This window comes from Vombatus ursinus, unplaced genomic scaffold, assembly GCF_900497805.2.
Source record: "Vombatus ursinus unplaced genomic scaffold, bare-nosed wombat genome assembly UNPS02000580.1, whole genome shotgun sequence".
Lineage (NCBI taxonomy): Eukaryota > Metazoa > Chordata > Mammalia > Diprotodontia > Vombatidae > Vombatus > Vombatus ursinus.
In genome coordinates this window covers 22,528,629-22,600,717 of record NW_020940358.1, presented here as the reverse complement: position 1 = coordinate 22,600,717, position 72,089 = coordinate 22,528,629, and the positions used below count along the sequence as shown (strand labels likewise).

The following is a 72,089-nucleotide window of genomic DNA, read 5'->3' as shown; positions in this document are numbered from 1 at the left end:
CTCTCTCCTTACATAAGCACCTTTGTGCTTAGCAGAAGATCAGGAGATTATTTGGCTGATATAGAAGATCGTAGACTTAAATTTAGAACTTCAAGGGATCTTAGAAGTCTGCTAGACCAACTCTCTTATTTTACCGATGAGATAAGTTAGGCCAAGACGGGTAAACTGACTCACCCAAGGTCATATACAGGTAGTAAGTGTCAGAGGTAGGATTCAAACTGAGGTCCTCTGATTCCAAATAAAATGCTATTTCCACTACAACATGCTATTGGCGGTTTATTGTTACAAATGCCCATTGACCCCATTGATAGCAAAGTCTGAGCTTAGAAAAGGAAACTGACAGAAAATTCAGCCGATAAAATTCAGACCAGCAGTGCTAGGTTAGATCTGATGATACCACTTCATTATCACTTACTCCCTATGCTCGTGCCTCCTTGTATGAAATCAGTAGCATCGCAAGATATGAACTGGACCAACCTGTGAATCTCCTCCTCCCTCTTCCCCATTAAGAGTACATAACGCCAATGCTACGGGTATCCTGTCTATTCTGAGTCCACATTCACTGTAATTCTGGCCAAAGGTCTTTCTACACATATTGTCTACAAACCCAAAGCAGCTAGGTGGTACAGTGGTTAGAGCACTGGATCCGGAGTCAGGAAGACCTGAGTTCAAATCCAGCCTCCGATACTTAATAGCTGTGTGACCCTGGGAAAGTCTTTTAACCTCTGTGTGCCTTAGTTTCCTCAACTGCAAAATGGGGGTAATAACAACACCTATTTTGAAGCATTGTTGTGAGAATTAAATGAGATAATATTTGGAAAGAGCTTAGCACAGTGCCTGTGGCACATAGTACCTGCTTATTTCCTCCTTCCTTCTAAAGTCCTCATACAAAATTTCTCATACATCAGCATTCCTTCCTTGACTCTCCTAACTACTCCCATGAAAACATCAGCTCAATCAACTAGCTTCTCCTCCATTGATGGGGACTTTCCTTTTCCCACTGGGCATCTCTCTCCCAACTCTGAAATATTTCAATCTTCTGACGATTATTTACTATAGCAGAACTATCATAAGATGGACTTTTGGGGTGGTGTGGAGTGTGTGCATTTGTGTGTGTATGTGTGTGCTAATGTGAGTGTGTATGTGTATGTTGATGAGCTATGTGGGTGGGTTTTTCCTGTAACTTCTGGACTTCTACCACATAGACACTTAATTGCTTGTTGAGGGATTAATTGCAAGCTTAGAAGGACAGAGAGAGAGAGGGAGGGAGGGAGAAAGAGAGAGAGAAAGAGAGAGAAGAAGAAGAAGAAGAAGAAGAAGGAAAGAGAAGAGAAAGAGAGAAGATGGGGAAGAGAGGAAGAGAGAGAAGAGATAAAGAAAGAGAGATGAAGAAGAAAAGAGAAAGAGAGAGAGGAGAGAATAGAGAGACACAGAGACAGACATGCACACAGAAGCAGAAAGACAATGTGATAGAAAGAGACATGCAGAGACACACAGAGACATACAGAAAACCAGAGAGACAGAGAAACAGAGACGTATGTATGCAGAGTTGTCTGCACCACTTAAGTTTTTGGAAATGATTCAAAAATGTCTCAGCAAAGGTTTCTAAATATCAGACCTCTATCACTCCTATAGATGAGGTTAGCTTGGCTATAAAGAGGTAAAGCAGAGAATCACACCAGCTGTTATAATGTCTATACCTGAAGCAGTTTGATATGGGGGGAAAGCACTGGATTTGGACTTAGCAGGACCTGGGTTTGAATCCTAGCTTTGCCATTTATTTTCTGTAAGATCTCAATAGTAAGTCCTTTTGCTTTCATTAGCCTAAATTTCTTAAGGTCCTTTCCAGCTCTATTTTTATTCTATTCCATTCATCAATAAAAAATTAATTCAGCAATTATGATGTGTTAGGCACTGTGCAAAGCATTCAGGGTACAAAGAAAAAGTGAAAATAGCCCTTGTTCTAAGGAGTTTACCTTTTAATGTCTTAGCACAGGTTGTCAGTTCTTGTAGTTTTTCCTGATTCTTTCCTTTTTTTTTTTTAACTTCCCAGTAAAATTTAAGCCCCTAGAAAGCAGGGTCTATTTTCTTTCTTTCTTTTTTTTTCTTCTTGTATCTTTATCAACTAGAACGATGCCTAGCAGAGGGCTGTTCAAAAATGTTGATTGAAATCCTATGATTAAAAGTATTGGAACTGGCAACGAAAAAGCCAGAGCAATCGACCAGAGAAATGACCAACTTCTTAGAAGAGCTACCTTTCTCCTTGCTCCCTTCTCTGGACTGTGCATGTGATAAAGCTCAGACTTAGTCATAGCTGCCAACTGGGAGAGAAATGAGAGATAGTCCTTGCTGTCACTAGCATTCCAGACCAGTAGCATTGGACCTTATAAGGAAGTCCAGGAGTGGGCCTATTGGCCAATGAAGATGCTAGCCACAAGGGAGAAGAGTTTAATAGGCTTTGAGGTCAGTTACAAAACTCTACTGCTGGAGGTAACCAGATGTAAGGACAAAACTTTATTTTGAGTTTGACACCTCTGATCTCCTTCAAGTCCTTCATTTAACAGATGAAAAAACTTAGGACTGGGAAAGTGAAATGCCTTCCACAGAGGAAATGGCAGAACTCAGATTTGAGCCCAAATACTCTGACACCTGGGGAGTTAGATGGCACAGTGGATAGGATGTCAGGTCTGGAGTCAGGAGGGCTCATCTTCCTGAGTTCAAATCTAGCCTCTGACACTTACTAGCTATGTGACTCTGGGCAAGTCACTTAACCCTGTTTGCCTCAGTTTCCTCATCTGTAAAATGAGCTGGAGAAGGAAATGGCAAATCACTCCACTAAATTTGCCAAAAAAACTCCAAAAAACAAACCCCAAATGGGGTCATGAAGGGTCTGACATGACTGAAATGACTGAATAAAGGTTGTTTCCTTTGATTCCTAATCCAGCAGTTTTTCCAAGGTTCTGCTGGCAGAAGTAGACACTGTCTAGAGAAACATGTGGTCCTTGAACTGCTATTTTCCTTCCATTCTGCTGTTTTAAAAGTGCATGCATTATTATCTCCAGGTGTTTTGGGAGAGGTAGGAATATATGACCTGACCCTTTCATGAAGCATCTGAAAATGGTGCATTTCTTTAGTACTTAGTTGGGTGTGGGTGGGTAATGAGGCAGATCCCTTTAAAGGCAGGCTCAGGAAATGTGGAGTCATATTTCAACCCTTTAGGATCCTAGAGCATCCTATGGAGGAAGATCATAGGTTTAGATCTAGAAAGGTCTTTAGGGATTAACTAGTCCAATTCCTTCACTTTATAGATGAAGAAATTGTAGCTCAGAGAGTTTTAAGTGACTTGACTAAGGTCACACAGATATTAAGTGGTAGAGCTGGGATTTGAACCAAGGCTTTCTAACTTCAAATTTAGATGCAGTTTCTCTCTCTTTCTCTGACTTAGTGCCTACAGTTAAACAGAGAAAATTGTTTTCCCTCTAGGACCTTTCTCCTACTGTCACTGTTTTTCATTTTATTGTTACTATATTTTTCTTTGCCACAGAGAAATACTGAAAAGCATAATGTAAAATGTGAGGTGTTATTAGTTGGTTGAAGAGGTGAAAACTGCCAGTCACTAGTCTGCCAAAGACAGCATAACAAGTTTTAGGTGATCTGGGAAAAGAACACTGAACTAAGAATCAACAGACCTGAGTTCAAATTCTATTTTTGCCACTTATTTGATGTGTGATCTCAGGCTAGTCATGTACCCATCAGAGCCTCCATTTCCTCATCTGTAAAATGGACATAGTAGTATTAGCTCAGTACTAGCTCATGTTTTTGGTGCTTTAATACTTGTAAGACATAGTGATCTTGTGAGGTAGGCTGGGGAAATACTATTATCCCCATTTTATAGGTGAGAAAATGGAGGTGCAAAGAGATAAATGACAGAGCCTGGAATTGAATCTGAGTGTTTGGACTCTGAATTCAATGCTCTTTCCAATACATCTGACTATACTATCTCATAAGGGCTTCAGGATGAAATGAGATCACGGATGTGAAGCACTTTGTAAAGTGTGAAGGGCTAGGCAAAGGCCACTCTTCCTCAATAAAATCCTTCCTCTTCCTAAGTCTAAGAGGTCTTCCTTTTCTTAAGTTCTTCTTTTGTCTGAGACTCCCCCTGCTAAATTTTTCTTCACTCTTCTCCCTCTATTCTCTAGTCAGGAGGGAATAAAAATGACTTAATATTTTTCCTGAAAGACAGGGCAGCATAGTAGATAGAGAGATGACCTTGAAGTCAGGGAGATCTGGGCTTGTCTCCTCTGACATATACTGGTTGTGGGTCCCTGGGCAAGTCACTTAGACTAGAAGTTTCAGAGAAGGTGCTGACTTGCTCTGGTTAAAGGAGTTTCCCCCTTGAGAATTGTCTATACCAATGAAATCATAGGTGCAGTCCCTATCTCTAAAATTTGTATAGCATTTTAAGGTTTGCAAAGTGTTTTGCATTTATTAATAGCTAACATTATATATAATAAATATATTAACATGATAATATAGCAATTAACATAATTTATAAGTAATATAATTAATAATATATTAATATATAATAACTAACATTTATATAGTACTTGCTATGTGCTATATACACTGTGCTAAGTACTTTACAATTGTCATGTCATTTGACCCTCACAACTCTGGGAGGTGGGTGCTATTATTGTCATCCTCATTTTGAAGATGAGGAAATTGAGGCAAACAGAGGTTAAGTGACTTACCCAGGGTCACACAGCTGGTAAGGCTGGATTTGAATTCAGGTCTTCCTGACCCCAGACCCAGTGTTTTATGTATTGCTCCACCTAGCTTTCTGTTATCTGATTTTATCCTTAAAATCAGATAGCTCTGGAAGATAGGTACTATTATAGTCCCCATTGAACAGATGAGGAAATGAAAGCAGATAAAGATTAACTGACTTGCCCAGGGTCACGTGGCTAGTAAATTTTTGGGGAAGTGTTTTGAATTCATGATTTTAAGTGTAGCATGCTAGACACAACACCCCCCCCCAAAAACCCCAAACCCTAAGTTAGATTCGCGCCCCCCCCCCCATTCAATTTCTCTTCACTAGCTGTTCACCCGGAGCTGCCCCCTGGAGGGTAGCAGCCACACCACTAGGGATGTGGTTTGGGCTTCTTATTTCTTTCTCTATGACAATCTCTTGGCTCAGGATCCCAGATCAAACGGCCCTGTGCCAGGTGGCTCTGTTTCCCATTGAGAGTGGAGATAAAACCAGAGGCAGAGACTGTTGGCAGGGCTAGGATTCTTGATTATAGTGGGTTGATAACTGGTGCCTTACTGCCTCTCTATCACCTTCTGCCCCCTAGTATCTTACCTCTTTCCAACAATAAGACCATCTCACATTAGATTTGCCTCCAAGCAGATGCTGATAATTACAAAGTGGGCTGTTTCCTGTGTGATGTACAGTAGAACTGGCAGGCCACTTAGGAACCTTTTCATTCTCAGAGTTAACATATTTACTTAAAAGAAAACGGAATTTCTTTAAATATTTCTTAGAACTGAAATGTTCAATCAATTTATACCTACTTTCACCTTAGTCTAAAGCAGTGGAACCCTCCTGTATTCTTCTTTTTTCACAGCAGTGGCAGACAGTATCCTGGAAATATATTTTCTCTCTTGGTATTATTTCTAACATGCATCCTTAGCAATTACCAATCTGTGGCAGCTAGATAGTATTGTGGAAGACTATTACCATGTGGATTGATAGTCAGAAAGACCTGTTAAAATCAATCCTTAGACACTTACTAGTTGTGTGACCCTGTGCAAGTCACTTAATCTCTCCTAGCCTCAGTTTCCTCATCAGTAAAATGAAGATAATAATAGTATCTAACTTAGAGGGTTATTGTAAGGATCAAATGTATATATACATGCATGTATGCTAAGTGTTTTAAAATTATTATCTCATTTGATCCTTAGGTGCTATTATTATATCTATTTTACAGATGAGGAAAACTGAGGCAAACAGAGGTTAAGTGACTTGCCCAGGGTTACACAGATAGTAAGTGTCTGAGGCTGGATTTGAACATACATACATACACACATACATGCATGTGTACAGGCATTCATGTACACACACAGAAGCAGGCCAACCTGGGAAGAATAAACAGAGAGACAAAAAATAATACCTGACCATAATGAAGACATGGTTTCTATCCTGCCTCCTCTCCTTACTACCTGTAACTTTGAGAAAGTTACTTTCCCCTCTGGGTCTCAGATATCTTGAAAATGGAGTTGGACTAAATGATCTATTAAGTCCTATTTTATTCCAGTTCCAGTCTGGTTGTTGATTAGCATTTTGATGTTGTGGAAGTGCCTGTGCTGTGGTGCTTCAGTTTCCCTATCTGTAAAAAGGAAATGATTGTTGCCCTGAAATGGATTTTGTGAGGTTTGAGTAAATATAAAGATAGGGACTAGATCTGTGAATTCATTGCTGTAGGGAACTCCCAGATGAGAAAGTCCCCATTGCTAATGCAGGCCAGTACCTTCGCTGAAACTGATAGTCTTAGAGAGTTGCTTAGAACATTTGAAAGTTGACTAACTTTTTCAGGGTCACACAGCTGGCTAGACAGGGAGTCAGGAAGACCTGGCATTGATGAGCTGTGTGACCCTGGACAAGTCACTTAACCTCTTCGAGCCTCAGTTTCCTCTCTAAAATTAGGGGGATTAGATGGCCCTTAAGTTGTCTTCCAGCTCTAAATCTTATGATCCTATGATTCTATCCTAGAATCCCAGAATTCACCAGTTTGGTGATGTGGAGACTGTTGCCAGAGAGACTTCTAGGGGAGGGGGGTGGGTTAGGAGAGAGAGAGAGAAAGAGAAAAAGAAAGAGAGAGACAGAGAGACAGAGAGAGACAGAGAGAGGGAGAGGGAGGTAGGGCGGGGGGATGCTTGGATGAGGTGTCCTTCCTCTGACCATGTGACTCCAGCACATTGGATTATTTGGGGTTGCTTCTATGGATGATGGGGTAGAGGGACAGGGAGAGATTTGGAGCAATCCCCTGTGCGAAGAACTGATGGGCATGCTGATGAGAGCTGTTGCTTCCTGCCCAGCAGGGAAGACTCATTCTTGTTATCTTGTCTGTAATTCTTTCCATTTCTATTCTGTTCCAATTTTTTTTAAAGCAGGCAGCCACCACAGATCTTGGTTGGGGCTCTTAATGATGGCAGATAAAGATTGAGAGAGGCAGGTTTTTTCCCCACCTTTTAGAAAGAGAGGACATAAAACAGAGAAAGGCTCACATAGGGCAAGAGCTGGGCAGTTTTTAGGCAGTGGAGCGTAAATGATGCCAGGTGCTATTGTTAGCTTTGCCCCTGGTACAAGAGAGATTTCTAACACAAAATCCAGTTCCCAATCAGACTGCTCAATGAGTTTACATCCATGTTATTATTTACAATTCTCCTTGCTTATGCTACATTAGAAAGTCTTACTGGGGACCTACTACTTTACTTACCTTACAACTGGGGGAGCCCCTTATCCTTATCCCCCTTTTGAGGCAGCCAGGTAGTATAATGGATAGAAACGATACTTAATAGTCAAGAAGACATGAGTTCAAACCCTACATTAGACACTAGCTGTGTGACCTTGGCAGGTCACTTAAGTCATTCTCAGCCTCAGTTTCCTATTCTGTAGAGTGGGGGTAATAATAGATATCAAATCACAAAGTTGTTATGAGAATTAAATGAGATAATACATGAGATGCACTTTGCAAACCTTAAAGTACTGTGTTATTACTTTACAGTTACTTATCACTGCAAGCCAGTCCCCTAGAGGTAACGACATTTGAGGAATTTCTTAAGCAGATGTGTAATGTTACCTCTTTCCAGCCATTGCTACTAAAAGAGACCACTTTAGTGCCTTTCACAGCTCCTCCTTTTCAAATCCTTCCTGAATACAAAGTGAGTTCTGTGGCAAGCGTTGGAACAATTCCTTTTGACTCTTAATTCTGCTATTTGGAAAGAACACTTGAGAATTTTAGTCCAAGTTCTTGTTAGAAGCTCATAAATCTCTAAGTGTGGAGATCTGCTCTAAGCTGGGTCTTCTAATTCCTTCTTCTTTGAAAGTACACCCAGAATTCAATCCCAACCTTTACAGGAGAAGGCAAAGAAATGAAAGCCTTGCTTTGGTATCCTTTGGGCCTCTGGTCTTCAAGACCCTTAGGAGGATTTCATTTCCAAGTGAGATTTCTTTTTATGCTATTGCAAATGTCCAATATGCTTCCAAGGTGACTCATTCCCATTTTAATCCTCTGCAGAGAAATATTCCTTGTCATTTACAAAATTGCTGCTACATGAATGAATCCTCTGAATAAATGACAAGAATGACTTTGTCATTTTTCTGTACTGTGCTAATGCCATAAAAGCAGAATACCTACAACAGAGTAATCTATAGCTAGCATGTCACTTTTCTTGGTACATTTTAAAGAGAGACTATTCAGTCTCTTTCAATATTTCAGCAAAGTGATTTTTTTTGGGTTTTATCAAACTATTTGTATGAACTGCAAGGTGTCACCACAAAGAAAAAGTAAAGTGTTTTGCTTCAATAGAATCATAATAAATAAAGCTGAAAATGATCTTAAAACATGGATTATCAGAGCTGGAAGGAACCTTAGAACAGAGAATGTCAGAACTGGTAGAACCTTAGAACAGAAAATGTCAAAGCTAGTAGTGAAGTGACCTGCGAGAGCATTTCATCCAATTTCATTTTATAGGAGAGGAAACTGAGGCCCAGATTGAGGAAGATAGTCAATGACAGATCAAAAGACTAGGACCCAGCTCTCATGACTCTCAGTCCTGTGCTCTTTCTATCATACCATATTACCTCCTACTTTTGTGTCTGGAAACAATCAAGACTTCATGGCTGGGCATTCATCTCTCACTTTTGTTAGCTTGTTTTGGAATAAGAATACATTTGTGGATGGCAGTTAGCAACCTCAGATCACTAACCCTTATTGTTTCTTAGCTGACATACTGAGCAATGGTTAATACTATATATTATTGAATGTTGCTGTTATTGTCTCTTTTGAGTTGTATCTGACTCTTCATGAACCCATTTGGGGTTTTCTTGGTATAGTGGTGTGCAATTTCCTTCTCCAGCTCATTTTACAGATGAGGAAACTGAGGCAAACAGGATTAAGTGACTTGTCTACAGTCATGTAGCTAGTAAGTGTCTGAGGCCAGATTTTAACTGAGATCTTCCTGCCTTAAGGACTGGCACTCTATCCACTGTGCCACCTACTTGCCTCAAATGTTGTTGAACAATATATAAAGCAGCCATAAAAGATAATTAGGTTGATGTAATTAAGTGAGAGGTAGCATGATACAGTAGATAGAGACCTGTCCTTGAAACTAGTCACACTTGCATTTGAATCCTGCTTCTGATACATACTGCCTGTGAGACCCTGGACAAGTCATTGATATAGGCAGCATTCTAAGATGATAAATTGCAGAGAAGGTGTTGACTTTCATTGGGAGAACAAGTTTCCTCACCTGGGAGTTCAGTTAAACCTCTGAAATCACAGGGTATAGTTCCTGTCTTAAGCTGATGTAACAATTTATATGTAAATTATTTTGAGGATTAAATAAGATAAAGGTTATGGGAACTTGCCCAAATGTTAGGGGTAATTATTTTACGAGAAAGAATGCTACTTTTTTTTTTTTTTTGCAGAAGGAAGACTATTTGAGGGTTATTTTGGTAACGAAGCCTAGTTTGAATATAAATTGGTCATCTTTTTTGGGGGGAATAATCTATATCTTTAACTTTGCATAGAATCATTGAATTTTAGAATCATAAGGGGCCTTAAAGATTATATTATTTTGGCCATTCGTTTAATTCCCTGCAATGTCATTTGGCAATGGAACATCTTGAGATTTGCAATATATTGACAGAATCTATAAATGCTATGCTCAGAGACATATCAATGGATGAAATAGTTTTGTGATAAAGGGGAGCATTGGATATTTTGGAGTAAAAATGGAATAAATTAAGCCTGTTTTCATACTGGAAAAATTGCCCCCTGTAATAAAATTTTTTGGTCACATGCATTTCATATATAATATTATAGAAAGGAAAATATGGCCAGAATTTAAAAGATTTCATAGAGCCCTTCTTCATAGTGCAAGGAATATGATTTGGGAAATGCTGCCCTGTATTACACTGTACAGATGATGACTGGGTTTGTTTGCTGGGAACTGCTGAAAGGATAGAACGACTTGAGATGTTTATAATCTGGAGAAGACGATTTGAGTGAACACGCCAATTATCTTTAAGTTTTTGAAAGTCTGTCATATAGAAGGTGGGTTGGACTTGTCTTGCTGGGCCCTTGGAAGGCAGAATTAGGAGTGAACGTTGGAAGTAGAGAGGCAGATTTAGGCTTGATGTGAGGAAAAAAGAAATTCTCAAAATTAGAGCCATCAAAAATGCAATGATTCGATGCTTTGCTGCTGGTCTTCTAGTGAGGGCTGGATGGACACTTGCTGGTCATACTGTAAAGGTTATTGGTCTGCACTGGATGGTCTTTGGGGTCCCTTCCAATTCTGAGGTTCTGTGATCCTGTGTCATGGACCAGGACTGGAATCGTTTTTCCACAAATAAGGATAGATTGGCACTGGTCATCTCCACTCTCACTCCCACCCCCTCCCCCTGTTTTTTTTTTTTTTTTTTGGCTAGGCAATGGGGTTAAGTGACTTGCTCAGGGTCATACAGCTAGTGAATATCATGTGTCTGAGGTCAGATTTGAATTCAGATCCTCCTGACTCCAGGGCTGGTGCTGTATCCACTGCACCACCTAGCTGCCTCTCCCATCCCCTTTTTCAAGAGTGATGGTTGGGCTGAGGAGTACAAGTTGTAGTCCCAGAATGGAATGGATTTAACTAGCTCCCAAAGGGTTGAGCCTTGGATTACCTTCAGATGCACCAACATACTTATGGTCCTTCTAACTACCTCAGAAGAAAACTTACAAAGATCAGCCCTAATCCCTGCTTGAAGGAGGAAACATGCATGTACTCTTCCTCTAGACTTGGCTCATCTGTTGGTTTATCTCACTCAATGCTCTGAGTTTTAGAAGCATAATAGTGGAATATTCCCCTTCCCGGCTGCCAAGCATGAATCCTTTGGCATTATAGCGCTAAATCCAGGGGACTTTGGAAGGTATGTTGACAAGCGGGAGCATGTCCAGGGGAAGGTGACCTGGGTGGTGAAGGGCCTGGAAACTATGTCCTGTGAGGAATTTGAAAGAACTGAGGACCTTTAGCATGGAAGAGAAGACTTGAAGAGGACATGGTTTCTGTCTTCAAATATCTGAAAGGTTGTCATGTACTAGTGGAAATCAACTTATTCTGCTTGACCCCAGTGAGAACTAGGACCAGGAAGTGGAAGTTAGAGAGATATGTTTTGATTCAATCTAAGAAAGAATTGGTGACCAAATAGAGCTGAACAGTGAGATGGGTGACCTGGGCACACAGCAACTTCCTTGTCATTGGAAGGATCCACTCATGGGCTTCCTGGGGATGCTATAGAGGAAAGTCCTGCTTCTGCCAGGGAGGGAGTTGAATGAGATGATTGCTAAAATTCCTTCTAACTCTGAGATTCTGAGAAGAATACTAAGCTCTGAGGGATCTCTTGTACTAGATTCACAATAGAGGTGAAGTCATTCAGTCTAGCTCCTAGCTTTCAGACAAAAATCCTCCCCAAAACACCCTGCTACCAAACTCCTAACAGTAAACTAAGCCTGTGTAGAACAAGATTCTGAGTTTTCCTTGAGTTTCTATAATTTTTCTTTCCTGAGGAAGTCATTGGGAAATTTGAACTTTCTGGATGGCAAAGATTCTGTTCATCTCTTGGTTCTATCCTCTCTTTGCCATATCCTAGGCAATGCCATAGGATCAAAGGAGTTTGAGCTGGAAGAGGCATTAGAGATGATTCATTCCAAACCAGTCATTTTACAGGTTAGGAAAGTGAGACCCTTGTAGGTTAATGTCTTGCCCCAGTTCACAAAGGTAGTGCTAGCCGTGGGATCTGAACACAAATCTGTGACTACACCCTGCTCTCTAAATCTATATTCCCTCTTCCATCACAGAAGGGAAACTTTTTTTTTAAAGTATCATTACGTTTCCATCTTTTTCTTCCCTGTCACATTTCTGTTTAGCATTTTTAATTGTCTTCCCATCTCTCAAAGCTTCTTTGAGCTCTTGGGAGGAAGAAAAAAAAAACACTCCACCACAAGCAGCTCTGTAAATCTGAGGTATTATTATTATCATCATGGTAATTCTCGATCATTCTGACACCTGCTGAAGGCAAGGCTAATTAGTTGGAAAACTTACTTTTCAGCTGTGAGTCACTGGAAGCTTGTGTCATGGGAGACTTAAATGAATCCCTCGTGACTCAGGTAATATTTTCTTTCTGCATCACTGGTACCTGGCCATGGTAATTTTGTCTTCCTCAATAACAGATGAAGTCCTAATGTCAGAGTGAAGACGTGGCTAATCTAATCCAATAGGACTGAAGAGTAGAGCAATCAATTTTCCCTTTCTGGTTTCTGTTTCACATCTGTATTGATGGTGGTGGTGGGAAACTACTCCTATTTTTTATAGCTCCTTAAGGTTTATAATTCTGTAGAGAGACAGTGGAAGTGTTTCCTAGTGTGATGGACAGAGTGCCAGACCTGAGTTTAATTCTGCCTTGGACACTTAACTACTTGTGTGACTCAGGACTTTCTGGGCCTCAGTTTCCTCAACTTTAATGTAAGGGGGTTGGCCTCAATCACCTCCAAGGTCCCTTTCAGCTCTAAAACTGTGATTCTAGGATCTCTATTTTATAGATCATGAAACTGACTCTCAGAGAAATATAGTGGCCATATAATCAGTGTCAGAGAGCAGGTAGAACTCCAGATTTCCTGACTTCAAGTGCTCGGTGCTCTTTCCATTATACCAAAATGAATGACCTAGTAGAAACAACATTGTAGTCTAGAAAAACTGGGAGATCCCAGCTCTGATCCCTGATCTGTCCTTGGGTAAATCATTAAATCTTTCTATGCCGCTATTTTCTCTGTAAAATGATGGGGTTGGATGGGATAATCTTGAAAAGTTCCTTTCAGTTCTATATCTTATGATCATTATAAAATCCCTAATTTCTTTCAAAGCTCAGCTCAAATGCCACCTCCTAGATGAGGCCCTGGCTGTTGAATTATCATACATATATTTTGTGTATATTTCTATGTTGCCTTCCCCATAGAATGTAAGCTCCCTGAGGCACAGAGTATTTTATTGTGGTCTTTGCATCCCCAGTCCCCGGTATAGTGCCTAACACACGGTTGGAACTTAAATAATACTTCTTCATTGATAGTTATTTTCTCCCCAAGTTGCACATTAACTGTACCCAACTGTCAGGGTTCTTAAGAAGGCTTTGACATGACTGGTCATGGGTAACCTGACCTCTCTGGTCTTGAGGTTTATGCATTTCTTAGGATGACCATTGGAAGACAAACTCTAGGCTGGTGAAAAGGAAGAAAAGATGTAGGGGACATGAGAGAAGAAAAAGAAAAGGATCAAAAGAATTAGAAGAAGAGAGAAAGAAACGTTTCAGAGAAGAAAAGTCCCAGAGAAGTATAGTGGTCATATATCCAGTGTCAGAGAAGGGGTAGAACACCAGATTCTATACCAGATGTAGCTGGTGAGATGCTAAGTTAATACAAATCTAATGTTCAGAATAGGAGAGGTGAAATTCATCTTATTGTTCTGTATTCTGGTCAGTCTTTCTTTGGAGTATTATGCTCAGGTCTGGGTACCACATTTTGGGAAGGATATTGATAAGGTGGAGTACAGTGGTCATATAACCTGCTCCAGAGGAGGGAGACCAGGATAGCGCAGAAATTAGAAATCAGGTCAATCAATCAACAAGCACTTATTAAGTACTTTCTATGTGTCAGGCACTGTGCTAAGCGCTAAGGCTACTAAGACCAAAGTGGAATGGTCCCTGCCTTCAGGCAGCTTACATTCTATTGGGGAGACAATGTCCATATTTATTTGCAAAATAGTTATAAAATAAATATAGGTAATTTTGAAGTGGAGGGCACTAGTAGCTAGGAAGATCAGGATAGCCTTCATCAGGTGGCTTTTGAACTGAACTTTGAAGACAACTAGGGATTCTGAGAAGCAGAGATTAGAAGGAAGTGCATTTTGGGCATAGGGCACAGCCAATGCCAAGGCATAGAGATGGGAGATGGAGTGTTCTATGTGAGAAATAGCAGGAAGGCCAGTTTGGCTGGGCCATAAATTTCACAAAGGTAAGTAATGTTTAATAAGGCTGGAAAGGAAGGTTGTGGCCAGTTTGTGAAGATTAATTGATGGACTGAGGATATTTAGTCTGGAGAAGAGAGTTTCTGGATAAAATTGCTGTCTTTGGGTTATCTGAAGGGTTGCTGTGGGAAAGATACCCCTTTTCTGCCTGGCCCCAGGGAGGAGAAATTAGAGCAATGAGAAGATGGTATAAAGAAGCAGGTTATGCATGAGTCAGTTTAAATAAGAACTTGCCTATCAATTAGGGCTGTCCAACAATGAGCTGAACTACCTAGGGAGGTAATGAGGTCTCCATCACTGCACAGTGTTCAAGCAGAGGCTGGAGGGGTTTAGGAATGTTGTAGATGGCATTCTGGCTTAAGGATGAGTCAAATTTACTAAGTGATCTCTGAGATCTCCTTCCAGCTTAGAGCTTCTGATTCTTTCATGGTCACCAATTTCTCTTCCTTTAGGATGTTAGCTATATACCAGATCCTCACTATGCTAAATTAGACAGAAATAAAACACTGTTTAGTTAGTAGTATACAGGAATATTCCCATGTACCATTGCCCTAAATCAACATATTTTTGTAATGCCATTTAGTGCTGCTACCAAACCCCACCCAAACCCTGCTATAAATGTTGTTTGGTAAATCAAACATTTAAAACATTTTTCCTGGGCAATACATTTCCTCCTATAACACTGATTAAGCTGATGTGTTTTTACAGAATTAATGAATGCTGTTAGGGAGATTATTTATACATTCTTTGCTTTTTCCAAGAGGCACCTTTTCTGTATATAGGTTAGCCCAACAGATGCAGAAGGAATTATTTTCTTTTTCATTTTTGTCTTAGATTTCTTTAATAGTAGACACTCTACCCTAAAATCAGATGTGTTCTTCTTGAAAATGATACCATGTATAAACATTCATAGGGACACTGGTTTCTACAGGCAAATTATTTTTACGTGGGCTACAAAAGAGGAAGAAAACTCATTTCTTTATTGATGGACATGAACTACTAACTGTGGCAAAACATGGGGACTCCATGGGTATGTGTTATGGGAATGACCCAAACTCCATATGTAACCCTCCTTTTCTCTCTTGTCTCTGTAGGGACAGTGCCCACTGTTCAGTTGTCGCAGACATCAGGGTGATCTCTGGGGTGACCTCACTGCCAAGGCCACTTAAGCGTCACACCAGAGGGTGTTTGGAGTTGTCTCATTTCAGTTATTGTCTCTAGCGTCTGAGGAGGTGCTACTGAATAAAACATTGCTGTTCTGTGACATGTTACTTAACTGTGACTTGGTTTTGATCAGGAATTGTGCCCTCCTGTACATGACCCTTTCCTGTTCCTGCTTCAGCTCCAGGTAGGAGCGGGAGAATGTGTGGAAGATGGAGGTCACAGGGAACGCCATAAGGAGGATGCCACTAAGTATGCTGCTCAGGGCCACCACTTGGCCGGGGGTGCTCCTGGGCACCATGTCACCGTAACCCACCGTGGTCATGGTTATGACAGCCCACCAGTAGCAGGCTGGAATGCTGCTGAATTCTTGGCTATCAGCCATCTCGTTCTCAATGACATAAAGTAATGGGGCAAAGAGGGCAATGGCCACGCAAAGGAACAGCAGCAAGAGCCCAAATTCCCGGGTGCACCGTCGGGCCGTGAGCCCAAGTGTCTGCAGGCCCAGAGAGTGTCTCGCCAGCCTCATGACATACAAGATCCTCAAGGCCCGCAGGATGCGGAGCACCAGGCCCACCTTGTCCAGGTAGCTGTTGCCAGAGCTAGGCTTTTTTTGGCCCACAGATGTGCTATCCACCACCAGAGTAATGTAATAAGGGAGGATGGCGATTATGTCGATGAGAGTTAAGGGGCTCCGGAGGAAGGCAAACTTGCTGGGGGCTTGGATGAACCTTAGCAGGAACTCGAGGGAGAACCAGCCCACACACACTGACTCCACAATGAAGATGTTGTAGCACATCTGGGAGCATTCACCCTGAGGAATAGAAAAGACGCTAGGATCAGGAACAAAACTCTAATACTCTTTGGCTTGGCAATAAAAACGAAAGCTGGGAAAGAGAAATATATAACTGAAGTCTATGAAATCAAAAGGAAATGAATGAGAGAATGAAGTTGGACTTATTTGCTAAATACTGTAATTGCCATCTTCAAACATTTGAAGGCCTGGAGACCATACGTGGCTATGTGCTAAAGGAACCTAATAGGGAATACCTATAGGGCCTTGAAACTGGTAATACTAGAACAAACAAAAAGGACTAACTACATTAATCTACTTTGTGACCTTGGGAAAATCACTTCCTTTCTCTGGGCCTCACCTCCAAAATGAATGAGTTAGACTATATAACTTCTTTTTTTTGTCATTTAGTTGTTTCAGTCACGTCTGAGTCTTTGCGACCCCATTTGGGGTTTTCTTGGAAAAGATACTAGAGTGGTTTGTCATTTCCTTCTCCAATATAACCTCTTTGGTTCCTTCCATTTCTAAATCTATGATGATAACGATGATTTTAGTTATCCTGAAAAGAGCAGCAGACTAGAGAGACATAAGATTTGTAACTGGAAGGGGTCTTTAGAGATCATCTAATCTAATCCTTTCATTTTATAAATGATGAAACTCAGGCCCAGAGAGGTCAGGTGACTAGTCCAAAGTAATACAGATAGTGTTTAGTAGAGGCAGGGTTTGAACCCAGGTTCTCTGAATCTAAATCTTGTGTTCTCTTCACTAAGGCATTCTGCCTCAGAAGACCTGGATTTGTGTCTTGACTCTGTCACTTTTTACTGTGTTACTTTGGACAAATCAGTCCAATTCAACAAGCGTTTTTTAAGTACCTATTATATAGCAAAAACTGGACTATATGTTCAGGATACAAAGGCAGAAATGAAAAACAGTCCCTGTACTCAAGAATTGTACATTCCACTCATTAAGCCACTTAATCTTTTTGAAACTCAATTTCCTCATCGGAAAAATGGAGATAATAATGCCTGTACTACCTCCCTCACAAATGCACTGTGAAGAAAGCACTTTGTAAACCATTATTATTTTCAGTTTTTTTCCTAAGAGGCTATTATAAGGCTAAAATATAAGTATGTTTAAAAAGGGCTTTGATAAATGAGTGAGTGAAAGACCCATAATGGGATGTTTGGGAACACATCCTTAACCTTTTAAGAAATATTGCTTTTACTAGGACATCAAAGAGGTCATGTAGCTTCCCCCCCCACTTAATAAATTATCAAAGTAAAATATTCAATTCTAGGCATTCATTATCATATCATCAATAGTGGTGATACAGGAAATTCTTAGTGGTTTACAGGTCACACTTGGACATGACTACTTGGTGGGCCCCGGCGGGATGGGGCAGGGCTGCTGCTGCAGCTCTGTTGGCCTCCCTGATGAGCTCACAATGTATGCTGTCAAAGGAGCTAGGAGTCCCTGTGCTGCCAGAGAGAGGGAGTAGATGCTTCCCCCCATGGGGCTTAACCACCCAATGTACATACTATCAGGTGGTAATTCGACTTGTTGGGAGGAGAGATATAGAAATAACTTCAGAAGTTATGAAGGCTCTCAGAGATGGCCAGAATAATACAAATTCTATAAAAGAACTTGAAATTGTTTCTGCCTCATGGCAAAGAAATTTATTCCTACAACATCAGTGAGGAGGAATGTCAGCTGTCAGGCACCAGGATATGAAGTGCATCGAACTAAGGCAAAGTACTGAGGTGCATGTCAGCAGTGGGAGTTCTGCTATTGAACGCTGGCAAATCACTGCACTCCCCTCCTCTCTTTTGATGTGTTACAACACAGTGCGTGGCCAGACAGATTTTCCTGTCTTGCTGTTAGAAAATGTTAGGCTCTGCTGGTATTTAAAAAGCATAAGGGTAGGGCAGCCTGTGATGTGTATGCCATAAGTACGTTGAGAAAACAGCTCTGTTCTCTACATTGCACTGAGAAAAGGTGCATTGTGTAGTGGATCAAGAGTCTGGACACTGGGGGCAAATCCTGGTTCTGCACTTAGCTGTGTGACCTCTGGCAAGTCACATTTCCCCTGGGAGCCTCATTGGTTTTCCCAACTATAAAATAAGGATATATTTTGTACAGTTGTGCTCACAAGTTAGTTAGGAAAACACCACATAAATGATTGAAATGCTTCAGAAATTATTGTTATTGGACCAAGCCTGTAATTGGTATAGGAACGTAATAGAGGGGAACTCCTGATTGACAACTGCTCTGCAATTCTTAGTCTTAGTTGGGGGAAGCTAGGTGGCACAGTGGATAGAGCACTGGTCTTAAAGTCAGGAGGACCTGAGTTCAAATTTGACCTCAGACACTTACTAGCTGTGTGACCCTGGGCAAGTCCCTTAAAAAAAAAATTACAGTCTTAGAGAATTGCCTGGGATGTGAGAATTTAAGTGACTTGCCCAGGGTCATACAGACAATATTTGTCAGAGACCAGACTTGAACCTAGGTTTTCCTGACTTTGAGGCTACTCTCTATCCACTATGCCACACTCCCTTCCAGAATGAGTGATTATTAATAAATGTCTGAACCAAAATTAAAGGATCACAGAATATACAGTTTTAAGGGATGTTCACCAGAGCCAATACTTGGCTTTAGAAACTCTTGACACCAAAGTTAGTGCTCTTTCCATTACACCACACTGCCTCAAGGACAAATACTATGAATGTGTGCTAGTTTTCACTGGGCAGAGAAGGGTGTGTGTGTGTGTGTGTGTGTGTGTGTGTGTGTGTGTAGCTGATTGTGGGAGAGGATTAAGAAAGGTAAGGGCAAGGGAAAACATGGTGGGGGGGAGTATGGAGAAGAGATTGTTTTATTGCATTTGTTTGATGCTGACCCAGCTGAAAAAAAAAAAAGTATTCAAGGGGAGAAACAAATCCCACCCCAACTATTAATATTCAAAGCCTATCCAGTACATCTTCATACATATATATATATAAAATATATATATGTATATTTTGAAGGAGTGGCTAAATCTAATTCCCTGGTTCTTTTCCTCAAATAGAACAGGGGACATACTAGTATTCCCCTAATGAAAACAGGGTCAACTTAATTTAGAATTAATAAGCAATGAATTAGCTCTCCAATAGTAATTATTTTATGTTTAACTAATAGTCATGTCTGTTATTATGTACCCTATCTATCCAGCAAGGGTTCTTAAACCTTGCTTGTATCATGGAAACCTGTGGCAGTCTGGTGATACTGATGGACCCCTTCTAAGAATAACATTTTTAAATGTATAAAATAAAATATACAGGATTGCAAAGGAAACTAATTATAATGATTTATAGTTATAAAAACATTTTTAAGAAAAAGTTCACAGATTCCAGGTTCAGAAGTCTTGCTCTCTAGGGACAAAAAAAACTGTGTGTGTGTGTGTGTGTGTGTTGGGGGGTAGATGACCACCTCCTTCCTCAAGTAGAATGTAAGCTCCTTGAGGACAAGGGTTGTTTCATTTTTGTATTTTCATATCCTTTGCTAAGCATAATGCCTTGCACTGAGTAGATGTTGAAGAAAATTTTTGTTGAATTGAAATAGAGTACTTGACTTGTGTTCAGAAGACTGAGTCTGAGTCCTTTTTCTGTCACTGAGCAGAGTAACCTTGGGTGAAGTCATTTAAACCTCTTTGAACCTCAGTTTTCTCATCTGTAAAGTTGGGACAGTAATACAGGCACACTCCCTACTTTAGAATTGTTAGAAGAAAGTTCCTTGTAACCTGTTGGAAAGAAAACACTTAGTGAACTATAAAGTATTATATAGATATGAGCTATTATGCATTATCCTAATTTGTGTTTTAATTATGCTCCTCCGCTGAAGTCCTCCTCCTCCTCCTAATAGCTAACATTTATTTATATAGCACTTTAAAATTTACAAAGCACTTTTCATATATTATTTCATTTGAGCCTCACAACAATCCTGTGAACTAGGTGCTACTATTAGGCTCATTTTAGAGATGAGTAAACTGAAGCTGAGAAAGGTTAAGTGACTTGTGTAGGTCATATAACTAGTAACTATCTGAGGCAAGATTAAAACTCAGGTCTGACTGACTCCCAAGTACAGTCCTCTGTGTGTGGTTGTGATTCTGGGTTCTCAAAGCACACATCAGCAAAGTCAATACCTTAGCAATCCTCTCACATGGGAAAAGTTTTGAGCCTAGGACTACTGGTGGACTAAGTACTGCCCATAAGCCAGGGTAGCTAAGTTCAGAGAGACTTCTCCCCAGGCCACGGGGTCATGGATTTTTTGGCCATGACGGTTCTTAACAACTACCCAATATATTGGAGAAGGGTTGTGATTTTCCTCAAAAAGGAAGTGATAGATCCTAAAAATAGGGAAGGGGTGGGGGAATAAGACTTAGACAAAGTACTCAAGCAGTTTTATTTTCAGTCCTTGACTCTAACCTAAGTACCCTGGAGTCAGGAACCTATTTGTCTTCCTGTCTTCCACTCCTCCCCAGCTTAGCATAGAGGACTGCACACATGCTTAATTTCCAAATGAATGAATATTTAGCTTCTACTTCAAAATGGCCTCCAGATTTTGCATCTGCTATTTAACATGTATCAAATAGGAACTAACTTCAAACCTTACTACTTGTGTGACGGTTGAGAAGTCACTTATCTTCTTTGGGATTCACTACTCTCAACTGCAGAGGAGCTTGGATTCAAATTCTGGGTCCTTTGACTTAAGTACTGCTTGTATTACAAGTCACTTAACTTCTGTAAGCCTCAGTTTCCTCATCTGTAACATAAGGGGTTGGATTTGATGTCCTTGAGGTCTTTTCTAGCTCCAACCATATGATCCTATGAGGGAGGTTAGAATAAAGGACTTCTGAAGTCCCATCCAGATTTGTGATCCTACAATGCATGAACCCATGGTATACTTCCTGAGCCCCAAAGACCGAAGAGCTAGCTTCTGACTTCCCTGCAGGTAAATCTTCCCTTATACTAGAAGGAACTTACTTGTTCTTCCTCTTCCCTCAAGCTAGGCATGGTGCTGATAGACAGATTCACTGCGGTGATGGTCACAAACAGCACAGACAAGCAGGCAAACACCTTCCCTGGCAGCCCTGAATGAGGCCTCTCCACCATGTCCTGCAGCCTCTTCATGCACTGGCCCAGCCTGGTCTCCTCGGCCATCTCCCCGGGGCTCTCGCTCTCCAGCAGGTCATCCTCCCTTTCATTCATCTCAGCAAACTCCTCTATCTTCTGCAGGTATCGCCGCCGGCAGCACCAGTCCAGGTTGTCCTCCTCAATGCCCCAGTACAGAAGCTCCTCCTGGAAAGAAAGGGCACACATCTCCCTGAGCAGCCGGAGCTTCCCCACCCGGAGGAAAGTCAAGATCGTCCGGAAGGCCCCAGGGTTGCGGTCGAAGAAGAACTCATTGCAGGTCACATCGTAGTCATCGCAGACATTGAGGATGTCATCAAAGTTGGTGCAGGATTTCAGCTGGCCCAGACGAGTCAGGGGAAACTCGTCCAGGGTAGTCCATGGCAGCAGGTACTTGATCCCCCCCACGTTGATGATGATCTGCCTCTTTCGGTCTTCAGGTTGACTGCTTTGGTGGACGTTGTCTTTGGGGTGAAGTCTCTTGGCTCTGCGGTAAAACACACCCTTGAGGGACTCAGACCGAGGAAAGAATGCATGCTGATGACTGAAGGAGGCATCAGAGGTGCAGCTCAGGGCACTGTAGTCATAATCGGAGTTTTCTCCAGGCAAGAGGGTCATTTTGGTAACTTAACATCACTTGAATGGGTCGGCAATGAAAATCTGCAATAGAAGAAGAAAGAAAAGGGTGGGTGGAATCACATCTTTCTTATAATGATCAATCTATATGATAATAATAATAAAGTTAGCGTTTACCTTGCACTTTAAGGATTATGAAGCACTTTACATATGTCATTTCATTTCATCCTCAAAATAACCCTGTGAAGTTGGTGCTATTATTATTCCCATTTTACAGATGAGGAAACTAAGGGTAGGAAAAGTTAAGCAACTTGCCCAGAGTCCATAGCTAGTAAGTGCCCAAGGCAGAACTTGTATTTAAATCTTTCTGACTCCAGTTCAAGTGTTGGGTCCACTGTAACCCCAAGATGCCAAGATTTAGAGCGAGAAGGGACCTTAGAAGCAACGTAGTCACAGGATCATAGATCTAAAACTGGAAAGGGCCTCAGAGGTCATCTAGTGCAACCCTTCCATTTTACAGATGAGGAAACAGAGCACTCAGGATTAAGGTCATACAAGCAACAGAGATGGGATTTGAATCTATCAGTCTTCTGACTACAGAATAACTACCTCTCAATCAATCAACATGCTTTAACTAAGTACCTACTAATATGTATCAAAGAGTAGCTAGGTGGTACAGTGGATAGAGCATTGGGCCTGGAGTAAGGAGGACCTGAGTTTGAAACCAGCCTGACATTTACTAGCTGTGTAACCTGGGCAAGTCACTTAATCCTGTTTGCCTCAGTTTCCTCATATGTCAAATGAGCTGGAGAAGGAAACGGCAAACCACTCTAGAATCTTTGCCAACATAACCCCAAATGGGGTCATGAAGAGTCAGACACGACTAAACAACAATAATGAAAAGAAAAATTACCACTGAAAGACTTCAGCATTCTGTTCAGCATAATGGATAATCATGACTTCAGAATACTAATGATGAGTCACACTTCCCCACCTCTTCGCAGTGGGGTGATGGACCAGAGAGGTGAGGAACAAAACATACATTTTCAGATGCAGTCAATGTGATGAGTTGTTTTGTTTGACTGATATGTTACAAAAGGAGAACTTTATTTTTGGGGATGGAGGAGGAAGTTGGTGGGTAGTGATCACAATGGAATAAAAAAAGGAAAGAAAAGAGCATCAATGAAACAGTAAAAAATTCGCAGAGTTAAAGTTCAGAAGGGGACACATATAAGGAGGGCAGTGTTGATACTACTGTGTTAAATTTAATGAACATGAAAAAATAGATTTTACATAACAGAAATGTAGTTTCATACATGATCCTGTTTTCTTTGTACTTTGAAATGTCTGATAGTTAAGTTCATGAATAAAAAAGAAACTTTGAAAGATTTCATCCCTTTGTCCTTCCAGCCTTCTCACCCTAAAGCATCCCTCTGCCCTTGGGGTTGGTTCCTTTTCCCCATTGGTGAGTTTGTGCCAGAACTTCCATTTTAAGGAAGGGCCCCAGGTCAGCCATCTTTCATCCTTCAGAGTCATCCTGGCTTGTATTCTGACTGTTTGAACTTTGGCGCTATCTCTACCCCACCTCCCACTTCTTTTTTGGTGTTATCTTCGCCCAGTAGAATGCACAGTTTCTCTTTGCTTATATTTATATCTTCAGCAGTCAACACAGTGCCAGCCACACAGTAAGCACTTAATAAATGCCTGACTCACATTACTATAGGAGATGGTACTTGAGTTGAGCTTTGAAGTCCACTAGGGCCTCTAAAAGGCCGATGTGAGGAAAGACTACATTGTAGGCATGGGAGGCAGGCAATACAAAGGCGCAGAAAGGGGAGTTTAGTTAATGAGTGTGAAGAGAGCTAGTACGCAAGATCAGTGACACTGTAGACTGTGTGAAGGGGAACAATGAAAAATAAGACTTGAAAGGTGTTTTTTATTTATGCATCCAATTATTCATTCATTTGCCCAAACTACAAGGACTATTTTGGAGATTCAGCTGTATGTGACCTTGAACCACAAAATCTTAGTGCAAAAAGTCACCTAGAATGTGGGAGCTGAAAGGGACCTTAGACTATAGAAGACAGAATGTGAGAGCTAGAAGGAATCTTACAACAGAGAATATATAATATTTTAACTGGGAGACCCTTAGTTCACAGGATATTAGATCTGGAAAGTACTTAGAACATGGCACCATGAGATGAAAAGGGCTGAAGGACACAAATAGACCATTAGAACCTAAAGAACCATTAGGCAGGAGCTCGTAACTTTTTCTATGTCTTGGGCCCTTTTGGCAGTTTAGTGAAGCCCATGAATTCCTCAGAATAATGTTTTTAAAAGTATAAAATAACATACATAGGATCACAAAGGAAACCAATTCTATTGAAATGGTTATCTATCTATCTATCTATCTATCTATCTATCTATCTATCTATCTATCTAAAGTTGACAGTTTCTATAAAGATCAAGAGTTTCTATGATCCAAGAGACCCTTTTAGTTCAAATAGTCTAGACCAGGGGTGGGGAACCTGTGGCCTGCTGGGTCTTCAAGTGCAGCCCTTTGACTGAATCCAAACTTTCTAGGACAAATCCCCTTAATAAAAGGATGTGTTCGGTAAAACTTGGACCCAGTCAAAAGGCCACACCCAAGGATCTAGAAGGCCACATGTGGTCTTGAAGCTGAAGGTCCCCCACCCCTGGTTCTTAGGATCTTAGTTCTAGAGCTGGAAGGGCCTGCAACCCCCTTATTTTATTTTATTTATTTATTTAGGCAATTGGGGTTAAGTGACTTGCCCAGGGTCACACAGCTAGTAAGTCTCAAGTGTTTGGTCTGAGGCTGGATTTGAACTCAGTTCCTCCTGACTTCAGGGCCGGTGCTCTATCCACTCTGCCCCTCCCCCCTTATTTTATATGAATGCGAAATCTAGGGACCAAGGAGATTAAGTGACTTGCTCAAGGTCACATCTGTAGTAAGTATCAGAGCTGGCATTTGAACCCAGTCCCTCAAACTCCAGGTCCTCCAATACTTTCCCCACTGTACCATGCATGATGCTTTATTTTCTTCTAGATGACATAATCTAAATCTTTCACTTTGCACATAAAGAAACCAAGGCCCAGAGAAGTCACTCACCCAAGATCATACAACTGGGATTACTGAGCAACAGAAATAAAACTCGTGCTTGTTTGAACTCACCCTCTCCACATATTTGAGAAGGATAATCATTATCAGCAAATAATCCAGCTAGAGAATGAAAGCTTACAGAACCAGAACTAGAGATAGGCAGCTGCCAAAGGTTCATAATTAGAGGGAAGGGAAGGGCACAGGAAGAAGAGAATGCAACAAGAGATGCTTTTAATGAGCCTGTTTGAATCTCAATGGCTCTGTGATCTTCGCCTGTGGTAGTGCTCATTCCTGTGGTGCAGGTATGCCTCAGGCACATCTTCTCATCATACCCAGTTCTAGTCCATACTCATTTATAGAGGTCCTCCACAGAAGAGAGGACTCTGCAGGGTCTTCCTCTGGTTCTCTGAAATTCTCAAGTGTAGAGTTCAGTGCCCAGGTTGCCCATTTATTTGTTGCTGTTATTCAGTTGTTTCAGTCATGTCTGACTCTCTGTGACCCCATTTGGGGTTTTCTTGGCAAAGATACTGGAGTGGTTTGCCATTTCCTTCTCCAACTCATTTTACAGATGAAGAAACTGAGACAAATGGGGTTAAGTGACTTGCCCAGGGTCACACATCTAGAAAGTGTCTGAGACTGGATTTGAACTCAGGAAGATGAGTCTTCTTGACTTCTTGACATCACCTCGATGTCCTATCCATTTATTATCTATCCTTTTATTATTATTATTATTTAAAATAAGCATTTATTTTTAATGCTAGGAAATTCAAGTTTCCATGGCTAGTAGGTATTATCTTGGAGAAGTCAAGTGGCAAGAATTCCAAAGAAGGCTCTGGGCATCCAGTGGAAGCAAAGTGGTACCATGGAGAGGGTCCTGGCTCTGGCATCAGAGGATCTGAGTTGAAATCTTGCTTTAGATACTTTACCTCTGTGAATTTAGGGCAGATAATTTAAACTCCCTGGACCTGAGGTGACTTACCTGTAAAATGAAAGTTAGACTATATGATTTCAGAGGTCCCTTCTAGTCCAAGATCTATCAATTAGTGAAAGTAACACACAGCAGAGGGGGTGCAATTTTCAAACCTCGTTTAGGGGCTTATGAATGCCTTGTCCTGATGTCACTGGGAGAGAAACCTGTTTGCTCAGGGCAACCAAAGACCCCAAATAGTGGGTGAATTTCTAGAGGAAGAACAAAAATGTGAAACATTTTATTTCCTTTTTGGGTCCCTTGTGGAAACAAGTTCTACAATACCCAATAAGATTGAAAAGAGAGATTCAGCACAGGAATGCCTCATGGTGTGGAATAGCTTTGTTCCCAAAGCTGTATGTAAATCCAATAATACGTCACACATGCAAGAGGAAACTTCCTATTTCAATGATTGCGAATCCACTCAAAAATGGATTAGCTGTCCCATTCATTACCTTTAGTGAAAGCTGGATTTTCCAGTGAAAAAGAATATTAAATTTTAAGTCAATGAACCTGAGTTTCAGTCTTGGACATGCTCATAATACTTATGTGACCTCAAGCTCCTCTTGGCATGTTTCCTCCTCTGTGAATGAGTTGGTTCCAAAAGCTGAACTCTAAAATTCTTTCAAATTTTATATTCTATAACAGACAAACTCTTTTTATGTAGATAATATTTGTAAAGCACTTAGCACACCACCTGGCACATAGCAGGTACTTGAGAAATGTTTATTCCTTTCCCCTCCCCTTTCCAGGTTAAGTTTCTTTTAAAAAGGCAGTTGCAACTGAATTGAATTCAGATACTAGCTCTGATGCTTACTACCTGTGTGACCTTGGGCAAGTCACTTCCCTTCACCTGTGCCTCAGTTTCCTTATCCGTAACATCTGGAGGTTGGACTAGATGGCCTCTAAAATCCTTCCAGTTCTAGGTTTCTGATCTTGTGATCCTATGAATACTGACTTTCCAGCAAGTGTTTTTAACTTCATATAAAAATGGTAACCAAAACTTTGGTGACACTATCAGGATTCTATGAGGAAAGTATGAGGACAATCCCATTCTATGCATTTCACATCAACAACGCTTCTTTTCAGATCTAGAACAATTTTTCCTTTGCCATTACAGAAAGGAGAAAAATGCCATTTTTGGTGATAAGGACGGTGACAGAGGCAAATGAACATTGTTTTGTCTTTATAGCCAGTGAAAGAACTCTCAAGAAGCAGTCAGAATGATAATCACCTCTTCCTTCTCAGCCTCATACTGCTTCAGCCCTTCTGGTTTTCCTTCCAGCAGATGGCTTCCCCAATTAGATATTTCCCATTTCTTCCATCACAGGCACATCCCTGTCATGAATTAGAGCACTGTCATCCTCCATGAAAAGTTATCCTGTCTCGGCAGACAATTTAATAGGGAAGAAAAGTCACGCTCATTCCTGGCCACCAGTTCACCGAGGGAAGATACATATTTTATACTCCAGTCTTCCAGCACCAGGCTCCCTAGAGATGGTGAAAGACTGTAATTTGCTAAATGAGGTTGGGCCGCTAATTTTTCTTAGCTCACAATTCAACTGATGTCCAATGCATCTGTGTGGGAATTAGATTTTGTTTCATCTCTGAAGTGAAGTTTAACTAGACAAACTCATTTTTGCAATGTCAATTCTCTTGTACCAGAATTAAAAATTCTCTACACATTAAAATAGCTACTTCAACCCAGCCTGATACCAAGACCAAAGTCTCTCCTTAGTTACCACTAACATACTAATCTTAATGAGGCCCCTAAATTATCTATCCTTGGGCTCTTGCTGGAGTTGGGCCTCACTTACCAAGGTGAAAGAGAAAGAGAGATTAGAGATGGGGATGGAGCAAAGGTTATGGGTGTATTATCTTTAGGAATTAGGGAAAGCGTGGAGGGCAGGAGTGAGTGAGTGAGAGGAGGTTTCCTGACTAGGGGAATGAAGGGAGACGGACAGGCAAGGGTGGGACTGGGTAAAGGTAAAATTTGGTCAATGGAGTTGTAAGTAAGGCATCTGGATCTGATGTTGAAAGTGATGGTTGGTCAAGAGAGGATCTTTCCAGGAAGGAGTTGATGGGATTATGTTGGTAGGTAACAAAATGTTAATGGTGGAGTTCAACCTTTGTATTGATTTGGAAAGAAGAGAGGCTATAGTTTACTAATCAGAGTGATGCACTCTGATTAATGTAGGGTGGAGACTGCAGAGCCCAAGTGCCACTATAGAAGTTTGTGAGACTTAGGTCCTGGAGAGAAAAAAATATGTCTTGGAAAGAGTGGTGGACTTAGTCAGAAGATACGGATTTCAGCTTTTTACTAGTTATATGACCAAACAGGTCACTTTACCTCAGTGAAATTCAGTTTGTTCATCTGTAAAATGGGGTAATCATATCTGTACTATCTTTGTGTGATCAAGTTCCTGCCCTCTCTCCGGGCCCCCCATACAAAGCTATGGCTAAGACCCCTGAGAAAGCTATCTCTGAGGACAGGTCAATTTTTTTTGACCAGATATAAGTAGTGACATGCATGGTTAGGATAGCATATTTTATATATGAAAATCTTGGCCTGTGATGCCAGTATAAAACGACCATTCACTCTCAAATAGGGCTGCCTATCTCCCTGATCCAAGGATAGCCTTATTATCCTGTTATTCTACTCTTTACCCTGGGAAAATCATCTTCTTTATGTCACTTCCATCTCCTACCTCCCACAACCAACTTTAAAATAATTTGTGAGTGAACAGTCAATCCAGGCCTCTCTAGTGGCAACTTGAACTCGCCAGGAAGAGTTGAGCTTTGAGAGATACATGGGCTGGGAGAGAACTGCTGGTGGACTGGTGTTGAGGTGTACTCCAGTGTACTTGGCTCCACTTTGAGCCTAGTTGTGCGGCTCCAGCTGTCAGCGAGAGCTGAGCCCTCTGCTTCTCAGGCTCGGCACATGCCATGGAACACAGTTCTGGTAGTAGCAAATGACACGTTTTAATTTTCCCCTGGGAAGGCTTGTCCTGACTGCTTGGTATGCAATAACTCCCCTGACCTTGTGGATGCAGCTCATAGGCTCTCACAGTGTCTGACTGGGGAAAAGGAGTCAACTCTTTGGGGAATTCTACTGGAGGAATGTGTCCCTCCCTATCCTTCCAGGCTCACCTCATTCCCTTGGGATGCTGGGTAAATGAGGCATTTTTGCTTGTTGTTATTGTTGGTCAGTTGTTTTTCAGTTGTGTCCTATTCTTCGTGACCCCATTTGGGGTTTTCTTGGCAAAGATACTGGAGCAGTTTGTCATTTTCTTCTCCAGCTCACTTTACAGATGAGGAAACTGAGGCAGACAGGGTTAAATGACTTGCCCAGGGTCACAAGTTAGCAAGTGTCTGAGGTAGAATTTGAACTCCGCTCTTCCTGACTCCAGGCCCTATCCACTGCACCACCTAGTCACTCTAATGAGGTATTTACTGAAGAGCAATCAAACTTCTCCAACTCAATTGAGATTTCCTTACTCTGGACAACTTTATACCATGTTTATTTATACTTCAAGGATCCATGGATTTCATCAGGGGAGGCAATCTCTCCCCCAAGGTAGATTCAATTAATCCAGCCCAATAAATATTTAATACTTACCTACTATACAGTGTAGTGGGCAGAATTGGCTTGGAGCCAGGAAGACCCAGGTTCAAGCTCTGTCTTTGATACATACTGACTCTGTGATTTTGGACAAGTCACTTAACTTCTCAGGGCCCTAGGCAACTCCTAAGCCTATATGTTGTGGAGAAGGTGCCAACTTACTTGAGTATTAGAAGTTTCTTCATCTGAGAGTTTTCTATAACAACTTAACTCCAGGTTCAGTTCCTATCCTTACACTATGTGCAAGGCAATGAGGTCAAGTGCTAGGAATGTAGAGACTAATATTTTTGTAAAGTACCTGCTTCCTAAGACCTTGTATTCTCCAGCAGATGCTCACATAACTACTATTTGTCACCACTTCTCAACGGACTGACTTTGAAATTGCTAGGGCCCAAGACCTGATCCAGCCTTAGACGCTAACTTTGTGACCCTGGGCAAGCCACGTAACCCTCTTTGCCTCAGTTTCCTCATCTGTAAAATGAGCTGGAGAAGGGAATGGCAAACCACTCCAGCATCTTTGCCAAGAAAACCCTAAATGGGGTCACAAAGAGTTGGACGTGACTGAAATGACCGAACAACAACAACAAAAATTTAACACTCCACATAACACAGTGATGAGCCTTTTGGAACTGAGCTAGGCTGACTTTTGGACAACAGGAAGGCAGCCTAATATGCATCTGTATTTGAAGCCTTTCCAACATAGTAGGACCTGCCATGGTATACTTTCTGGTGGAGTCTTCAAGGATTGGGTCACATCCATGTCTCAATGACACATTTAAAGTTCATTAGTTAACTCTGACTTACACTGTTCAGAACAGCTGAGCATACTTTGGTTTTTTTGGCTATATGTTGCAGATGTTGCAACAGATTGAAAGGAGAATGCCCCCATTATATAACTTTGGGGGAAAGACCATACCATGCTTATAAGTAGCATGTTTACAGTGCCATCCAAGAAGTTAAATTGCTGTTTGTCTCAATTCCTGATTACTTCAATTGATTTTCAAATGTTTAGACAGGTTAAAAGGCATTAATTTTAGTTCAGTATAAATCTTTCAGATTGAGTGCTGTGGTTATAATACAGGTTTGGAGGACAATAAGCCTCAGCTTTTGCTAAGCTACTAGGTTGGCAATATGGGTCCTAGTTCCTGGCTCTCCCATAAACTAACTGTATGACTTTGATCAGGTTATTTATAAAATATATTTTTATAAAATATATATTTATAAAATGAATGGGTTAGATAAGTTGATTACTAAGGTCCTTACAGCTTTTAACCTTCTATGTTCTAAGGTTCTTTCTAGCTCTCAAATTCTGTGTGGTAAGATCCCTTCCATATTTTGACATGCTACACTCTAAGGTTCCTTACAGCTCTGATGTTCTACATTCTATTAATTTATTAATTAACCCACAATTTGTTAATTTGACAAACTGAGGAAACTTTCCAATAGAAAACACTAAAACATTTTAGTTTCTTTGATTTCTCTCTTCTCCCTGCCAAGAGGTTCAAAGTTAGTACTCTGTCCTTAGTTCTGTGTGTGTGTGTGTGTATGTGTGTGTGTATGTGTGAGAGAGAGAGACAGAGACACACACACACAAAGATAGAAACATGAGACAGAAGAGGCACAAGAGAAAGAGAGAGGGAGAAAGAAAGGAGGAGAGAGAGACGGAGAGACAGAGACACAAAAGAGAGGGGGGAGAGGAAGAGAGGAAGAAAAGCAGAGACAGAAACAGTCAGTGTATGTGTGCGTGTGTGAGAGAGAGAGGCAGAGAGAGAGACAGAGAGAGAGAGACAGAAACACTGAGATACAAAAGGCACAAGAGGAAAGGAGGGAGAAAGAAGAGGGGAGATAGAGAGATGGAGAGAGAGACACAAAAGAGAGAGGGGGAGGGGAAGAGAGGGAGAAAAACAGACAGAAACAGTGTGTGTGTGAGTGTGTGATGCAAGATGCCTAGCAAGTCAGTCATGGAATTCTAGATTGCCAGCTATGACTCTGGATACTCTCTCCTCCCTAGTTTTTGTGACCCTGCTTTTCCCGGTTCCTCTCCTACCTGTCTGACAGCTCCTTCTCAGTCTCTTTTTCTGGACGACCATCCAAGTTTTGCCCCCTTTGTGTAGGTGTACCTCAGAGCTCTGTCCTGGGTTCTTGCCTCTTTCCCCATTCTCTTTCCCTTGGTAAGCTCATTAGCTCTAGTGGTTCAGATATCATCTCTATGCAGATGACTGCCAAATCTACCGTCTGACATTTATCTTTCCTAAGTCCTGGTCACTCATCACCAACTACTTGCCGAACATCTCCACCTGTACATCCCATAGGCATCTCAAACTCAATGTGTCCACAATGGAACTCTATTCCCCTGTCCCACCTTCCTGACTCCCCAGTTTCTGTTGAGGGTACCACCATCGTTCCAGTCACCCAAGTTTATAACTTTGGAGTCTTAGCCCTTCACTCATCCTCACCCACCAAATATATTCAATTGTCAGGTCTGACTGTTTCTACTTCCACAGTACATCTCTCATCCTTCCCTATTTCTCTCCTCACAAGGCTATCACCCTATTTGAAGACCTTATTATCTATGTTCTGGACTCCTGCAATAGCCTCTTAGTTGATCCCCATAATACCCCAGTCTCTTTCCTCTTCAATCCATTCTCCACACAGTTGTCAAATGGACATTCTTAAAGCTCAGGCCTGACCACATCAGTCGTCCCCCACCCCCACCCTCACCCCCACCCCCACCTCCCAATCTTCCTTCAATAATTTCAGTGATTCCTATGTTCTTCATAAGCTGGCTTCAACATTCCACTCCAGGCTGGCTTTACATTACTCCTCTTCCTCCCCCCAATGTGACTTATTTTCCAGCAAACTGGCCTATTTGCCATTTCCTGTATAAAACCATTCCAGCTCCCACTTCCGCATCTTTGTACAGGCTGTATGCCCATGCCTGCACTGCTCTCCAACTCACCTCCACTTTCTTAGAATCCCTAGCTTCCTCCAAGGCTCAGGCTTTCTGAGAACCTCCCTTGCTCCCCTCAAATGCCTTCATCTACATGAGGCCTTTCTTGATCCCTCTTGGTATTGCTTGCCTCCTCCCACCTTCCCTCCCCACTACGTTGTATATGGTTAGTATTTACTTATCTCTGTACACAAGATTTCCGAATAGAATATAAGCTCCTCCCTTTAGGGTAGGGATTTTTGTTTGTTTGTTTCTGTGCCTAGTACAATGCCTTGCCCATGGAATAGTCTTAACACATGCTTATCAAATTGTATTGAATTATCTTTCCATTGCTACTTCAAGGTTTTACGGTACCAAATTTAATTGGCAACCTGTTTGATTTTGTCTACCAAGGCAAGGGGATATGGAGTAAGCTCTGATAGCAATGACAGGATCTTGATATTAACTGTTACCGAGGCCACTGACCAAAGGTATAGTATGGTGGGAGGCAACATGATACAATACAAGGAACACTGGCTCTGAGTCAGGGGAGTTGGGTTCAAATCTCTCTAATGTTTATTAACTATGATACCTTGTTTAAATCACTCAACCTGTTTGACTTAGTTTAAGGAAAATGAAAGGGTTGGCCCCTGAGGGTCCTTGCAGGTCTATGGTCCTGACTTTATGCCTTTTTCTCACTGTCTTTATCTTTCTGAAGTGATGAATAGGCAGTTTGACTATTCTAGTCTTTAAAGACTCCCATGTATCAATCTATGAAAGACAAGATATTAATCTTCCAAAGTGGGGTCCAGGGTAAATGGATGAGGATACTGCCTTTCAAAGAATACATGAGAAAAAGTTCCAGCTTTGATTCAGATAGAAAGAAGTGAGGTCTTCTGTGCCACTGCCCCTAGCTCAATGCTGGCAAATGTACACAACAAACCTATCCTGATTATAATAGGCACAATCTCGAAGACATAGACAAGCTATGTTAGTATTCCCCTCTACTCTAGTTCTAGTAGGAAGTCCAGGGCAGCTAGGTAGCGCAGTGGATAGAATACTGGGCTGAGAACGAGGAACACTCATCTTCATGAGTTCAAATCCAACCTCAGAAACTTACTAGCTGTGTGATCCTGGGCAAGTCACTGTTTGCCTCAGTTTCCTCATCTGTAAAATGAGCTGGAGAAGGAAAGGGCAAACCACTCCAGTATCTTTGCCAAGCAAACCCCAAATGGGGTCACGAAGAGTCTACTAGGACTGAAACAACAAAGAGGTCAAGGGAATGTGAGGCCTCATCAAAGAAGCTGGGGTCAGGTCTGTATCATTCCTCTCTTTACTCCACATTTGATGATACGGTTCTGTTTCCAAAGACAGAAGGTAGTCACATCCAGGCTGAGAAACAATCTTTGCCAAAGCCCCTACTTTTCTCACCAAAAGATCATCCTTTTCTCCTGTTGTCCCTAATACTACCACACTCCAACTGCTTAAAATTTAAAATGACAAGCCTGCGAAGGTGGGAGGAAGAAGAAGAAGAAGAGTGTTTATATATGTATGTATGGATATATAACAACAGCTCACACTTACATAGGACTTTGAGACTTATGAGATTATCTTATCTTGGGCCCTACATCAGCAATGTAAGATAATCCATCTGTCTACTATTATTATCATTTAATTTGACAGATGAGGAAAACAAGGCACAGAAAACTCAATGACTTGCCCAAGGTCACATATGTGGAAAATGACTATCTTGTGATGTGTCACCATACAATTGGAGTATTTTTTTGAAAAAAATTAACAGTTCATCTTTCTTAAATTGCTTTTTTTCCCCTTAAATTTGTGTGATGTGATGGAAATTATTGTTGAGTTTTGAGTTGGGAGTTATTGTTCACGTCTGTCTAACTCTTCGTGACCCTCCCTATTTGAGGTTTTCTTGGCAAAGACACTGAAGTGCTTTGTCATTTCCTTCTCCAGCTCATTCTACAGATGAGGAACTGAGGCAAACAGGGTTAAGTACCTTGCTCAGGGTCACACAGTCAGTCAATGTCTGAGGCCAGATTTGAACTCAGGAAGATGAGTCTTTTTCACTCCAGGTCTGGCACTCTATCACACTATGCCATCTTGTACAGTTGTGTTGGGAAAACTCTTCAAATCCTAGTTTTGATACTGTCTGTGTGACCCTGGGCAAGTTATGGGATCTCTCTTATCCTTCGTTTCTTCATCTGTCAGATGGATATAATAATCCTTACACTACCTGTCTAAGGGTTGTGGGTTTTGTTTTTTTTTTTGTTTTGTTTTTTGGTAGAGAAAGCATTTTGTAAACTGCAAGACTCCACAGAAAAGTGGGCTAAAAACGTTATTTTGCTACTTTATTACGGCATAGAGGGAAGGCAGCATGAGGTAGTAGAAAGAATAATTGGATTTGGAGTCAAAAGGTCAGAGTTTAGGTCTTAGCTTTGACATTTGTTAGTTGTATGACTTCAGGCAAGTAATTTTCCCACTCTTGGCCTCATCTGTAAAGTGAGGGGCCAGACTAGCTGCTCTCTGAGGTCCCTCTGGACTCTAAATCCTGTGATCCTATGTCGATGATACTGGGTCCTCAAGGTTCTCTCCTGGCAGAATGCAAATTGTAGTAACTCCTACCAAGCTAGAAGTGGGGTAGCTAGGTGGTACAGTGGTTAGAGGACCAGGCCTGGAGTCAGGAAGACTCCTCTTCCTGAGTTCAAATCTGGCCTCATACTTACTAGCCGTGTGACTCTGGACAAGTTGCTGTTTGCCTCAGTTTCCTCATTTGTAAAATGAGCTGGAGAAGGAAATGGCAAACCACTCAGTATCTTTGCCAAGACCCAAATGGAGACAAGAAAAATCAGACATGACTACATAACAACAGCGCTAAGCTAGAAAGGCTCAGAGTACAAGCCCATCCGTGGCATTCTGGTCTACGATGTCTCAACAGGAGCAGAGTGACTCATCGCCAGAAGGGTGGCCAGGTTCACGATGTTTTTCAGTCACAGAAAGTCATGAAGATTGTCTCCAAAGGTGTGGTCAAAGGAGGGGGCTCAGATAGCAATGAAATCACAGATGCTTGAAGTATATTCATAGAGGTGTGTATAGTAGCTTTAATTTTATGTATCTTCTAAAATGGGACTTTTCTGTTATGTATTTCCCATCTTTGGGGAAAACCATCCATTATAACTGATGAGGCACTAAGATGGAATGAATTCATAGTTCCTATACATACATTTGTGAGCTTTAGGAAATGCAAGGTATCAAGAACTCACAATGAAATAGTACTTTAAAGTTTACAAAATGATTTCCCCACAAAAATCCTGGAAGGTAGGTAGTGCATCATCTTCCATATGAGGAAATTGAGGCTCAAAGACATCAAGTGACTTGTCCAAGGTCACAGGTTTTCATGTACAGTATTCTTCCTGAATGGTATCTAGAATGGGGATATGGATCTGGGGATATGTACAAGGGAGGAGATCAGCACATCTTTTGGGGATCAGAAAGTTAAATCCCTTCCTCCCTGGCCAACCCTTTTCCAGTGATCCCCTGCTCCATTTCCTCTTTGGTTCTTTACATATAACTATTGCTTTTCCTAGCCTTTTAATACAAATCCTCTGCCTAGAGCCTATCTGTTTGGGGCAGGGAATTTTAATTGGTAGCCAGATGGTCACCTTCAGTGACTGCCTATTACCTCTAGGATAAAGGCCTCTATGCCTCCAGCCTATCTTTCCAGACATTTCATGTTACTTCCTTTCATGTACTTTATATTCCAAATGAAGTAATCAATAAGCATGAATAAGTATGAGAGCCATTGTGCTAGGTGCTGGTAATCAAATAAGAAAGTCACTTTCCTCAGGGGACTTGTATTCTTAGTGAGGAGACAACAACACACGCACACACATTCCGAATATATACAAAATGATTGTAAGGTATTTTTTTTTTCTTTTTTGAGGGAATATCCCCTGGCTATTGTGGGAGTGGGGTGGGAAAGAAACCACGATAGTCTTCATGAAGGATTATCAGCTAAGAGGCAGCTAGGTAGCACAATGGATAAGCATTGAGGCAGGAGTCAGGAAGACCTGAGTTCAAATCCAGCCCTCAGAAACTTAGCTATGTGATCCTGGGCAAGTCATGTAATCTCCATCTGTCTCAGTTTCCTCATTTGTAAAATTATTCTGAGGATGAAGAAAGATAATATTTGTAAAATGTTTTGTGAACTTTAAAGTACTATATAAATTTCAGCTATTATTATTAGCTCCTTGAATTCTACAGTTCCATTTTCTAGTACATATCTGTAGTGCCAGGAATATTTCTCTCTTATCTCTACCGTTTGCATTTCTTCTCTTCCTTCATGTCTTTATTCAGATACCACCTTCTTTGATTTCCTCCTCACACTCCAATTTGTTAAGCGTCTATCCCTCTCCTGTTGTTAGAATGTAAGCTCCTTGAGGGCAAGACCTATTTCATGTTAGTCTAAGTGTCTTAGCACTTAGCACAGTGCCTGGTACAAAGTTAAGTGCTTGATAAACGCTTGTTGGTTGCTTCATTGATTCAAATTAGCTTGTATTTATTTCTCTGTTTATCAGTTTTATCTCCTGCAGAACATAAGTTGCTTGAAGTCAGGGACTATTTCTTTTTTTTTTTTTATCCCCAGTGTTTAGCACAGAGCCTCAAATATAGCAGGTCCTTTGTTTAATTGCATTGCATTGATATCATGTGCCTTTAAGTCTTTAAATCCTTCCTCCCAAACTACTCCAGATTTATTCAAGTTCAATCTTACTTAAAGTGTATGCTGTCTTGATTTGAATTCTCTTTCATGATAAACCTTTCCCCAGTGTTTCTGATTTTCCTCACTTAACAAAAAGAGATAGACGCACACCAGATCAAGGCTTAGTCTTTTCCTACATCTCTTTCAAGATCACCCTTCTCTCTCCCACCTCCTCTCCCAGTGCAGTCATCTGTAGGGGACTAACTCAGGGAAACAACAACAGTTTTCTGAACTTGGATTTAGCACAAGGGGAAGCCCCAAATTCATACCACAGCTGATCACCATGAAAGCCATCCTGTTGAAATCTTTCATACCATATTCAACATAGACTCAAAGACTGTCAGAGCATGAAGAGATCTTGTTATTTAGCTAATCCAACTCCCCCATTTTACAGACTAGGAAAATGCTGTTCACAGGAGGGTGTGTCTACCCTCATACAGTCAATGACAAGACGTAGTACTATAACCCTAGGTCTCCTGAACTCTCACTTCTGTGTTGTTTTTGTTATCCATGCATCAGTATTCAATTTATATCGTGAAAGGGTTTTCAGACTTTGTCTTTTCCACCAAGGCCTTCAATAAGCACTTTAACTCAGCAAGCACACAGTGAGTACCTATTTGTTGTACAAGGCTCTGGAGATAGTACAGAGACAAAAGTGAAAACAACTCTTGCCTACAAGGAGCCTGCATTTTCCTAGGGGCACAAGACATACACAGATAAGTCAATTGCATATGATTTCTATTTACAAAATGCAAAGAATTTTTTGAGGGTGGGTGGGTCTAAAACAAGATGGTCTAAAGTAGATTTTAAAATCTATTCATTTAGGAGCAGATGAGATCTTTAATTCATAAACATTTGCCCAGATCTGCAGACTTGGCGACTGCCTAACAGTTGCCTACGTTTTCCTCACAACTACGTGAAGCTGCCCTCAAACCCTTACTTACATACGACCCTTTTCCTGGAGCAGGGCACAGTGTTAACTGAGAAATCTCTGGCAACAGTGAAGATAGGAGTCACTTCCTGCTATTCCACTGTTTACCTCTTCTACAATAACTATGAAAACAACAGCAGCTTTTCTCTTACTCTACGAACCAGGCTGTCTATGGGGCTAGATCCACTCTGAAAGAGGGCCCTTTGCTGGACAATTCACATCCCCTTTCTGGGCTCCGGTTTCCTAATCTGTAAAATAAGGAAGTTAAACTAGGTGATCCTTAAGATCCATTTGAGTCCTAATACCTTTTGCTCGAAGGTCCCTTCCAGCGCTGACATTTTATGCTCGAAGGTCCTTTTCAGCACCAATATTGCATGATTCTAAGTTTCCCAAAGTAGCCTCTAGCAAACCAAATCAGTTCTACTGCGCTCAGCTTCCTCACCTCTCCCCCAATGAGGATGGTAGTCTTTCCATCTTCACGGGAAAATAAACCCTCAGGAGGAAAGGCTCTCTCAATGTTGGGGGAGGAAATATGCCTTCTTTTTCCAGAAATCTCGATGGAAAGACCCCATTTTACCCAGCAGGTAGACAGACAAGAAGGTTGGGTAAAAACACAACAGCCAATTTAAATTTAAACCACCCGAAAGGTCGGTGGGATCATTTTTGCAGGAACTAGAATCCCAACATCAGAGGGCAGACTGCTAACCCCAGGGTCAACCGTAAAAATGCAATGGAAAACAACCTTGAAAGGGAAGGCTCCATCAATAAATGTGCACAAAGATGAATACCTCTGGACAGGCTAATAGCTTTGCCACCCGAGATAGAAAAGATACGAACGGGAGCGCAGGTGGTCACCCGCTCATAGTTCAAACCATACGTTTCTTTTTCTCTCTGGCCACTCTTGAACCTATGAACGCGGCAGCCTCCAATTTCAGACGCCTGGGGGGGGAGGGGTGTTACCAAACCTGTGGTTTTCCCACCTTCATCCCAATCCCCCAGTGCTAAATTCTAAATGAACTTGATTCGAGGCAATCAGATATTGTGAGTTTAAGGTCCAAAAGGCCAGATGTGAAGCCTGTGGGACGCGGTCAGACGTCTGGACCACCCTCCTTTTCCCTCCCCTAGTCTTGGGAAGAGCTTCTTACCCGCGGGAAAACTTTTCCGGCTTAAGCTCGCCACAGGGAAAGGAGGAGGTGAATAGGAGGGCTCCCAGCTTCTTCCCTGAGAGGCTCCAGCCACGGCGGGCGTGGTCACCGGGAGGTAGCCGGTGCCCCTTCCCTGCCCCGCTCGCCTCACCCCTCTTTGGTTCTGCTCTGCTCGGGGCTCTGCTCTGCACTGCTCTGGGAGGGAGCCGCAGCTCCAGGCGTGGAAGCAGGCTTGGGGGGTGGGGAGAGGAGGAGGGGGAGGGGGAAAGAGGTTGGGGATTGAACGCTGGGAGAGGAGAGAGGGAGGGAGTGTTTGAGGGGGCAGCGCCCGGGGGCCAGAGCTTGTCCTGCTCCCAGGACCCTGACGCTCGGACTGCTGGGCTGCTTCAGCCCTCCCAGCACGTGCTCACACCTGCGTGGGCTCCTGGCAAGCGTCCCAGGGCTCCTTCACCACCACCCTCTTCCGCTGCCCCCACCCCCATCCCCAGCAGTGCGGGATGCGCGTAGGCATGCAGACCCACCCGCTCCCTAGCACCGGGCTCCTGGCCCCTAACTCCTAGCTTCTAGCTCCCAGGACGTGACACTGACCCCAGCCCCCGGAGCGTTCCAGGAGTGCGGGACCGCTTCCCAGATCACTGGCGGGAGCACGGCTCCAGTCGCTTTACCGCGGGTCCCCGTCCCGGACAGGTCTCCTCCCCTGGAAACTGTTGCTTTGCTCACTGCCGCTGGCTTAGCTTAGGCGCTGCTGCTGCTGCTGCTGCTGCTCAGTGTCAAGTAGTTAGGGGTGAGGAGCGGAGACAGTGAGTGCTGGGACTTGGTAGGAGCCGGAGAATCAGCGCTTTTCCGGCTTCTCTCGGCCGACCCCGCAGAGAGCGAGCTGGAGCTGGGCGCTGGGGAGGTGAGAAATCACGGGGCCACCTGAAGGGTGTGTGTTGCCCCTCCTCCTCTCCCCATCTCTCTCTCTCTCTCTCTCTCTCTCTTCCTTCCTCTCTTTTCTCCTCTCTCCTTCCTCCCCTCTACCACCTTCTCACCTTTTCCTCTTCTCTCTCCTCCCTCCCATCTTTTGTCTCCATTCCTCCTCTGTTCTTCCTCCCTCCGTTTGCCTCCTCCTCTTCTTCCATCTTTTTTTCTCTTTCTCCCTCCTCTTTCCCGCTCCTTTGCCTTACCCCATCCTTTGCTTAGCCTTCTCTCAGCCTCTTCATCTTTTCCCATGCTCTTTTCCGTCCTCCTCCTTTCCGTCCCCCTTCTCCACTCCCCCTTTTCTTCTCTCCTCCCTCTTTTCCTCCAGCTCTTTCCCTTCCCCCCTCTTCCTCCTGCCTTCCCTCCTCTCTCCTTTCCTTCCTTGTCCCACTCTTCCTTCCTATCCTGTCTTCTTCCCTCTACCCTGTATCTTCCCAGCCTTCTTTTTTCTCTCTTTCCCTTCCTCCATCCTCCTTCCTCTCTTTCTTTTGATTCATCCCCTCTCGTTCCTCCTTCTCCATCCCCCACCCTTCCCCTTTCTCCTCCTTTCCGCCTTCTTTCCCTTCCTCTCTCTTTCCTCCTCATTCTTCCTCATTGTTCCCAATACTCTTCCTCCCCTCCCCTCCAGTATTCTTCTCTGCCTCCTCTATCTTCATCCTCCTCCCTTTCTCTTCCTTCTCTCTTTCCTCCCCTATAGATTCCCCTCCTCCCTCTTTTGCTTCCTTCATTTGCTTTTCCCCATTCTCTCATCTTCCCTACTCTCCCTCTATCCATTCTCCTCTCCCTTCTCCCATTGTTTCCTTACTCTCTTCCTCTTCTGCCACCTCCCCTCCTTTCTTTTATCTCCCCTCCTTCCTTCCCCTACCTTTCCCAATCCTACTTTCCTCTCATCCTTCCATTTTCTTCTCTATTTCTTTCTTTCCCCTTTATCTCTTCCTCCATTTTTCTCCTTTCCCCTCCTCTTTCTCTTTCCCCCTATTCCTTTTTTTCTTCCTTCTTCTTCCTCTTTCTCTCCCTTCTTCCTGGCTTATTCTTTTCCCCATTTCATCCCTTCTCCTGCCATTTCCTCTCATTCCCCTCTTCCCCTTTCTTTCTTCTTTTCCTCCTTCTCCTACCTACTAATCCTCCCTCCTTACCCACCTACAATTTTCCTTCTTCCCCTTCTTCCTTTCTCCTTCATTCCTTCATTCTTTTCCTTTGCTCGGAAAGCAAAAACAGAAAAAGATCCAGAAAAATTCTTTTAAAAATCATCCTTGGCATAATGTTTTTTCATCTATTGGAGACCTGGAAAGGAGGTTTTTCAGCAACCAGCAGAGAGTTTCTTTCTGTGCCTACACAAAATAAAGTCATTGATTATCTGTGTGACCTTGGGCATTTCATCTTACTTCTTTGGGATTCAGTTTCTTCATTAGTAAAATGAAAGGGTTGGACGAAATAATCTTTATCCATTCCAACCCCAATATTCTGTGTTCATGGGGATGTGGAATTTGAGTTGTGTCAGTCCTTACAGATCATCTTGTCCAACCACCTTCTTTTATAGAACCTCAAGGAGGTTAAATGACTTGCTTTCTTTCCAAAATGAAGGGATTGTATAATCCAAAAAATTCCTTCTAGGTCTAAAATTCTAGAATTTTTATGAGATTAGGGGTACAATGGACTTAATATCTAGGAAGTCTGATTATTACTCTAGAACAGCTTTAACTAAAAATGGAACATAGAATAACGAAATGAACACTGAGTCCACAAGGCGTGGTTATTGTTTGTGACTTTCAGTGAGTCACTTAACTTCAATGAGTCTCAGTTTTCTCAACTGTAAAATGGATATAATAATATTTGCATTATTTATCTCATAGCTAGGTTGTGAAGCAAATACTTTGTGAGATGTGAAGCACTATGTAAATGAATCATTAATGATAAATGAGAGTATGTAGTAAACTCATTAAATAATTTTCACTGTAAATGCACTCCCATAACATAATTCAGATGGGCAGAACCAAAGACATATCTTAGAGCTTATACTTCCCTCCCAAGAAGTTTTCCATACTAGGATATTATCTAGAATTGCAGGATTTTAAATTTTTTTTAATTAAAAAAATTTTTTTTAAGGCAATTGGGGTTAAGTGACTTGCCCAGCGTCACACAGCTAGTGTCAAGTGTCTAGTCTGAGGCTGGATTTGAACTCCTGTCCTCTTGACTCCAGGCGCGGTGCTCTATCCACTGCGCCACCTAGCTGCTCCAAAGTATAGGATTCTTAACTTTTTCTGTGTAATATAGACCCCTTTAGGGGCATCTAGGTGGTAAAGTGGATAGAGCACTGGGCCTGGAGTCATTCCTAAATCCAAATCTGGCCTTGAGCATTTGCTAGCTTTGTGACGCTACACAAGTCACTTAACCTTGTTTGCCTCAGTTCCTCATCTGTAAAATGAGCTGGAGAAGAAAATGGCAAACCACTCCAATATCTGCCAAGAAACCCTTAAATGGAGTCACGAAGAGCCGGAAAGGACTGAAAACAACTCAACAACAACAGACTCCTTTGGCAGTCTAGTGAAACCAATGTTCCCCTGTCTCAGAATAATTTTTTTAAAATTGCATAAAATAAAATACCTAGGATTACAAAGTCAGACAAAAGTCAGTGAAAATAAAGATATCATTTTTTCCCCTCCAGGTTCACAGAACCCTTGAAATCTATGCCATGGGCCTCAGGTTAAGAATCTATGGAGACAGTGTATATAAAAGTGATTTGAATATTATAATGAGGACCTTGTAAAGGCAAAGTCCTAGCTGCTGATCCCTAGGGAAGTACCTTAAAACTGCTTTATTGTGCATTGCGATCTTCCTAACAATCAGTCCTGTTTCAAAGTATATCAGGATTGCCTCAGGGGAGGGTGGGGGAGGACCACTTGAAACTTTAAGCTCGAGCAGGGGGAATTTCTGATAGGGAGTGATTGGTCTAAAACTAGATGATTTCTGAGGTCCTTTCCAACTCTTGACAGTCTATGATTCATCTTCTCTCATCCCGGAGTAACATGAAACAGATTAGTGGCCCTGGGGAAGTCACTTCCCCTCTCTGAAGCTCAGTTTCCTCACCTGTCACCTCATTTTAATAGTGAGCTTGAGTTTTCCTTTTACCCATGCCACTCCTGTTTGGAGTTCCTTCCCTTCCCTGATTCGAGTGGTTTTGCTTTTTTCCCAGAAACACAGTTCCTGTTTGAGTAGAGGACATTTGAAAAGTTTTTAATCTGGTGCTGTTTCCCAGGAAAACACTGGATCCAAGGATCCAAGGATACTGCCTTCAATTTCCCTCAGCCTGTTATGATGTGAGATCTTAACAGATTCCTCCTGAAGAGAGTGCTACAGTGTTATATTTTAGACCCAAACTTTAGCCCACAGTGCTCTTGTTCTTTCCTTGGTAATTCTCAATTTTCCTTAAAGACTCCTTGGTTTTGCTTTAGTCAAGCTAGTCTTACAATCTCTTCCTTCCCTCCGCTCCAGGTTTATTCCTGACTCTATGCCTTTGTTTCCACTCTTCCCTTGTAGGATACAGAATCCTAGTGTGGCAAGAGACCCCAGAGGACACTCTTGTCTGAACAAGAATCTTCTCTATTTCTTTCCTGATAAGTGGTCGCCCAGCTCCTGCTTGAAGACCTCCAGGCCCAGGAGACTTGTTACCTATTGAGTCAGTTCATTTGACTTTTGCCTTTGCCTTTTTCCCTCCCCTCTGCCTATCTAAATGTATGATCTTTCGAGGCCTAGACCAGGTCTCACTTCTCCCACAACATTTTGCCTGACTACTCCAGGCCTTTCTAATATCTCCTTTTCTTGTACTCCTACTACCTTGCACTCCTACTACCCTTTTCCTGTAGTTCTACTACCCTGTACTTCTTACTACATTGCACAGTATAAGCGCTAAGTTATATCCTACCCTATATTATTTTCTAATGGTTTTGCTTATGTTAATCTTTTACCCCCTCAAACAGACTACAAGCTTTTTGAAAGGAAATATGTAGTACTTTTTCCCCATGTCACCCTCTTGCTCCTTTCCCTGCCTGATCTAATGCCAAGCACAGGTCTAGGCACATAGTACTTAACTCACAATTACAGAGTACGTATTAGTACTAAATTATAATATAGTGGAATGCCAGAGAACATAGAATGTTCAAACAGGACAAGACCTTTGAGGTCATCTGGTTCTAACTTCCTGATTTTACAGATGGGGATACTGAAGCCCAGAGAGAGAAAATAATTTGCTCAAGGTTGAATAGCTAAGTAGCAGTGGAACAGGAAATAGAATCTGGGGCTTTTATTCCCTGCCCCCAATACCCCAGGGGAATGTAAGCTCCTGAAGAAAGGAGCTATATTTCATCTTTGTATCTCTGGAGTCTAGAATAGTGTCTTGCACACAGTAGGGGCTAATAAATACCTGTATTGTATTAAATTGTCAGATGCTCTTTTCATTATGCAACACTGTCTCCAACTCATTTTTCTTGATCAATGTTAAATCATATCAACACAACTTGATCCCAGAATCCCTCTCTCCCTTTGACCTTTTCAGGTCTTTATAGATATTGTGTTTGTAATAAACCTTTAAGACAACAACTCTTCTCTTTTCAGTGGACCTCTGTCTTCCCTCAGGGGATCCATGCTGAAATAGCCTTAGAGGGCTATCCTGGGAAGACTTAGTGAAGTGTTCCTTGAACAAAACTTACAAAAACAAACTACAGCGCTTGACCATAGATTTGGCTTCTAGGCAATAAATGTAGCTACCTGTAGCAGCTCATAAACAAGTCTGCTAAATTGTGAAGAGGAGAGAGGGAGCTGCCATGCCAAAATACTAAAAGATTCATTATCTTTGGTACTGTGTACAAAATACTGTAGGTGCTATGGACATACAAAGTTCAGGTACCCCTATCCTCAAGGAATTTATAATTCAGGTAACTGGCACTTTAAAAGTACTTGCTGAATGTTGACAGTAGGGAAATCATAGCAAGGGGTAGCAATGTGTCCATTTGGATGAAAAGGCTGAATTCAGGATCTCCTTTTTCATACCAGTAAGACTTTGAGTTGTTTTTTCCCTCACTTTTCTGGGCTCTTCATTTTGCTCCTCCTTAGAGTGAGTGAGTGAGTGAGTGAGTGTGTGTGTGTGTGTGTGTGTGTGTAGGGGGGGGTTAGACTAAATGATTTGTATGGTCTCATATAGTTGTAAATTATGCGATCCCTGTGGTTTTCTGATCCTTCAAGTCTCACATGTTGACAAATGGTATCCCCTCTGCTCCAGATGGAGAAGAAATGCATCTATTCTTTGCTCTAATCCCTGAAAATAATGATATTTCTACCTCCTGCCAGTCCTTTGTTGAATTCCAGGCTTTCATTTCTTGGCACCAGGCTAATGCTCTGCAGGCCATTGGGGCTGCCATTCGTGAGGGCTGGTTTTGATTTAGAGACAGGAAGAAAGAGATAAATTATAGTGCGCTTAAAATGAACAGGGCAAACAGCTCTTGGATCAGTCCCTTCAAGGCTTTGCCCTGTTCTGCTGAGGACCCAGACCTGCTCTAGCTCTGAGGTCCTAGCCACAATGCACCACTTGGAGAATTAGCATTGCTGCAGTGGAAGATTTTCTGTCCCCTCAGTCATGACTTTGCATTGCTTCTGGGCTGCTTTCCCTATTATTTCATTCTGATTGGAAGCCTGGTTTGCCCTCCTCTGCCTGCCATTTATTTCCATTTGTTTCCAGAGGAGAGCAAAGATGGTAGGCCCTGGAGCTGCTGACAGCCAGACTGCATCCTTTCAGCCTCCAGCACTCTATACTCCTCCAGACCTCCACACAGAGACAGACTTGAGGCCTGATAGCATCTTCCTTTCCTAGCAACAGAGAACTCTCCCAAGCTGAGCCTTTGGGACATCAGCTAAACAGTTAGAATGAGTCCTTTTCCCCCATGTGCTGTTTTTCCTTGTTTGGGCCTGCTCCTCTACAGATAGGGTCCCCCCCCCCCTTTTCTGAATAACAATTCAACAATTTGGCAAATTCATTAATCATTTATTACCTGTGAAGTCCTGTGCTGGATACTGGGGGAAGAGAGAAAGTTTTAACTGAATTGCAGTCCAAAACCTCAAGAACCTTACAGTGTAATAGGTTGGGATAAAACATCAACACAGATAACTCCACACTGGGGTAATGGGAAAACCCTGAAATGGGAGTCAGTCACTAGATGCTAAAGGCAGTAGGTGTCGCCATAGTGCTCTGGAATTGGGAAGACCCAACCTCACGAGTTCAAAACTGACACCAAGAACTCACTAGCTGTATGACCCTGGGCAAGTCATTTAACTCTGCTCCAGTTTCCTCATCTGCAAAATGAGCTGGAGAAGAAAATGGCAAGCCTACTCCAGTATCTGCCAAGAGAATCCCAAATGGAGTCATGAAGAGTTGTACACAACCGAGCAGCTGGATGCTAACTTTGTTGGGCCACTCTCTAGGTCTCAGGTGTCTTCTCTGTAAAGAGAAGATGTTGGACCAGAGAATGTATGAGGTAGCTCCTAGTACTCACTCCCCCAGTCACTCACTCATTCATGCCAAACACATTTCTTAAGTGTGTGCAGAACACAGGTCGCTGCCCTCATGGAACTTACTCTTAGAAGGGAGATTAAAAAACAGTGACAACGACAGTAAAGATAACTGTAATATACAACAAAATAGAAAAGTGCACCAGAGATGCACAAAACAAAGTGCTATGTGGCATCAAGAGGGAAGGCTGTAGGATCATGGAAGACTTCCCTGGAGAACGTAGCATTTGATTTCAGCTTTAAAAAATGGGTAGTGATTTAACCATTGGACGAAGGACAAAGCAAACACTGTACAAAGAAACAAGAAAGTACAGGGCAAAACAAAGAATTGTCTTTTTTGGCTGGAGCCTAGAGTGAGTAGAGTGAGAATGAGTAGGTAGCAGGGATAAGCCTGGAAAGGCAATAATAACAAATTCCTACAATTATACCCTTCCTTACAGTTTTCAAAGTGCTTCTACCCATATGTTCTCATTTAAGTCTTACAATAACCCTGTGAGAAGGATAAGGCACAGGCACATTTTCCCTGTTTTATAGAGAAGAAGACTACCTTATTCAGTCACACAACTAGCTAGCAGCAGAGCTGGAATTAGAGCCTACTCCAGTACCTCATCCTGGGACTAGTTATGGTTAGTGATTTTCTTCCCTCGTTTTGGAACCCTCAGTGAATGTATCCAATGATATCAAGGGGTCTCATGAAATTTTTTAAAGGTCCTCAAAACAAAACTTGGTTTCACTTCAGTTTTCAGAAAGTCCACATATGACACACAACATTTTTAAAAGAAGGAGATGTCAAAATCTCCCAAAGATGGGGTGTTATGGGTCTCCGCCAGTGCAGGATGGTGGGGGTTCTGCTAGCCCTCTCAGGCTGATAGTCTGAATAATAAGACTTGAAGCCTAGTGATTGGGCAGGTGAGAGCTACTTTGATTTCCCCAGAACCAGGGTAAGCTGGAGCCATGTCAATACAGAAAACAACGTGAGTCCAGATAATTAATTGGTTCACTTGATCAGTAAAGATGGCTAATTCTTATCATTGCCCAAAATGATTATTTTTGGAGGTGCCCAAGTTATTTAGTTCAACCTATGTTAACTCAGGGCAGCTAGGAGGTGAAGTGGATAGAGTGCCAGGTCTGGCTTCAGGAAGACCTGAATTCAAATGTGGTCTCAGACACTAGCTGTGTGACCTTGGGAAAGTCACTTAACGCTGTTTGCCTCAATTTCCTCAATCTATAAAATGGTCTGGAGAAGGAAGAGCAAACCAGTCCAGTGTCTTTGCCAAGAAAACCCAAATAGGATCACAAAGAGTCAGACACGACTGAAATGCCACTAAAAGTGGCAAAAAAAGTTAACATGATAATTACCAGTTGTCTACTTTGTGCTGTATATACTCATCTGTTGTGTCTGTCTCTTGAACCTGGGATCCAAAGACAGCAGGAAGAAGCTATTGAATAGGAGGCAGCTTGATTTAATGCAAAGAGCTTTGGACCAGAAACCTTTATCTGAGCCCTAATTCTGTTTCTAGTCATGAGAATCCTGGCCCTTCTTTGGGTATCAGTTTTCCCAACTGTAGTATCAACCCACATTTGTATAGCCCTGACTTTAAGGCTTGTAAAATGCTTTCCACATGACCATCCTGTGGGAGAGGTAATGTATGCCACATTAGCTCTGTTTTTTTGATGAAAAATTTTAGGCTGAGAGGCAAAATGATTTGCATAGAACATACAAACAGGGTTTCTAGCCATCTCTTTACCATGCTGTCTACATTTATGTCATCATCTTATCTTCCCTCCCTACATCCCCTGTAAATTCTTGGATTCCACTCCTAGGTCCCTTAATTATGATAGGTTATCTTATCTTACCTCAAATTGGACCTCCATGCCACTTCCTGCCCATATCCTATTGTCTACACTCTGACATCATCCTCATCTCCCCCTCCTGCATCCTTATTTCAACCTCAGACTTTAACTCTGGTTCCCTGGCTCTGAGCTTTTGTCTAATCTTGCCTGCAACCAGGCCTCCACACCACTTCCATGCTCATCTGTCACTTACCTCCCCACCTTGATGTCCCCTTCCTATGTGTTTTCTTCTTCCTTTAGCTCCTTGATGTCAGGGACTCCTTTGCTCTTTCTGTTTGTATCTCTGGTGTTTAGCACAGTGCTTGGCACATCGTAAGCACTTAAATGCTTTGTCAGTTGTCTGTCTGTCTAGTATCAAGCTTGAAGCCAGGTTTTCTCGCAAATTCTGAGATCTTTTCTCAAGTACAGGTGTTCATAGATTAGATAGATTTTAGGGGGTCCATCAACTTGGATGAGAAAAAAAGAAATCTTTACTTTCACTAACCTTTGGTTTCCTTGGTAATCATATGTATTTCATTTTATGTATTTACAAACATTATTTTGAGATAGACTTCACCAGATTGCCAAAGGGGTCCATGACAAAAAAAGGTTAAGGACCCATCTACTAAACTGTATTTCTCCTCTGTAAATAATAAGATTGGACTAAGTGATTGCTAAGTTCTCCTTTCAGCTCTGAAACACTATGATTCTAGTATCTGGTACTTCCTTGCAAATATATTATTCTCTCTTCTGCCCAACAAGTTAGAAGAATATCTGAGACCCTGGGAGCAGTCATCCCAGAGGAGATGGTCATTAGCATGTGAAGGGGACTGTCTTCTTCCTCATCTCAGAGAGAGGAGACAAATGGAGCTCGCTTCCCAGGAGCAGCAGGGTAAACACTAGGGAGCTAACTCTGTATTTATAACTCACTTGAGGGGCAGCTAGGTGTCACAGTAGATAGAGTACCAGCCCTGGAGTCAGGATGAACCTGAGTTCAAATCCGGCCTCTGATACTTACTAGCTGTGTGATCCTGGGCAAGTCACTTAACCTCAGTCGTCTCAAAAAAAGTAAAAAAAAAAAAAATAATTCAATTGAAGCAGACAGTTTTTAGCCAGGAGCAGGAGGAAAATCATATTTTCCTTATTTTGTTCCTTCTGGGTACTCTTTTTCTACCATATAGGAGAAGCAAATTAAACTCTTTGTTCACCTTTGGTACCTGATTCTGCCATCACTCTTAGAAAAGAGATTTTGGACAAGCCGATCAGATTTCAGGAGTTGGTTTTCTAGAAATTGACTCTTCTGGAATAGTATCAGTCTTGGGCAGAGGCAAAATCAGCTTCTCATTCTACCTATAGGATACTCCTTTACTCAAAGGGAGATTAATTAAAGGAGAGAGAAGAGTACCATTTTGCAACCGCTCCATTCCCCCCTAGGCTTTAAAGATCTCTCTTCTCATTTTCTTAGGTCTCCCCTCTGCCAACTTTCCTTTCCTCTGGACTGAATTATCTCGAAGTGATAACAGAGTCACAATACTAGACCTTAGACACTAAAATAAAGACTGTTAGAAGTGGAAAGGATCTCTGAACATAGAACATGGAATGTAAGAGCTGAAATTGATCTTAAGACATGGAACATGGAACACGCAAACTATCTTCCACATATCTACCAAGTGGAGATTCCTAAAAAACAGAACCGACCATGTTGTCCCTCCCTCCCAAACCATTTATTGCTCCCTATTGCCTCTAAGAAAAAATATAAAACCCTCATCCTGGAATGTAAAATCTTTCCCCTATCACTTCTACTTCCACATAACATTCCACTTGCATTTCATATTACTTCCTTTTTGGCGGTTCCAGTCAAACTAGCCTGCTAACTGTCCCCTAGGTGGTGCAATGGATTGAATGCCAGACCTGGAGTCTGCAAGACTCATCTTTCTGAGTTCAAATCTGGCCTCAGACACCTGTTAGTTGTGTGATCCTGGGCAAGTCACTTTTTACCCTGTTTGCCTCAGTTTCCTCATCTGTAAAATGATCTGGAGAAGGAAATGGCAAACCACTCCAGTATCTCTGCCAAGAAAACCCCAAATGGGGTCATGAAGAGTTGTCCATAACTGGGCAATGATAACATTTTCCAAATACTGTTTTTCACAGGCTGTCTCCTATGTCTGGAATACATTCCTTACCATCTCTGCCTCTTAGAATCCTTCAATTCCTTCAAAGCTCTGCCCAAGTGCCACCTCCTACAGGAAACCCTTCTGATCCTTCCGGGTGTGGCCAGCTCTCTCTGTCCTGAAATTATTTTGTATATTCTTGGCATTTACTTGCTTGTAATACATATTGGATCCTCTCAGTAGAATGTAAGCTCCATGAAGGCAAGAACTGTTTCATTTTTGTCTGTGCATCTCCTGTGCTGAGGACCATGCCTTGCACATAGCAAGTTGGCCCTTAATTACTGTTTGATGAATTTGAATTAAATTGAGATTCAGCACTGCTCTCAAGGAGTTTTTAATCAAGTAGGAGAGATGAAAAAGGCTTGAAAATAAATGTAATTATGAGTAGAATGCAGAGCTAGAAGAAAAGAAGACTAATGGACACAATTTACCAATTAATGTTGTTTGTTAGGGTTAGCTAGGTGGAACAGTGGATTGAGTACTGGCCCTGGAGTCAGGAGGTTTTGTTGTTGTTCTGTTGTGCCTGACTCTTCATGACCCCATTTGGGGTCTTCTTGGCGGACATACTGGAATGGTTTGCTATTTCCTTCTCTAGCTCATTTTACAGATGAGGAAACTGAGGTAAACAGGATTAAGTGACTTGTCCAAGGTCACATAGTTAGTGAGTGCCTGAGGCCAGATTTGAACTCAGGAAGATGTCTTCCTGATTCCAAGCCCAGTGGTCTATCTAGTGCACTACCTAGCTGCCCCAGAGTCACAGGGACCTGTCTTCCTCTCCCCTTTCACAGTTATCACTTGTAGTTTAGGCTACTATTTGCTTTTTACCTGGATTATTCCAGTAGGCTTCTAATTGGTCCCGCTGCCTCAAGTACCCTCCCTGCCTTATTCCATTTTCCATTAAGCTGCCAAAGTGATTTTCCTAAAGAATAGACAGATCACATCACTCTCCAGATCAATAAACTCCAGTGGCTCCCTATTACCATTTGGATCAAATATCAATACCTCTCTTCCCCTTGCCTGGTATGCTCTCCTTCCTCATTTCTGCATCTTAGTTTTCTTGATTTCCTTCAAGATTCAATTCAAATCCTACCTTTTACAGAAAGCCTTTTCCTAGTATTTCCCTCTGCCTTCCCCAGTGTCTTTCCTTCTGAGATTATTTTTCATCTACTCTGTGTATCTTGTGTGTGTGTGTGTGTGTATGTGTGTGTGTGTGTGTGTGTGTATACATGTCGCTCCCTCAATAAACTATGACCTCCTTGAAAGCAAGAACTTTAAAATAAATTTTTCTTAGCAGGGCTTAGCACAGTGCCCTGAACAAAGTAATTGCTTATTAAATGTTTGTTAATGACTGACTTTTAAAGTCCTTCACAATCTGGCCTCAAACACTATAGTCTAATGAAATTTGACCCTCTTACTATTCCTCATAGCTGGCCCTCCATGGACCCTCTCTGTATCTTTGAACTGTCTATCTCTCAGGCCTGGAATATCCTCACTCTCAACTCCACCTCTATTGAAATCCCTTGTTTTCTTCAAGGCTCAGGTAAGATGCTACCTTCTATCTGAGGCCTTTTCTGAAACCCCAGCTGCTAGTGTCTTTTCCCCAAACCTACCTTATAAGAACCTCTTTCTCTGTCTGTCTGTCTGTCTCTTTCTCTCTATCTCTCTCTTTCTCTGTATCTCTCTGTGTCTCTTTCTCTCTCTCTCTCTCTCTGTTTCTCTCTTCTCTCTCCCTCTCTCTCCCACACACATACACTGTTTGTTTTTCTCACTCTCTTCCTCTCCCCCTCTCTTTCTTTTGTCTCTTCAACTCTCTCCTCCCTTATTTCTCTCTCTTTCTCTTGTGCCTTTTCTGTCTCTGTCTCTCTCTCTCTGTATCTCTGTGTCTGTCTTTCTCTGTTTCCCTTGGCTAGATTATAAGCTCCTTGAGGGGAAGGACTGCTTCACTTTTTTCTTTGTATCCCTAATGCCTTGCATGATTCTTAAAGCATAAAAGAAGCTTAATAAAGGTTTGTTGATTGACCAACTTGTGAGAAATAGGATTTATTGCAGCCTGAAAAGGTTCAGTATGGAAATGCTTTAGAAGCCCCCCTTCCCCACTGAGTTCATAGACTCCCCAGATTTATCACTGGAAGTGACCTCTGATGTCATCTAGGGCCACACTTTCATTTTGCAGATGAGGAATCCTAGGCCCAGAAAGTTTCGGTATTGTGCCTTGTAGAACATGGCAGGGAGAGGATTTGAACTCAAACGTCTCTGACTCCAAACCTACAGCTCTTTCCCCTTTAGGACGAAGGACTGGACCTGTGATTTCATTTGTATTGGGAACTGTCAGGTGAGGAAACTTCCTCGACCAATGGAAATTGGTACCCTCTCTTCAGCATCTCATCTTTAAGAGTTACCTGGAAACCTGAGACATTCTATGATTTTAGATTGTGAGCTCCTGGAGGGCAGGGACTGTCTCTTACCTTTCCTTGTATCTCCAGTAATTAGCACAGTGCCCGGCACATAGTAGGCACTTAATAGATACTTGTTGATTAACTGACTGATTTATCCAGGTCATACAGGCAGTATGTGTCAGTGGTGGGACTTGGGCCCAGATTTTCTTGGCTTCAAGGCCAGCTCTCTATCTCTGTCAACTACGCCACTCTGCCTTTCCCCTTTCCATTGTGCCAGGAGTTATTTACAGTTTCTAGGCCTCCAAATACTGATGCTTAAGGCTTCCAAGGCAGAACTATTTTTCTGTAGCAGAGCAGCTCACCTCCTTCTGCTTTGAAGCTGATACTCACCATGGCATATAAGGGAGACAAATAACCAGATGCATTAGTCTTTAGAAAATTGCTGGTCTGTGGGGACGTCTTTCCTGGTGGCTCTAATGACAATCTTTTGACTTGACTTCAGTGACCTGTCTAGGTGGTAACTGTCTGGATATGTGTGGGCCAGTTGTCATCACTTCCTGTAGAGCAGAGGGGGAGGAAAGACATTCTGGGTATAGAAGAAAGCCTGAACAAAGGTACTGAAAGCATAAGTGTGCAGTATTCATGCATTCAGGGGGAAGAGGGTGTTTCAGGGTGGATGTTAATGTTTATTCAAATGTAAGTTTAGTCTGCACTGAGTGGTTATATAGTAGAACCATTGGTATCTTAGGATTTTGAAGTGGAAGTGAGCTTAGAGATCATCTGGGGTGCTTGCCCTTTCATTTTACAGATGAAGAAACTGAGGCTGGAGGATGGTGGTGGGAAGTGAGGTGCATGGTCACACAGGCTTTCAGTAGCAGAGTTGGGATTCAAATTCAAGTCCAAATTAAGGACTCTTTCTACTTTTGCCTTTAGTCTTGCTCTGCTGGTGGGGTGACGTACACATTGCAATACACTCGGCTTCTCATGTTCATTTGGATAGAGTTCTGGGCCTGGAGGCAGGAAGACCCAAGTTCAAATCCATCCTCAAAGACTTACTGACTGTGCAACTCGGGGCGAGTCACTTAATCTCTATCTGCTTTAGTTTCCATAGCTTTGAGATGGGGATAATAATAGCACCTATCTCCCAGGCTTGCCGTGAGGATCAAATGAGGAAACATTTGTAAAAAGCACTTAGCGCAGTGCCTGGCTCTTCATAGGCACTGTATAAATGCTTGATCATTTCCCTTCTCCATCAAATAATGGGAAGTTGCTCTGGCCAGTGAAGCCTGTTGTTGTTGTTGGTGGTGGTCCTTTGTTCTCCAAGAGGACCCATGACGTCAGCAGGATGATGTCTTGACTTGCGGAAATTGGATTGAAATGAGGCAGGACTGTGCAAAGTCATCAGCCTCACTCTCTCCTCCAGAGTCATCAGAGTCCAGTGGCAAGACAAAAGCCAAATTGACTGGTGATGGCCAGGGACACAGTGGATGACCTTGGCCTTTCTCAATTAAAGTCTTTTCCAGGCTTCACTTTGTCTCAGGCAATGTCCATTCAATGACTAAGGGCTAGGTAAGAATTGAGACAAAAGATGGCCTACTTTCTTTTTTTAAATTAATTCATTTTTAGTTTTCAACATTCACTTCCACAAGATTTTGAGTCCCAAATTTTCTTCCCATCTTTCTCCTCCCCCCACCTCAAGACTGTGGTGCACTCTGAATACCCCTTCCCCCAATCTGCTCTCCCCTCTATCACCTCCATCTCCTATCTCCTATTCCCTTCCCCTTCTAGTTGCCCGAAGGGCAGGATAGATTTCTCTACCCCTTTGACTGTAGATGGCCTAATTTCTTAGGTGACCTTTTAAGATCTATGGAGACAGAGGAGAGCTAGGCCTGGCAATTGAGAGTTCAGCAACAGCATCAAGTTGTCTTGGAGTTGTATTTGGGAAGGGTGGGGGCATAATATCCCCAGGGAAAGCATGACCTTCATACCTGCTGGATAGTTTCCTCTTCTGTGAAAAGGGGGTAATAACACAACTAGATCAATCATATTAAGTGCTCACTATATGCCAGACTAAGCGTTGGGGGGTACAAAGACAAAAATGAAACAATCCCCACTCTCAAGAAATTAATATTCTGATGAGGAGGCAACACAAGAAATGACTATTTGAATCTATGAATAGAGAAGAATTAATGATTAAACTTAAGATAGAGAGAATCAAGATAAAATGGGTAATTTTGATCATAGAAAACAAAGTTTCATGCAAATAAATCTAAAATAGTAAAAATTAGAAAGGAAACAGGTAATTGGCAAAAAATCTTTGCAACAAGTTTCTCTGATAAAGGTGTCATTTTACACACACACACACACACACACACACACACACATGCAGAACAGATTCAAATTTATAAGACTAAATGCCATTCTCTAATAGATAATGGTCAAAGGATATAAACAAGCAGCTTTCAAAGGAGAGATCCAATATATGGAAAATTTCCTCTAAATCACTAATAATAAATTGAGATTCTACCTCACCTATCAGACTGACAAAGAGGATAAAAGAGGAAAATGGCAAATATTGGAGGGGCTATCAGAAAACAGACAGACTGATGCACTGTTGGTTGGGCTGTGAATTGGTCCACCCATCTTTATGTACTGCAGGTATATCTATACATATAAAAATAATTTAGAATTGCTCTTTTTGTGATAGCCAAAAGTTGGAAACTAAGGAGGAATTGTTAAACAAACTGTGATATATGAATGTAAGGGAATATTATTGTGTTGTGAGAAATGATGAAATACATAATATGAGAGGAAACTTGGAAGACCTTTTTGAACTGATGCAGAGTGAAGTAAGCAGAAAACTAGGAGAATGATTTCTACAGTGACAACAACATTATAGGGGAAAACAACTTTGAAAGACTTCAGAATTCTTATTAACACAATGAAAAACCACGAGTCCAAAATGAATGAGGATGAAACATTGTACTCGCCTCCAGATGGGGGGTGAGAAGGAGGGGGTAAAAGGGAACAAGCATTAATTAAACATCTACTATATCCCTAGTACTATACTAAATACTTTACAAATATTATCTCATTTGATCCTCACAACTCTGGGAGGTAAGTGCTATTATGATCCCCATTTTACAATTGAGGAAACTGAGGCAGACAAAGGTTAAATGACTTGCCCAGGGTCATAAAGCTAGTAAGTGTCTGAGTTTGAATTCAGATCTTCCTGCCTACGTGGCCAGCACTTTACCCACTATACCACCTAGGTATCTGAGAGGTGATAGATTTAAAAAATGGAGAAAGACATACATTTTTAGATATGGCTAATGTGGGAATTTACTTTGCTAGACTATGTAGATATATATTGAAGGACTTTTTTTTTTTAACTGGGGCAGTGGGAGGAACAGGCTAATTTAAAAAAATTAAATAATATTTTATTTTTCCTAATTACAAGTAAAGACAATTTTTAACATTCATTTTTAAAAAATTTTTGAGTTCCAGATTTTCTCCCTCCCTCTCTCACCTCCCCCTTCCCTGAGACAGTAAGCAATTTTATATAGGTTATAAATGTGCAATCACGCAAGACATATTTCCATATTAGTCATGTTGTGAAAGAAGACAGACTCAAAGGAAAAAAAACCACACACACACACACAAAATAAAGTGAAAAATAGTATGCTTCATCTACATCCAGACTCCATCAGTCCTTTCTCTGGATATGGGTAGCATTTTTCATCATGAGTCCTTTGGAACTGTCTTGGATAATTGTACTGCCTAGAACGGCTAAGTCATTCACAGTTGGTCATCGCACAATGTTGCTCTTACTGTGTATGATGTTCTCGTGTTTCTGCTCACTTCATTTTGCATCATTTCATGTAAGTCTTTCTAGGTTTTTCTGAAATCATTCTGCTCGTCATTTCTTATAGCACAATAGTATTCCATTACAATCATATACCAGAGTTTGTTCAGCCATTCCCCAATTAGGACAGCCCCTCAATTTCCAATTTCCAATTCTTTGCCACCACAAAAGAGCTGCTCTAAATAATTTTTGCCATAAATAATAATAGGTCCTTTTCCCTTTTGGGAGGATCTCTTTGTGATATAGACCCAGTAGTGATCTTTCTGGATCACAGTTTGATAGCTCTTTAGGCAAAGTTCCAAATTGCTCTCTGGAATGGTTGGATCAGTTCACAACTCGGCCAACAGTGCTTTAGTGTTCTAATCTTCCCACATCCTCTCAACATTTATCATTTTCCTTTTCTGTTATGTTAGCCAATCTGATAGGTGTGAGGTGGTACCTCAGAGTTGTTTTAATTTGCATTTCTCCAATCAATAGAGATTTAGAGCATTTTTTCATATGATTATAGATCCAACTCTTCATTTGAAAACTGCCTGGAACAGGCTAATTTACATATATATATATATATATATATGAAATAAAAGTTACAATATACTAATAATATGTGAAAAATTAATTCAAGATAGTTTTGGGGGTTAGTGCATTAGCAGCTTTGGGGGATCAGGAACGACCACTTGTAGAAAGGCCCTTTGGTTAATCTTAAAGGAAACCAGGGATTCCAAAAGGCCAAAGTAAGGCAGGAGTTTATCCCTGGCAAAGGAGTCACTTGGTGCAAAGCCAGTGATGGGAGATGTAGCATCCTGTATGTAGAATGCTGAGTAGGCCAGCTTTGTATTGTAGAGTCATAAGATTGTAGAGTTCGGAGAGGGGTGTAATGTGTAAGGAGAGTAGAAAGGGAAGAAGAGGTTGTAAAGAAATTGAATATCAAAAAGAATTTATATTTGATTTTATATTGAGGCAAAAGGAGCTGCCGGAGTTTATTGGGCAGATAGATATCATGACCATACCTGAACTTTAGGAAAATTACTTTGGAGGCTATGTGGAATATGATTTGAAGAGGAATAAACTTGAGGAGAGGAGACCAATTAATACTGCTAATATTAGCTAGCATTTATATAGTATTTTGGAGGCAGCTGGGTGGCTCAGTGGATAGAATGCTAGACCTGGAGTTGGGAGGTCCTGAGTTCAAGTCTGGCCTTGGACATTTGCTGACTGTGTGACCCTGGGCAAGTCCACTGGAGAAGGAAATACTCTAGTGTTACTGCCAAGAAAATCCCATGGAGAGTACTTGTGTGCTATGGCCCACAGGGTCACAAAGAGTCAGACACGACGGGTTTGCAAAGCACATTACAAATATTATTTCATCTTCATAATGACCATTCAAGGTAGGTGCTATTATGATCCCCATTTTACAGTTGAGGAACCTGAGGCAGGCAAGGTTAAGTGACTTGCCTAGGGTCACACAGCTAGTAAATGTCTGAGGCTTAACTTCGGGTCCAGAGTTTTATCCACTGCAGCACCTAGCTACCTAGGAGGTTGTTGCAATAGTCCTACTTCTGCTATTAACTTGCTCCAGAGGCAAGTTCCTTCCTCCTTCTGGGCCTCAGTTTTCTTCTTTGTTTAAAATGAGGGGAAGTTTCGCTCATATCCCATCTGGAACATTCCCTTCACTTCTGGGTGCCCCATTTCGGGAAGGATGTTGACAAGCAGCATCCAGATGAAGGCAACTAGCTGGGTGAGGGGCTCCAATCCAAGCCGTGAGTCAGATGAAGGAAGCCGAGACGTGTAGCCTGGAGAAGAGAAGAATTATGGGAGCACCATGGCTTTTTTCAAGCATTTGAAGGGCTGTCATCCGGACAGCAGATCAGAGTTGTTCCCTTTGGTCCCAGAAGACAGAACGAGGAATGGTGGGTGGAAGCCACAGGGAAGATGATTTTAGCTTGATGTCAGGGGAAAAAAACACACTGTCTCAAAATAGAATGGACTGCCTGGGTAGGTAGTGAACTACCCACCATTGGAGGTCTTCAAGCACAGGCCAGATGACCTCTGGTCAAGGATGTCGTAGAGGGTGTTAAAGTCTTTTCTAATTCTGAGATGCACTGACTAGATGATCTCCAACGTGTGTTGTAGCTTTAATATTCATAAGAAGAGCTCATCCCCCCCCCCCCCCCCCCCCCCCACCCAGGTTCTAGATACACTTCAGTTCCTGCTAAGAATAGGATGTTCTGTCTCTCCTGCTTCTGATCTCTATTAGGGTGGCTTGTTCTGTAAAACACTGCATGGATGTGACCATGCTAACCACTAGCTCAAAAACCTTCAGGAGTTTACTGTTTCATAGAGGATAAAATAGTCCAGCATTTAAAGCCTTCCACGATATTTTTTTTCCAGGGTAGGTAGGTGGTTCAGTGGATAGAATGTGGGGCCTAGAGTCAGGAAGACTCATCTTCCTGAGTTTAAATCTGGCCTCAGACTCTTACTAGCTGTGAGACCCTGGGCAAGTCACTTGACCCTATATACCTCAGTTTCCTTATCTGTAGAAAATGAGCTGCAGAAGGAAATGGCAAACCACTCCAATATTTTTGCCAAGAAAACCTTAAATGGGATTATGAAGAGTCACACATGACTGAAACGACTGAACAGCAATCCACTAGAGCTATAACCTACCATTCTAACCTTATTTTATATTACTCTCTTTTTTGTACTCTAGTTGCCAGACAAGTTAGATTAATGACTGGTTCCTAGACTCAACATGCTATCTCCTACTCCTGTACATTTGTGCTGGCTGTTTCTCATGCCCATGTAGCTGGGTGTGGCAGTTAACATGGCACCTGAACCTACCTCTTCTCTCTCTCTGGGAGCTCATATTCCATCAACCTGCCCTCATATCGTAAGTCCAGGGTTTTTTTTTTTGTTTTTTTGTTTTTTTTAGGCAATTGGGATTAAGTGACTTGCCCAGGGTCACACAGGTAGTAAATGTCAAGTGTTTGGTCTGAGGTCGGATTTGAACTCAAGTCCTCCTGACTTCAGGGCCAGTACTCTATCCACTGCATCACCTAGCTGCCCCATTCTAGGGGTTTTTGCAAGAGGAGGGCTGGCTATAACCATGATCATGCAGCTACTACTCAAATTTTCTTTCAGGGTCTTTGGAGTAACTCTGTGTGTGTGTGTGTGTGTGTGTGTGTGTGTATGTGTGTGTGTGAGAGAGAGAGAGAGAGAGAGAGAGAGAGAGAGAGGGAGAGATGATTGGTGAGGCCTTGTCTGCAACCAGCATATAATGAGAAGGCCTTGTTCCACTGCTTACTTTCCACTTCTGGCATACCCTCCAGCCTACTTCAAATATATTTATATAATATATAAATATATGTTTTATATATAATTTATTTATTTGCTAATATAAATGCCTAAAATACATATTCAAATATATTTATTATGAAACATCAAAATCTTTCTACTACCTCGATATTCAAATATCAGGGGATTCAGTTTTGTCAAATTATCTCTCAATAAAACCAGGCCTCTTCTCACGCCAAAATGGAGGCAAAGCCCATGTCTCTCATTCTGTTTCTTCCTCTCAAACAAAAGAAGGTAATAGAGGGCAACACAGCTACCCTCTCCCTATCATGAGGTTTCCCCTCTAACAGGGCCTGGGCAGCTCTCTACACACAACAGTAGGATTGAGCTCTGTTCCAATGAGTCAATCAGCTTTCAGAAAATGGAGGTATTTCTTTCGACCAGCATTGCTCCCAAACAGCTACAAAGCTTCCCTTTCAGCTCAGATCTTGTATTCTTTGTTCTCTAAGCAGCTTTTCTTATTACCCCTTCTGTCCTGACTTCTGCATTCTTCTTCTTCTCCTCCTCCTTCTTCTTCTTCTCTTCCTCCTCCTCCTCCTCCTCCTTCTTCTCCTTCTTCTTCTTCTCCTTCTTCTTCTTCTTCTTCTCCTTCTTCTTCTTCTTCTTTTTCTTCTCCTCCTCCTCCTTTTTCTCCAACTCCTTCTTTTCCTTCTCCTCCTTCTCCTTCTCCTCTTTCTTCTGCTTCTCCTTCTCTTCCTCCTTCTTCTCCTCATCTTCCTCCTCTTCCTCCCCCTCTTCTTCCTCTTTTTCTCCTCCTCCTCCTCTTCTTCTCTTCCTTCTTTTCCTCCTTCTTCCTCTTCTTTTTCCTTCTCCTCTTCTTTTTCCTTCTCCTCCAATCAAAACCTCCTCATAAGCAATGATCCAGTTCTAATTTGTGAGGCAAAACTAAAAACATCAACCTTATTGTATGACTCCAACATTTTTGCATAATCTTTTCATAGTCCCCAGACAGTCAATTGCTTTCTGATTTCTCAATTGTAACCTTTGAAACTTGGAAAATAATCCCTTGCAAATTAGCTGATGAACTAGTCAGTCAATAAATATTTATTAAGCACCTACTAGGTGTCAGGCACTGTGCTAAATGACACATAATAACCATAATGCCCTGCAACCAATTTTTTTCAGAACTCAATCTGCAAACAAGTTACCTCAGTACAACTATTTGAGGGATGACAGTTCTCTCTCTGGTCCTCAGAACAGTCTGTGTTTGTCCTCAACATATCATCTGAGAAGCTATGTTTCTTCTCAAGTTATTTCCTTTCAACATTGTTCTTTTTCCTGTCCCTTTAAGCAATTAAAAGATTCACATATGAAAGGAATAATATCTTACACCTGGAATGTGCCCTGACCTCATCTCTAGTCGTAACAACCCTCTTCTTTCAAGCTCAGATGCTACCGCCTTGATGAAGCCTTCCCAGCTGGAGGTGACCTATCCCTCCTCAAATTTTGCTAGAGCCCCCTGTCTCTATCTCTCATTTGTCCATATCTCACTCTACTCATTTGGATATATGTTACATTCCTACTAGTACAAAGCTTGCAGAGGGCAGGGACTGTGTTGTCTTTTCATCATTCTACTGCCTGGTTTAGCGATGAGCTTTGTATGTGTAGTCAGTGATTGAATTCCAATGAATTGAATACTAGGTAGACAGAAGCCCTTGGGGTTTCCAGATGGAATGCAGAAGATATTTTATTTGCTGGTCAGCAATAATCTAGAAAGATCATGATATTTTAGGCATTTATAGTCTCTTTAAAACAAAGCACTTAACAACAAACAGGTCAGTTTTTTATGTTAAAATCCATGTTTGTGAGACACCAAGATTTGCAGGGGAGATGACAACTGAGTTATACAGTGTCCTGCAACATAATCCTTTTTTAAAAACTGGGAATTTTATTGGCCGCAGCTTATTTTAATGTGACTAAAAACTTGTTATTCTTTAATTGCTTCTGTAAAGAGTAGCTCTCTGGATTCACCATACCAGAGCCTGACTTGCTACATCTCCCTCTCAAGGTTCTAGGGATATCTTTGGGTATTTCTTTAATGCCTTTGGCTTGAGAGCCAAAGTGTTTTTTTTTTGGTGTGTTTTTTTGGCGGCATGTTTTTGGGTGTGTTCCCCCTCTAGCCGCCCACGCTGGTTGTTTCCAGTGACTAGTACTCCAGTTCCATTTAAATAATATCAATTAGTTGTTTGTTTGTTTTTTGTTTTTTTTTTTTTACATAAAGGGTTGTTTAAATTGAAGAAATTGCAAGAAGAGAAGTTCAATATTTTCCCCAACACCTTGGGAGCTCATTCTCTTCTATTCTGCCTTGGTCTTTTGGGTGATTGGGCTCAAACTTGGCACAATTCCTATACAGCACTGGTACTATGAAGTTCTCAACCACATGAATGTATTTCATGGATGGCATGGCTGTTGGATGAGATTTCAGCTATCTTTGGACTGAATCACATCTAGGAAATTAATGCTGTGCTTTGATTCCCAGCCTCCTGAACTCCCAGACTTCTACATGGCTTCTTCCTTCTCCTTCCTTTTTGAGACTCAGAAATTCATAGCTTCTAACTTCCTTCCTCTAAAAACAAAAAAACAAAAGTTGAGGCCAGCAAAGAACCAAGGCCTATATTCACAGGGCCACGCCTGTGCCTATGAGTGAGAGAAGGCCTGAGGCCTTCCCTTTGGAGTATTAGTGTAATATAGCATTCCTTTTTAGTGTTGTCTCTCAGTGGATGCCACTGATCTGGAGGAAGTCACCCAAAGAAAAGAAGTCAGACCAAGAGAAGTTTCTGATAAAGAGAGAGGTGAGGTCATCTAATGTCCCTCTGAATGTCTCTGGAGACAAGCAAGAAGTCTCCTATTCTCCATTGGATTGGCCAACTGGAACCAGTTAAAGAATATTTATCTATGTTCCTAATTTTCTCCAAGGCATCACACATCATGACTCTCTGGGAAGGAGGTTCCCCAACCTTTTCAATATGGATAGTTGCGTCAGCAGCACTGAGTCCCCTGTAATACTTCTATTGAGAGAATAGGAAGGGTAGGGTTGGAGTGGGAGTTTTATTGGAATAATGTTGCACCTAGAGTTCAAATCCAAGCTTGCTCCACTGGCTGTGTGACTTTGTCCAAGTCACTTCATATCTCTGTTCACTTCAGTTTCCTCATCTATAAAATGGGAATAATAATACAAGTACTACCTCCCTCATAGGATTGTTGTATGGAAAACACAGAAATGATGATGATTTTGTTGTTTTTCAGTTGTTTTAGTGGTGTCCAACTCTCTGACCCCATTTGGGGTTTTCTTGGAAGAGATACCAGAGTGGTTTGCCATTTCCTTCTCCAGCTCCTTTTTTTTTTTTTAAACAGATGAGGAACTGAGGCACACAGGATTAAGTGACTTGCCCAGGGTTACACAGCTGGTAAGTGTTTGAGGCTGGATTTGAACTCAGGACGATGAGTCTTCCTGATTTTGGGCCGGGGTGCTCTAATCACTGCTCACCTGGCTGCCATCCTCCTCCTCCTCCTCCTCTTCCTCCTCATCACAATAATAATGATAGATGACATATATATATATATATATATATATATATATATAGTGATTTTCCATTCACAGTCATTTCCTTTTCTTTTGATCTTCAAAATAGCTCTTTGAGGTAGGTAATCATTATAATAGATAACATTTATATGACATTTTAATGTTTATAAAGCACTTTAAATTCTCTCATTTGGTCCCCATAAGAAGCCTGGGAGGCAAGTACTATCACGTTATTATGCCATTTTATACATGAGGAAACTTGAGCCTCAGAGAATTTAAGTGACTTACCCAGGATCTTACAACTAGTCAAGGCCAGAGATGGGATTTGAATTGACAGTCTTGGGCACTGAAAGTATTATGATCCCTGTTTTACAGATAAGGAAACTGTGAGACCCAGAGTGGTTAAGTAATTTAATCTAGGCCTACAGCAAGGATTGAAATGAGAGCCTTTCATCCCAAATCCAGTTATTTTTCCTTTACTCCACCAAAATACCTTGAAACTTTAAAGGGCACTAACCACGTGAATTGTTATTACTGTGATAAGTTCCTTCTTCAAAGTGTGCCGTGGGCTGCTTTTCTGAGAATACAGGGCAATCCTCAAAGGGAAAGCTGGAGGTAGAAGGTGGAAGTTCCCACAGACTGCATTTTCTTGGGGCTGTGAACTTGAAGACTGCAGGTCAGCCTGTAGGCAGGTACCACCCACTCTGCAGTTGCCAGCTGGTACCCTCTATTTCTAGGACATCAGGAAGCACCGGCTAGAGTTGGTAAGACATTTAATTGAAGAGAGCATGCCCTTTTAGCCATCTGGGCAGGAAAGCAGCTTGCTGTCACCAACAGGTGGATTCTGCTAACTCTGGTAGGCCTGGCTAATTATACTAATCTAACACTCATAGATTAAAAGATCGAGTGTTTTGGTGGACTGCAAGCTCAATGTGAGGTGACAGCAGGAGCATGTTAACGTGATCTTAGATGGCTACAGAGGAGGCCACCTCATATATTCAGGGCTCATTCTGATTACTCTGAAAGGGAGGGCGTCATGGTGATACTGTGCATAGAGGGTTAGATTTGGAGTCAGGAAGACCTGAGTTTGAATTCTGCTTCAGACATTTGCTAGCTCCATCCGCCTATACAGTAAGCTTTCTGAACTTCAGTTTCCTCGTCTTTAAAACAAGATGGGGCCCGAAGTTTGACTTGACAGCTTCTAATGTCTCTTCCAGCTCTAAGCCTGTGACCTTGTTGTTGTTCAGTTGTTTCAGTTGTGCCCAACTCTTTGTGACCCTGTTTGGGGTTTTCTTGGCAGAGGTCCTGGAGTGTTTTGCCGTTTCCTTCTCCTGCCCATTTTACAGATAAGGAAACTGAGGCAAAGAGGGTTAAGTGACTTGTCCAGGGTCACACAGCTAGTAGGTGTCTGAGGCCAGATTTGAACTCAGGAAGATGAGTCTTTCTGATTCTAGGCCCCACCCTCTATCCAATTCCCCGATCTATGATCCTATGATCCCCTGTATGCCATAGGATGTCAATGCAGCTGCATCTATTTCTTCTAAAGAGAACGAACCTAAGGCCATTTTTTTTCCCTCAGGAGTGAATGAACCCCGGAGAAATGCAGAGAAGAAGGATGGGGTAGAAGGGGTAAGGGATAGACAAATAAATGACAAGGGACCTTTTATTCACCATCATTGACCACACTCCTTAACTAGCCATTGGGCATTGTGTGGGCAAGAGAGAGCTATCAAAGTTATCAAGTCAGGGAGTAACGTGGTCAGAGCAGTACTTGGAGAATGTTATTTTGGCAGCTACGTGAAGAGTGAACTAGGAAGGGGAACACTGGGGACTATTACCATAATCAAGGTGAGGTGATGGAGCCTGAAACATGGTAACCATGTGAGCGAAGAGGACGGGATAGAGGTAAGAGATGCTGCAGAGTGAGACAGAATAGACAAGATTTAGCAATGGATTGGACATCCAGGGCTAAGGTAGAGGTCATCCACTGCATCCTGGGCCATCACTGGTCATCTTAACTTTTGTCTTGCCACTGGATTTCGATGACTCAGGAAGAGGGAGTGAGGCTGTTGTCTGTACAACTCTGCCTCAATTAAGTCCAATTCACTCTAGTCAAGAAATCACCTGTGATGTCACTGGTTGTCTGAAAATAAAGGATGAACAAGAGAAAGGATCAGGATGACACTGAGGTTTGAATCTGGGCGACTGGGAGGATGGAGGTACTATCCACAGAAACAGGAATTTTGGGAGGCAGGGAAGGTTTGGGGATCAGGTGATGATTGCAGCCTCTTCTGCTTCTCAGTAGTTTCCAGGTGCCTCCCACAGGGTGGGCACATAGTGCAGGCTCTGGGAACCTATGTTGAGTTGGCATCGCTTGAGTCAAGACACACGTTCCTCCTTTAAAGTCAACGGTAATTGTACTGGTTGGTGGATGCAGCCCAGTGTGAGCTAATGTGCCAGGTTCTGCCATAGGCTTTGATAATTGAAAAGCGCAGCTGAGGAATGGAGGACTGTGAAGGATAATCAGTTGTCACATTTGCTGCAGCAGAAACCCAAGTGAGAAAGCTGATTCCGACTGTGAATTAACTGGCAATTACCCTACCTGGTGTCTTTCAATTCCCAGCCATTGTTTGACATCCATGAGCTTAATCCTGCTTTTTGCTTTCAGGAGATGGAAGTTAGAAGTAAAAGGAGAACGTAAGACCAACACTCCAAATCTCAACACTCAGGAAGGTTGTGTGGATCGGGGAAATCAGGATCACTGGGTTCTAGGTGTCTAATCTAGTGACTATTGTGATAACATGGCACAATAATACCCATAGTATGAACTCCCTGTGTTACCTCTCAGGCTATCTTCTGAGAGAGGAGAGATTTGGAGTCCAGATGACTGTTAGGGCTCTTCCAGCTCTGACATCCATACTCTAAGGTGAATTTCAGTTCTGACTTTGGATGTCCCATATTGATATTTTATGTTCAAGGGCAGTGTGTGTGTGTGTGTGTGTGTGTGTGTGTGTGTGTGTGTGTGTAGGGTGAGGTCAACTGAATAAATCAAATGACCTAAAATAAGAGATAAAGTGCTATTCCCCAGTACCTTAACCAGGTAGAAATGCCTCTCAATTGAGTCATATCAATCAAAGGCATTTCTACTAAGTTTGGAAAGACTTTGATCAAGTTAGATGTCTCTGATGAGTTGGTGGATGAAATGGAAGCAACTGAACAGGATGAGTGTTCAGATTGACGGAGGAAATTTGTCAGCTAGGTGGCACAGTGGATTGAGTGCTGGGCCTGGATTCAGGAAGACCTGAGTTAAAATCCAGCCTCAGACACTTACTAACTGTGTAACCCTGGGGAAGTCACTTAACTTCTGTCTGCCTCAGTTTTCTTAGCTGTAAAATAGGCATAATAATAGCACCTCCCTCCCAAGGTTGTTATAAGATAATATTTGTAAAGCACTTAGCACTGTGCCTGGCATATAGTAGTTCAGCTGCTTAATACATGCATATTCCCTCTCCCTCCCTCACATCCAAGAAATTTTCTATCAAATATCAAGCCAGGTCAGTCCCAAGAAACATTTGTAGTTGAGAGATCATCTGGTGAAGGAGAGGAGAAAGAGTTGTCTTTGAGAAAGAATTGATGGAGAGGAGAGGAGAGTGCCTTGACCTTTGACCTCAGTCTTCTCTCTCCCTTCTCCATCTTGGTTTGAGGAGGACCTTTCTATCTTCGGAGGTTTGGAGTACTTCTTGTCTTCTCCTCAACATCCTAGCAATGTCTCTGGAATGGCTGGCAGCAGTGTTTGCATTGGGAACCAAGTCAGACTAGACATTGTCTTGGTTGTACCAGGCCTCCAGCAAAATGCTACGCTATACCTGAGGGAGCTGTCTTGAGTACCCCATGAAGGGGAGAAAAGAACTTTCATCAGGTAGGAGCTGTGTTAACCCACACATTGTCACATGTGCTTTTAAAGCTTAAACCTACTTTTCCTGGACTCTGTATATTCTTGTGGGACATTGTCATAGACAATATTTTTGGAGGGCATGAAATATTTTGTATTAACCATTCTAACTGCATCATTTTAGAAAAAAACCCTTTCTAAAAGCTACTGAAGTCTGGCTGACATTGATAATACACCTTGGCAGGAAACATAATGGTGGGAGCTCATAAACTATTGTGGTAGAAAAGTATCCCCAACCCCTCACTGGTACCCTACACTCCTGAGGGGAAGATGTAACCCACCTTGCTCTAGGCAGTGCTTCTTAAACTGTGGGTCTCCTGGGATCGCCAAAAATTTGGCAACAGTAAAAGGTTTCTTAAGTGCAACGACAAAAAATTAATTAAAAATCAAATGGGTAGTGAATCCGAGGTGTTTCTGGCAGTGCTTACCCATGTCATATCATGGCCATGTCACTGCAGCCTTGATTCTGAACACAAAGCATGTGCACTTTGCACTGCGCATGCCGTCAGGCCACACAGCTACCACTGCCCGAAATTCAAAAAGGGGTAGAGAGTGGAAAAAGTTTAAGAAGCTCTGCTCTAGGGCACCTGTCCATCAGTGAGTGTAGGAGCTGGAATAAGAATGCTCCCTCCCTCCCCACTCCCCCTGCCCCTTAGTTTAAATATGTGCTACAATATGTTCTAACCTTTAATATCTCTTTCAGCTCAAATGTCTTCAAACCCTATATTTTAAAGTCCCTTCAGGTCTAACATTCTAGGTTCTATGGATTCCATGTTCTAAGGTCTCTTTTAGGTCAAATATTCCTTTTTTTGGCAATTGGGGTTAAGTGACTTGCCCAGGGTCACACAGCTAGTAAGTGTCAAGTGTTTGGTCTAAGGCCAGATTTGAACTTAGGTCCTCCTAACTTCAGGGCCTGTGCTCTATCCACTGCACCACCTAGCTGCCCCCTAGGTCAAATATTCTACCTTCTAAGGTTCCTGCTAGCTCTAATATTTTCTGTTCTAAGGTCTGTTCCTGCTTTACCATTCTTGGTTCCATGTTCTAAAATCCCTTCTAGGTCATTCTAGATCACAGTGGACTTAGAATTGTAAAGAATGTTAGAGGCTAGCTAATCCAGAAGGTCCTAACCTTCTTCATGTCATGGACCCCTATGGCAGTCCAGTTAAACCTATGGACCACTTCACAGAATAACGTTTTAAAATGAATAAAATAAAATACATACGATTACAAGAGATACCGATTATATTGAGAACAGTTATCAAAATGTAAAACAAAATAAGCCCAAGTTCATAGATGCCGAAGAACCTCCTTACTTTATAGATGATGAAATTGAGGCTAGGAGAGTTTAAATGACTTTTCTAAAGTCACACAACTAAGTTTCAGAGATAGGATTTGAACCTGGTTTTTCTGGACTGCAAGGATATTCTAAATTTCTTTGTTCTAAGATCTGTTTTAGATCAAAGATTCTGCATTTTACTCTTCTTTGTAGATCTAACAGGGCTGAATAGAGTACTGGTCTTACAGTCAGGAAAATCTGAATTCAAATCTGAACTCAGACACTTACTAGTGACTGGGTAAGTCACTTAGCCTCTGTTTGCCTCAGTTTCTTTAACTGTAAAATGGCAATAATAATGGCACTTACCTTCAAAGGTTATTGTGAGGTTCAAATGAGATAATATTTGTTAAACAACAACAAATGCTTAGCACAGTGCTTGGCACATAGTAGGTACTATATAAATTATTATTCACTTCCTCCCCTCTAACATTATCTGTTTTAAGGTCCTTTCCAACTCTAGCATTCAATTCTCCATGTTCCATATCTTTTTAATTTTCTAACATTTTATGATCTCACTTTTACCCTGTTGGATGACTGATAAAGGACAGAAGAAAACTAGGGTGGATAGCTAAGGGTCTTACTTATTAGAGAGGCAGGTTGGCACAGTGAGGAAGACCTGAATTAGATTCCTGCCTCAGATACTAGCTGTGTGACCCTGGGCAAATAACTTACTCTCTTGTAGCCTCAGTTTCCCCATCTGTAAAATAGGAAGAATAATATGCCTCACAAAATTTTTGTGAGCATCAGCAGCTTTATAAGCATTAAAGTAGCTATTATTAGTAGTAGTAGGAATAGTAAAAGTTCACCTAGACCAGGTCCCTCCTTTCCAACAGTCTGATTATCTGCCCTTTGATTCTCCTCACAACAGCCCATCTGGTTTCTGCTGGTCCTTTGTCAGCTTTCTCCCAGAGAAAGCTCTTAAACTCATCTGAAGGCCTGAAAGAGGCCCCAGAGGGAGATAATCTGGTTGGATAACATGTCCCCTTTTACTTGAATGCTTCAGGGATACATCTCAATGGTCTGGCTAATTCTTCTACCAACACAGATGGTGCCATGTCTATGCCTTTGGGCAGATGGTCATTATGAGTTGCTGTGGTCAAAAAATTCATCACTTGGAGGTCAGCCTACCAATGAGGTTCTCTGAATTTAGTTGGGATAATCTTCAGACAATAATTATATTGTTCGTTTTTCTATAGTTGAGCAGGCCCAGTTTGGTTGGACCTACGAGAACTTAAATAATAATAACAGCTAGCATTTATACAGCATTTTAATGTTAGTAAAGCATTTTTACAAATATTATCTCATTTGATACTCACAACAACCCTGGGAGGTAGGTGCTGGTATTATTTCCATTTTATAGATTATGAAACCAAGGTAAATAGAGATTATGTCACACAGCTAGTGTGTAAGGATAGATTTGAATTCAGATCTTCTTGTTTCCAGGCTTAGTGTTCGAGCTGCTGAGCCACCCGGCTTAAATCCTGCTGGGATAGTCTTGGAGAATCCCAGGCTTCATCCTCTGATGAGGCATCAGAATAAACCATTATTGGAAGTATCGTTTCTGGGCCCTAAAACTACGAGGCTGCTTGGATCTTCGTGGCCATACAATTTGGTGGGTGCGACAGAATTGTTCAGGCTAGTTTGGGTTGTATCAGAGGCTAGGCAATAGTTTACAAACAGACTCTTCCCTTCCACTTTTTCTTGCCTTTCATTCAGAGTGGCTCCTCTCAAGAGGGCGAGCACCAAGAAGTAGAAAAAGAGTTAGCTTTTAAATCAGAGGATTTGAATTCGAATTTCTGTTCTGCTGTCTCTGCATTCTTAGACAAGTCACTTCACCTCATCTTAATTTCCTCATCTAGAAAATGTGGGGGATTGGGCTGCATGATCACTAATGTCCCTTCCTGCTCTATCTAGATCTATGATCCTACCTGGCATCTTATAAACTATGTAGATTATCTAGATAATTAAAATTAGGACTCCAGGTATCTGGATTCCCAGTAGGCCTCAGGCCTCTATTTATGGCTTTTCCTGGATTTTACTTTTCCATGTACCATCAGGAGTGAATTCCTAAGTCAAAATCGTCCACTTATGGTTGGGTTCACATATCACAAATTGACATGGAAATTTAGCAGTTATCCAGTTGACTTAATCTGTGGGTAGCCCAATCAGATGATTCAGGCCTTAAAGTCAATCTCAGATATGGCTGTCTACACAGATCAAATGAATGGGCAGTTGGCAAATCTCCATTGGACTTTTCTTCATTTCTGTTGCCTTCATTTCTGGTTTTCAGACCAGTTTCCTCCAACATGAAGTGCATTCTTTGCTCCCTATAAGGAATCCAGCTTTTGCTGAAAGGCTTGCAATCACCAGGAGCCCACAGCCTCCTCAGGCAGCCCATTCCACTTTGGAACAAACAACTCTAATCCCCAGGGAGTTTTTTCTTTAAGTGAAGTTGAAATCTTCCTCTCCATAACTTTTCAGTATTCATAGTTCTGCCTCCTGGGGCTGAGCAGAACAAGATTACTTCCTCTTCCACATGACAGCTCTTCAAATGCGTGATTCATTTGTTCAATTGTTTCAGTCGTGTCCAACTCTCCATGACCCCATTTAGGGTTTTCTT

General features: G+C 41.9%; 1 protein-coding gene across 4 annotated transcripts; it reads right to left on the bottom strand.

Annotated features, from left to right (window-relative positions):
• Positions 1-15,299: 15,299 nt before the first annotated feature.
• On the bottom strand, positions 15,300-40,251 carry KCNG1 (potassium voltage-gated channel modifier subfamily G member 1). Of its 4 annotated transcripts, none has more exons than XM_027850644.1 (4): positions 40,113-40,251; positions 27,355-27,458; positions 21,310-22,116; positions 15,300-16,315 (listed from the first exon to the last, which is right to left on the bottom strand). In XM_027850644.1, exons 3-4 carry the CDS (start codon positions 22,072-22,074, stop codon positions 15,545-15,547), a joined length of 1,536 nt encoding a protein of 511 aa, XP_027706445.1. In that variant the 5' UTR covers positions 22,075-22,116; positions 27,355-27,458; positions 40,113-40,251; the 3' UTR covers positions 15,300-15,544. The 4 variants fall into 4 exon arrangements, with proteins under 4 accessions (XP_027706445.1, XP_027706443.1, XP_027706442.1 ...); XM_027850642.1 differs by lacking the exon at positions 40,113-40,251 and adding an exon at positions 39,525-39,696; XM_027850641.1 differs by lacking the exon at positions 27,355-27,458.
• Between the last annotated feature and the right edge of the window lie 31,838 nt (positions 40,252-72,089).

Bases quoted from the DNA above. Each gene is read 5' to 3' on its own strand.
- KCNG1 (XM_027850644.1), bottom strand. From the start codon at position 22,074: ATGACCCTCTTGCCTGGAGAAAACTCCGATTATGACTACAGTGCCCTG. The intron at 16,316-21,309 runs GTAAGTTCCTTC...TCTATTCCTCAG, and splicing joins TGAGGGAAGAGGAAGAACAA to GGTGAATGCTCCCAGATGTG.